The sequence below is a fragment of the Patella vulgata genome, chromosome 5 (genome assembly GCF_932274485.2).
Source record: "Patella vulgata chromosome 5, xgPatVulg1.2, whole genome shotgun sequence".
Taxonomy (NCBI): domain Eukaryota; kingdom Metazoa; phylum Mollusca; class Gastropoda; family Patellidae; genus Patella; species Patella vulgata.
This window is the reverse complement of record NC_065883.2, coordinates 77,409,556-77,481,644: the sequence shown is the minus strand read 5'-3', so window position 1 is coordinate 77,481,644 and position 72,089 is coordinate 77,409,556. Positions and strand designations below refer to the sequence as shown.

General features: G+C 37.7%; 2 long non-coding RNA genes across 2 annotated transcripts; both read left to right on the top strand.

Moving 5' to 3' along the window:
* Positions 1 to 50,185: 50,185 nt before the first annotated feature.
* LOC130013027 (uncharacterized) lies at positions 50,186 to 53,911 on the top strand. The gene is made up of 3 exons (XR_008788302.1): positions 50,186 to 50,806; positions 51,109 to 51,147; positions 53,881 to 53,911. It is a non-coding gene; the product is annotated as an uncharacterized LOC130013027 (long non-coding RNA).
* Positions 53,912 to 53,917: 6 nt separating this feature from the next.
* Positions 53,918 to 56,994, top strand: LOC126822641 (uncharacterized). The gene is made up of 3 exons (XR_007680917.2): positions 53,918 to 54,013; positions 54,695 to 54,770; positions 55,571 to 56,994. It is a non-coding gene; the product is annotated as an uncharacterized LOC126822641 (long non-coding RNA).
* The last annotated feature ends 15,095 nt before the right edge of the window (positions 56,995 to 72,089 follow it).

The window sequence follows — 72,089 nt, the reverse complement described above, 5'->3', positions numbered from 1 at the left end:
CTCGTCAGAACCCCCCAGGGGGGTTTTGACCTAGGTCAGCCCCCCCCCCTTAGTTCAACCCCCCCCCCCCTAAGTCAGAACCCCCTCTGGTCACCCCCCCCCCCATTTTAATATTATATTATAATATGGTCAAATTTTATTTCAATAATTCGCTTGCGCGTAGGGGTCTTAAGCAGTGGGAGGAAACCGGAGGACCCGGAGAAAACCCACGATGTTGGACAGGCGACCCCACTCCTTGTCACGGGATACGGTCAAAACCCCCTCCCGTCAGAACCCCCCAGGGGGGTTTTGACCTAGGTCAGCCCCCCCCCCCCTTAGTTCAACCCCCCCCCCCTAAGTCAGAATCCCCTCTGGTCATCCCCCCCCCCATTTTTATATTATATTATAATATTAAAATCATTTAAAAATTATGTTTTTGTGGTTTGAGAAGTGAAGTACACAACAAAATCGATTATTTTTTTATTTTATTTGCAATTATATGGGTGAAATTATTTCCATCGGATGGTGTGCCCAATACCTTTTATGGTTTGCACAGTCTTTTTTGTAGATCTTCTGTTGTTTTTTGGTGGTTGTCCGTGTGAGTATTGCAGGAGTGCAGTCTTGACATTGCTGTGATCCAGATGGAGATGTTCGAGAGCCCGCCAGATTGTGGGGTCTGATATTCCCAGCAGGGAACTGAACGCCCTGTTCCAAGACTCGCATAGATTGTTAGTGCGAGACCCACCACCAAGTCTTGTCAGATGAACGTTCCAGAGTTCTGCTGGGAATAAGGGGGGGGGGGGTATAGGAGATTTTAAATTGTAGCGCCATGACTTCAGTTGAGATTGACCAGATAATTGCATTTCACTTGAATGATTACAATAACTGAGGCTATGTTATTCCTAGTAAAAAGCAGATTATGTTATGTTAATTGTGTGGTCAATTGTCTTAGTAGGTCATCATATTTTTTTTTAAATAATGATATTTTATTTTTCAAATATTTATTTTTAAATAATAATAAATAAAGGAAATAAATTAATAGAAAAATAAATAAAAAGGGGGGTTTTGTCCGTTTTTAATTTAAGTCCAAGGGGGTTATGACCTAGGGGGTTTTGACCAAGGGGGTTTTGACCAGAGGGGGTTTTGACACGGACCCCCTTGTCACGTACATGTACAACCGGGGATTCGGAACCACGCCAGTTGACTCAATGACAGGCTTTATGATACGTCGCGCACGTGCTTACCGTTAGGCCAACTCCTCCACCCCACCCCACTCTAGAATATAATGTTAAATACTGTAATTTTACATCCCGCCACTCCAGTCTGGATTATAAGGTAACGTTAAATACTGTACTTTTACATATCGATAGGAATATAATGTTACCTTAAACAATGTACTTTTAGTGTGAATAGTATTTTTCTAGACTGTAGCTGAATCGCGCTGTGTTTTACATCCGATACACGCCATGCCAAGCTATTGTAAGGTAATGGATGTCCTTGATTATGGCTCTTAAAATATATTTTAAACTACAAAAAAAAAACAACTATTACGACGTGCTATTAAGTTATGATGAAGCATATATATATGTCTATTCTAGCTTTTAACATGCTTTTGTAGCCTGTCAGTAAAACTGCATTCAATTGGAGAGAGAGAAGGGGGAGAGACAATCCGTAACATACGAGAGAGAGAGAGAGAGAGAGAGAGAAAGAGAGAGAGAGAGAAGGGGGAGAGACAACCCGTAACATACGAGAGAGAGAGAGAGAGAGAGAGAAGGGGGAGAGACAACCCGTAACATACGAGAGAGAGAGGGAGAGAGAGAGAGAGAGAGAGAGAGAGAGAAGGGGGAGAGACAACCCGTAACATACGAGAGAGAGAGAGAGAGAGAGAGAGAGAGAAGGGGGAGAGACAACCCGTAACATACGAGAGAGAGAGAGAGAGAGAGAGAGAGAGAGAGGGGTGATCAGTTTCCAATCTCAGCTTTATCTCGAAAATCCGTGAGAAATGTATAGCTTATCAATTAAAAACTTACATTTCGACAACAGAGAGAGAGAGAGAGAGAGAGAGAGAGAGAGAAAGAGAGAGAGAGGTGATCAGTTTCCAATCTCAGCTTTATCTCGAAAATCCGTGATAAATGTATAGCTTATCAATTAAAAACTTACATTCCCGACAACAGAGAGAGAGAGAGAGAGAGAGAGATGTAATATATAATAAGGTTTAACTTCGTATATCTCGACGCTTGTAATCGAAAGCAGCCAATCGAAAGCAACGTACTTGACTCAATGACAAACCTTAAATCACGTAACACCAACCTACCCCCGCCACCCCCCCCCCCCCCCTTCAAACAAGTCCAGACATCGTTCCTGTTTTTTATTTGTCCAGCGTTTTTGTTTCATGCATAAATCTGTCAATGTTACCTCCAGATTGGTTTGAGTATATTATGAACTCATTACTTCTTATATATTTTGATACAACACTGTCTAGTCGTTCGGATGGTACGAAAAACTAAGGTCTTGTGTACACATTGGCGTGCACGTAAAAGATCCCTTGACAGTTGGAATTCGATATAAGAGTAGGGCGTAGTGCCGCTGTCCGGGCAAAGTGTCCCTCATAGCACACTGTATGGCGTATGCCCGTCTTAATTAGCCCAGTTTAGGAGCAGAACATTTCATTTCTTGTCATGTTCCTACCACTGGCAAGGTGACACCACTCCTCCCTGCACCAATGCCAGGGGCACATCACTCCTCCCTGCACCACTAACAAGGGGACATCACTCCTCCCTGCGCCACTGACAAGGGCACATCACTCCTCCCACTAACAAGGGGACATCACTCCACACAAACATTTGTACAATGAAGTCATATGACTAAATACTAAATTATCTGATATCATTGTATTTTAATTAATCGATGGGTGATTCGTAACATTTGTAAAACCATAAACTATTAATAATAGGCTACAACATGAAGAGAGAGAGAGAGAGAGAGAGAGAGAGAGAGAGAGATGGGGCTTATCGTTCACACGACCAGACTAGGTCATTTTGGGACTAACATATGGTTTTTAATTTTATTTCAATAATTTGCTTGCGCATAAGGGTCTTTAGCAGTGGGAGGAAACCGGAGTACCTGGAGAAAACCCACGAGTTTGGGCAGTCAACCCTACTCCTTGTCACGTACAACCGGGGAATCGAAACCACGCCAGTTGACCCCAACTCCCCCTACAACATGGATAAGAAACTATATAAAACCTCATTATTATTATTATTATTATTATTACAACTCTCGGATGTTACACGGAAACGTCGAGTTTAACATATCATAAACATGCGGTGGCTGTGATTCTCCTAAAACGGCGAATGGAGAACTCCTAAAAAATGGGGATAATGCGACTTGGATGATCGGGATTCATTTATTTCCCGCGTATTTTTTTACTCTGCGGTAAAATTAAGAACTACCAGACAATTCACAACGAAACGAAGAAATGGCATGTACTGATAATACGAGAAGGCGTATAATTTAAATGACATTTAAAGACATGTCTTCTATTCACTTCATTCATTAAATACTCGGCGCTTAAATTATCTTGAAATCTAAATTTGATCGAACAATTGTGAATAATAATTATTATTTCACCAGCGTGGAATTATTAACACATATAAGCGAATATTTAATGAATGAAGTGAATAGAAGACATTTGCAACAGAATAAAAGAAAAAAAAAACAAAAAAAAAAACAAAAAAAAACGAGGAAAATAAAGGAATCCCTATCATTAAGTCGCATTATCCCTTATTTTTAGGCGTTCGCCATTCGCCGCTTTAGAAGATTCACAGACTCCGCTTAAACAAGGAATGGTCAACAAAATAACAAGAAAACAGTTACGACATAATACGCCACACAACAAGGAATCGTTACGTCATTTATGCCAGACAACAAGGAATGATTACATCATAATATATTTCACACAACAGGGTTTGGCTACGTCATATAAGATACACAACAAGGCATGGTTACGTCATAAAGCTCACGACACAACGACAATGAATGACTACGTCATATATGCAACTAGCTTGATTTAATGTATGTCAAAATGAGGTAAAGTGGTAAATTAATTATCTGGACGTATTTTTTACGACACAATACAGGAAATGGTTACTTCATATAAGCCACGCCACAAAGAATGGTTACGTCAAATATGTCACAAAAAAGGAATGGTTACAACATATACACACACAACAAGGAATGGTTGCGTCATATATACGCCCTAAAAGAAAGGATGTTTTGTTTTTATAAAGGATGGTTACAAAATATATGCCACACAGCAAGGAATGACTACGTCATATATGTAACATAACAAGAAATGGTGACGTGAAATGCGCAATAAAACAAGATATAGATACGTTATATATGACACAACAATAAATGGTTACGTCAAATACCACACAAAAAACATGAATGGTTAGGTTATTTATGTCATAGAATAATGAGTTGTTACATAAATCTATAAACGTTTACAAGAAATGATTACACGCTACAAGTTCATCTTTGTTGTTTTTATCTTAAAAAACAGACCACAAATAGATTGATTAACAGACCATAATAAAAGACATGTTTTTCTATCTGATGCATCATACCAAAATAAAACCACATCACGCTACTAAAATAGTATTACGTCAATAGAGGAGAATTCAATTTGTTCATCAAGAAGATTGCAATATTCAAATTTTAATTTTGTATATATTTAATATACGATCGTATATTTGTAAGCGGGCGCCACACTGTCCCGAAATTGACTCTAGATGGTCACACCACAGATAGAGATAGAGAGAGAGAGAGAGAGAGAGAGATGGGGTTTAACGTCCACTCGACCCAAACTAGGTCATTTCGGAACCATCACATGGTTCATTTTTATTTCTATAATTCGTTTGTGCGTAGCGTATTTAGCAGTGGGAGGAAACCGGAGGACCCGGAGAAAACCCACGAGGTTGGACAGGCGACCTTACTCCTTGTCACGTACAACCGGGGATTCGAAATCACGCTAGTTGACTCAATGACAGACCTTATGGTACAGCACGCACCTACTAACCATTCGGCCACCCAACCCCCCGACACACAATAGAGTAAATGTTCAAATTTGGCTCTAATCGTAAAACATCGGGCCATTCAGGAGGGCATCTTCAGCCATCGTATGGCCCGGGCAACAACTTCTTGAGCGCTGGCAAAAATTCATTTTTGTTTTGAATTCGTGTGCTCATTTTGTCCTTCATAAGGTCATCGTGAGGGCATCTTGTCAAATCGTTCCATCTTCGTCTTTACTTCGTCGGATTATAGGTGTCACTTTAAAGTTACAATTTCATATTTTCTAAGAAAGTCAAAACATAATTATTTCTATGTCTTTTGCTCAATAGGTTGTCAACTCACTATTTATTATACGATCATAGGTTATCTTTCTCACACTTAAAAATCTTCACACCGGAAATAATAACAAAATTACCTCCCAATTACCTCCCTTGTTTTCCTATTGAAGTTGATATTTTTGCCAATTTCTCAACTGGCAATAGTGAATTATAGGATTAATAGGATTATTCTTTAACAAGGTAGGACTGTCTATAGATACCATCTATTTTAGAGCTTTATTTTAATACATTTTAAAAATATAAATGAAATGAAATGAAATGAAATTGTAACTCATGCAAATACCGCTATATTTTCATGCGGAGATATATTTTTGTCGCCCCTGTCCGTCCGGAAATCCGTCCACGATTTGTTTGTGAACACTCTAGAGGTCACAATTTCCACCCGATCTTGACGAAACTTGACATTTGCGGTTATCGCCACAAGATCTCGGGTCCTTTCGATAATATCATGGATTATGGCCCCTGATTGTACGAAATATCGTCTTTTTAACGTATGGTACCTATAGAGGAATCAAATTTTTATCCGATTTAAAAAAAAACCCAAAAAAACCTTTAAATGTATCACTGTTACACCACAATGATAGTTGAGTTCGAATTTTGTGAACATCGGAAGGGAACTGCCGAACACAATGGTGTAAAAGTATGTAATACCAAGTTTGTGAACCCTCTAGAGGTCACAATTTTTATTCGATTTAGATAAAACTTGAAATTTACATTCATAACCCAACAACCCCGGTCCCGTTTGATGTTCGCGCTTATCGGAAAGTAACTTCCTGGATTATTTCCCCTGATTGTACGTAATATCTTTTTTTAGCTTGTCTGCAGTCTGTCGCTTGCAAACTGTTCACCAGACGAAGTAAACAAGAATCGGCCCGACTATCAAGATCGGTCGCATTATTTCTGTTACGTCTCTTTTTTGTATTCCTGATTGTTTTCAAATTTGAGTGAAGTCTGTGTCACTACAGGCCCGGGACTGTACAGGGCAGTGGACGCTTACGGCTGGCCCCCGGATCCATTCACTTGATTTGATATTTGTTTATTTGGTGCAATGTCTATTTTCTGTCTTGTCCGCAGGTTTATCTTGTAGATTTTTGTTTTACGTGTAGTGCGGTCCTCCTGCACTTACTATTAGGAAGGCAACACGATTATGTGAAGCCCTCGCAATGTCCTTACGATGGCCTTATGAAGGTCAAATTGAACACACGAATTCAACACAAAAATAAACCTTCACAAGGTCCTTCGGTAGTTGTTTGGCATGCCAAAGATTTCGCCAGCGCTCACGAAGTTGTTGCCGGCGCTTGACAAACTTCACAGGCGGTCAAAAGATTGCTTAAGATGCCCTCACGAATGGCCCGGTGTTTTTACGATCAGAACCGAATTTTCTTTATCGTATGACTCTCTGGCGTCAATTTCGAGAGATTGTGACGCCCGATAAAGTATCTTACTGAGTCAGTTCTGAGCAACTCTACAACGCCACCATGTGTCCTGTGGATATAAACTACTATAAAAAATTCACATTTTCGTATTACCCGCGTGTTTGGTTCGGCTGCCATCGTGTATAACGTTTTGTAGGCATCGCACTTGCTTCGGCTGTTTGTTGGTTTTTGACTAGGTTCGGGGCTATCTTCGCTCAAAGTTCAAAATTCCATATTCGTATGGCCATCTGGTGTCCATTTCGAAACAGTGTGACACCAACATTATAAGACGCTATATTTGTTATACGATCGTGTGTTTTAATATTCCCAAAAGCAGTGGTAAAGAGCATAGGATGGCCACACTTGTTAGAACTTGCGAAAGATGGGCTTTATTGGTTTACTAAGCCCCTTGTTGACATCGCCTGTCCAACCTCGTGGGTTTTCTCCGGGTCCTCCGGTATCCTTCCACTGCTAAAGACGTTTCGCGCAAGCGAATTATTGAAGTAAAATTGAACCATATGTTAGTCCCGAAATGACCTAGTTTGTGTCGAGTGGACGTTACCTTCCCCCCCCCCCTCTCTCTTTCTCTCTCGTTCTCTCTCCCTTTTTGACAAATCGAAATAATAGAGACATAGGATTGCCACATTTGTTAGAAATTGCGAACGATGGGATTTATTGGTTGTCAAATCGAAATAATAGAGAAATCTATAAGTAATATAGAAAACCTATAATTGTATTTGATTGAAATAGGTATCCATTAAAATAGCATTATAGGAGATTAGATAAAGGGCTGTCAGTTCCCATTATAATAGTTAAAAAAAAGATAATGTAAAAAAAAACCCCCGATATTCTGTAAGGCAATTCAGAAATAATTAGTAATTGGGGATTCACAAGCGACAAATTAAAGATACATTATAAGAGATAAGATAACGTGCTGGTAGTTCTCACTATAATATTTAAACACTTTAAAGGAAATATGCTGAACATTTCAGTCAAATTGATCCTCTTTGAACCGAGATATTAGCGATTGAATTTTAGGCCCAGTCTCGATCATCATTACTAAAGTATGTACGATAAACAACATAGTCTCAATTATCCATTTTTGGATTTAATCATCAATGGGCAGATCCGATTCAAATCCAGTAAAATTCCGACGCATAAGATGGCATCGATAGTTAATTAAAATGGTTATATGGATAAATGTGTAATTAATAATTTATATAACATTTCAAGCCTAGAGAAAGCCATGCAATAGACAGATTTAGCTCTTGAATTATGTATATGTTTAGAGTTTTTTGATGTTATTATAGTGATGTTTCACCAGGTGAGTATAAGATCGTTTACATCAATATCCGTACATCATACTAGCAGGGATATCCATTAAAGGTTTAGGACATGTATACTTATCTTACACCCAGTCCGTATAATAATACCAATAACACGCATTGAAAGTTTTAGAAGCGTGGAATCTAGAAAAAGTCTGTTTTCTGTTTTTATATTATAATTTCTTTCGTTCAGTTAGCATATGGGAATACAACCATATTCAGTTAGCATATGTGAGTACAACCATATTCAGTTAGCATATGTGAGTACAACCATATTCAGTTAGCATATGTGAGTACAACCATATTCAGTTAGCATATGTGAGTACAACCATATTCAGTTAGCATATGTGAGTACAACCATATTCAGTTAGCATATGTGAGTACAACCATATTCAGTTAGCATATGTGAGTACAACCATATTCAGTTAGCATATGGGAGTACAACCATATTCAGTTAGCATATGGGAATACAACCATATTCAGTTAGCATATGGGAATACAACCATATTCAGTTAGCATATGTGAGTACAACCATATTCAGTTAGCATATGTGAGTACAACCATATTCAGTTAGCATATGGGAGTACAACCATATTCAGTTAGCATATGTGAGTACAACCATATTCAGTTAGCATATGTGAGTACAATCTTATCCAGTTAGCATATGTGAGTACAACCTTATGGATGGCTGTACAACCAAATTCAGTAAGTAAAATGAAATGGGGTTTAACGTCCTAAATTTCTAACCCCTTCAGGTGAATTAAGGCGGGAAATGTAAAGTTTAAAGAGTATCATAAGAGTTCCCCAATTAAAACATGTTCTAGAACGGGTAAGCATGCACTACCACGTGTACTTGTACCTAAATTGTGAGTGAACTGGCGTGGTTTCGAATCCCCGGTTGTACGTGACAAGGAGTAGGGTCGCCTGTCCGTCCAACCTCGTGGGTTTTCTCCGGGTCCTCCGGTTTCCTCCCACAGCTAAAGACCCCTACGCGCAAGCGAATTATAGAAATAAAATTGAACCATGTGCTAGTCCCGAAATGACCTAGTTTGTGTCGAGTGGACGTTAAACCCCATTTCTCTCTCTCTCTCTCTCTCTCTCTCTCTCTCAATTTTTAAAATAAAATTGCACCATGTTAGTCACTGAATAACTCTTAGTTTGTGTCGAGTGGACGTTACCCCCCCCCCCCTCTCTCTCCCTCTCTCTCTCTGTACCTAAATCGAGTGCTTGTTGAAAGGCTCACTCCATGATTCCACGTTTTTATTTCAATCTATATAAGACAACATGTTTTAATTGTGTGTTATTTGTGAATTTACAAGATACTAATGAAGTATTGATTTTAATACAGTTGTTATTCCCATACGTACAAATTAACAGTTCATTGTACTATAAAATATATTCTCTGTTTTAGTAACTCTTATTTTTAATACAAAGAAACTTGATTAAAACACACGTAAACGACAGTTCGTCGCCATTGACAAGTTTAAAGGTACAGAAAAACCTTTAAAGATGTATTATTTATTTAGATACAGAGAGAGAGAGATGGGGTTTAACGTCCACTCGACACAAACTAGGTCATATTCTGGACTAACACATGGTTCAATTTTATTTCAATAATTCGCTTGCGCGTAGGGGTCTTTAGCAGTGGGAGAAAACCGAGGGACCCGTAGATAACACACGAGGTTGGACAGGCGAACCTACTCCTTACCACGTACAACCAGAGAGAGAGAGAGAGAGAGAGAGAGGGGAGAAAAAGAGAGAGAGATGGGTTTAACGTCCACTCGACACAAACTAGGTCATTTCGAGACTAACACATGGTTCAATTTTATTTCAATAATTCGCTTATAGGTGATTTAGATAAAGAGTAGACCGTTCTCGTTATAATAGTTAAAAAATAGATAACAAAAATTGAATATATAGAAAAAAAATTCAAATTACTTTATTCTGAGCGAAGTAATGTCTGTTTGACGATGCCGCGTTAATCGTTTATTATCGTTGCAATGGTACTTGACAACCGAGACTAAGCCTCGATTGTCCATTCTATAGTTAATTTTTTAGATCTCGCGTGTTTTTATTATTTTCATAGTGAGACATGGAATCAAATGGGATTTCACGTCCTTCCTTTTTGTCAATTTTCGATTAGCGAACAAAAAAACAAAACAAAAACAAAAACAAAAACAAAACAAAAACAAACCCCTAACAAAACATGGATAATGCCATGTGCGATTTGGAAATTGTACCCGGATATCGGCGCTACAGCCTACTCATTTCGAATTCCAACTGACAGGGGATATTTTACGTGCACACCAAAATGTTTTTTCTTGTCCTATCCGAATGACTAGCCACTGTTCCTTGCCAGGCCCCATATTCGGCATTCTGCAAGTCACGATGGAAAAACCCTAGGAACTTTCTCGAACAACACCGGGATGATCGAAGCAGATACTCCCTGGTTAGCGAGCTAGCTCCTTCACCGCCGAGCCACCGTTACACTTCTTACTCATACACCTCGTTGGTTAGTGCGTGCGCATTGTATCATACGGTCTGTCATTGAGTCAGCTGGCATGGTTTCGATTCCCTGGTGGTATGTGACAAGGAGTAGGGTCGCCTGTCCAACCTCGTGGGTTTTCTCCAGGTCCCCCGGTTTCCTCCCACTGCTAAAGACCCATACGTGCAAGCGAATAATTGAAAAAAATAAATCATATGTTAGTACCGAAATGACCTAGTTTGTGTCGAGTGGACGTTAATCCCGCCTCTCTCTCTCTCTCGTCCTCTCTAGTGGACGTTAAATCCCATCTCTCTCTCTGTCTCTCTCTCTCTCTCTCTGTCTGTCTGTCTCTCTCTCTCTGTCTGTCTCTCTCGCTGTCTGTCTCTCTCTCTCTCTGTCTGCCTGTCTCCCTCTCTCTCTCAGTCTGTCTGTCTCTCTCTCTCTCGCTGTCTGTCTCTCTGTCTCTGTCTCTGTCTGTCTCTGTCTCTCTCTGTCTGTCTCTCTGTCTCTCTCTGTCTCTCTCTCTCAGTCTGTCTCTCTGTCTCTCTCTCTCTCTCTCTGTCTGTCTCTCTCTCTCTCTCTCTCTGTCTGTCTCTCTCTCTGTCTCTCTCTCTCTGTGTCTCTCTGTCTCTCTCTCTTTGCTCATACGGCCTTAAAACGACCCCCAACCTTTTCCAACCATGATAATCGAAACAACATTCTAATTGGATTTGAATTAAAATAATCAAGTGTCATTAGAACGCCCAGTAATTGGCCAACTTTTATTTCATTTGGAGCAGATAATGGATATTAAACGATAATTCTACAAAAAAAAAAGCAAACCATAATTTAAAAGCAAAAATGGATACGATCTCAGCAACGTTCAATATTTTTCCAATCTGTCAATTTTCGATTACAAAAAGCAAAATGGGGAAATTTCTGACAACAAAAAGGTAGAAGATAAAACTAATGGAAACGACATATAATTCAGCCATTGATTTTCATCTGAATCAAAGGGTGTATAACTCTATTCTTTGGGACCTTAAAAAATAAAATGAAATGAAATGGGGTTTAACGTCCCACTGTTCTGCTCCGACTTGGCTAATGAAGTCGGGCATACGCCATACAGTTTGCTATGAGGGAAATTTTGCCCGGGCAGCGGCACTATGGCCTACTCTTATATCGAATTCCAACTGCCAATGGATCTTTTACGTGCATGCCAATGTATACACGGGACGTCAGTTTTTCGTCCCATCCTAACAACTAGACAGCTGTCCTTGTCAGGCCCTCCTTCTTGCACCACTGACAAGGGGAAACCACGTCGGAAAATCCCCATTGAACTTTCCCGGCTAATGCAGGGACGAATACGCGTCTTACCCACTTAGCCACAGTGCCCCCCCCCCACCTTAAAATAGACGAAAATGGGATCTAAAGGCAGGTATAAAGTGATTTATATTCAACTTTTAAACAGTTTATTGTAATTTCTGATCAGTTATGTTCCGTGAAATACGTAAACAGTCCAAATTTAACGAAATTCTTTTACGCCTGCTTAGTCCATTCTACACGTTTTTTTTTAAATGTTTAAACATGCATTATGCAAGAGGTAAATCTGCCTATTGCAGGTCTTTCGTTAGGCCTGAAATGTTATCTAAATTATTAATTAGACATTAATTACAAAATTTATTAACACAACAAGACCATAATCAACTCTCGATGTCATCGCTAGCCTGCGATGTTTACTGGATTATAATTCGATCTGCTGCTCAACGCTCATTAAATAAAAAAATGGATAATCGAGACTATGTTTTTTTATCGTACCGACTTGAGTAATGATGATCGAGGCTAGGCCTAAAATTCAATCGCTAAATTCTCGGTTCAGAGAGGAGCAATTTGACTGAAATTTTCAGCAAATTCACTTTACAGTTTTGAACTATTATAGCGAGAACTGCCAGCTCTTTATCTAATCTCCTATAATTTATCTTTAATTTGTCGCTTGTTAATCCCTAATTACTAATTACTTCTTAACTGTCTTGCAGAATATCTTTTTCTTTTTTTCAATACAAATGACGCCCAAAACCATGGTATACACGACTCGTGTACGGATTATAAAATGTTCACTTTATTTTAAATAGTGGATATTAAGATCCATATTTTTACGGAAAAAGAAAAACATCAATAGTGATTAAAATGGACTACTATTGAATTTTAATTCGTGTTTTTAATTTCGAATATAATGGAAAATATTGAGTTAGAGGTTTAGGCCCTTTAAATTAATCACGTGCCATAATAATTGGCTGATCGTATATGTCTGTTAATATCTACTCTGATCGAATAACACAAATTGATGGTTCTAAATCTAACGACCAAAATATCATTTATTCGAATTTAAAGAGATTTTAAATAACGTGTAATTATAACAGTGGATTGATGATATCTTCTGCATTAAAAAAACCTCCTAATACAATCTCTGAAATGTCGATCTTAAAAAAACTGCATAACCACAAATTGATCGTTCTAAATCTAACGACCAAAGTATCATTTATTCGAATTAAATAGATTTTAAACCAGGTGTAATTATGGAATTTGACTGATTATATCTTATGCATAAAAAAGCTCCGAATACAATCTATAAAATGTCGATCGTAAAAAAAACTGCATAACCACGGAACAAATATTTGATACACAAAATAAATCGAATTCATAGACTTTTTCTGAAGTCATCTCGTGAAATGACTGTTATTTTAAAGTTGCAATTTCATATTTTTAAGTTATATTTTAAAATGTATTAAAATAAAGCCTTAAAATAGATGGTATCTATAAACAGGCCTACCTTGTTAAAGAATAATCCTAGTAATCCTATAATTCACTATTGTCAGTTGAGAAATTGGCAAAAATATCATTTTCAACTTCAAATTCAAACGTTTGAAGATAGCTATTCCATTAGGGGAATAGGAAAACAAGGGAGGTAATTGTGTTATTATTTCCGGTGTCAATGAATTTTAAGTGTGGGAAATAATGCCTATGATCGTATAATAGTGAGTTGATAACCTATTGAGCAAAAGACATAGAAATAATTATCTTTTGACTTTCTTTGAAAATATGAAATTCTCGCTTTAAGGAAACTCAATATACATGTACATGTATATACATGTTTAGAAAGCATTATCTCTGTATAGCGACTTGGAGTGTATACTAATGTAATAAAATTTTTAAATGAAATTTAATGAGGTTCAACGTCCTACTGTTCTACTCCTATTGGGCTAACGAAGATCGATATACGCCATTCAGTGTGCTGTGGGGGACATTTTGCCCGAACTGAAGCGCTATGGCCTACTCTTATATCGAATTGCAACTGCCAAGGTTTGTTTTGCATGCACGTCAATGTGTACTAGGGACCTCGGTGGTTCGTTCCACCCGAACGACAAGACACAAGGCCTTTGTCAGGGGGAACCACGCCGGAACATCCCGATTAACTTCCTCGGTCAACGTAGGAATCCAATCCGATTAAATTACAGATCTATATTTCGTTTCGTTTTTTATACTTTCGATGGCCTACACTACATGAAGATCTGACAAGTTATAGCGATAGGTCACGTCAGGGGTCAAAAGACCGACTTATGACCCTATGATGTCAGACACAACGTCCTACTCACTGAGCCATCGTTGCTCTCTGAAATAAAATGGAAATGGTGTTTAACGTCCAATTGGTCTGCACTAACAGATCTCATGAAGACTAGTGTGCTTTGAGGGAAAATTTCACACATTCCAACTTCCAACTGTTCTGTTAGGTGCACGACAACCTCCACACGAGGCGTAAGTTTTACGTCACATCCGCACGACTAAACGTTGTTCCTGCCTCACTATCAAAATAATCAACACACGCGAGATCTAAAAAAAAGAACGATATAAAATGGACAATCGAGGCTTAGTTTCGGTTGTCAAGTACCGTTGCTACGATAATAAACAAGCAACGCTGCATCTTCAAGCAGATATTACTTCGGGGATACAAGAATCCCTAGGAACCCCCAACACCCCTGCCTTACTCACAGCTCCCCGGAATAAGTACAAAAATTCCGAAGAACTCCAACACCTCTGCCTTACTCAGAGCTCCCCAGAATAAATACAAAAATATTGAAGAACCCCCAACACCTCTGTCTTACTCACACTTCCCGAAATAAATATAAAAATCTTGAAGAACCCCCAACACCTCTGCCTTACTCACAGCTCCCCGGAATAAGTACAAAAATCTTGAAGAACCTCCAACACCTCTGTCTTACTCAAATCTCCCCGGAATAAATACAAAAATCTTGAAGAACCCCGAACACCTCTGCCTTACTCACAGCTCCCCGGAATAAGTACAAACATTCCGAAGAATTTCAACAACCCTGCCTTACTCACAGCTCCCCGGAATAAGTACAAAAATTCCGAAGAACTCAAACACTCCTGCCTTACTCATAGCTCCCCGGAATAAATACAAAAATCTTGAAGAACCCCCAACACCTCTGCCTTACTCACACTCCCCGAAATAAGTACAAAGAGACAACAAAATCAAGAGGCCAAACGATGTATCATGTGGCTACAAATAACAGACTATCCATCAACCCAATGGCGTAACCTTAAACTCCCCCCACAGACAATAATAAGATCAATCTAAAACTTTAAAGAATAGATAACGAACTAAAAAACTTCATCTTGTTCAATATTTCCAATCTGTCAATTCTCGATTATAGAAAATAACAACGAAAATGCACAGTTTCATTAATCTAGGACAAAACACAATATCAAGGCCAACTGCAGATTTGGGCAAATGTCACGAGATGTAAACACGGCTAGCGCTAAACCTTAATCCAACCCTAGCCCTTGCCCAACCCATAATCTCTTCAACAATCATGTGCCCTAACCCGATTTACATATCGCGAACTTGACAAAATCTACAGTTGGCCTTAGTATTTGGATCTAACAATGTATCCATCGTACCGTGCTGATACATCTTCTCGGTCCGGTAAAACATAAATTGACATCCTTTATCAAACCCAGTACTGCGTTAACACTATTTGAGCGGTGGATCTGTAATTCGGCGTGAAGTTGTCAGACACTGATATTGTACGACATGTGAATATCTAATTGCTGATTGCACTACTTTACCTAGATTTCGTCTAATGTTTGGATGCAGCTAGGAAGGGTGTGGAGCAAGGCAGGGTAAGCTTACTCTTCCGGGTACCTGTACATGGTGATCAGTCCATTTGCTGATTACACTATTTTGCCGATACCGTTTTGTTTACGATTTCGAATTTTGTCTAATAGCATGGATTGTTCGTACTTGGTTTTATTTTATGTTTATTGCTACAACACGTTTGGAATTATTCAACGCTTAAAGTACTCGTTTTTACGTGGCAACCAGATACATAAAAATGTTTTATACCTTATACCACCTGACGAGGCTTAATTAAGAGCTCATAACTAGCTGAAGATTTGATGTATAATCAGAACAAAGATATAAAGGAGGTCGATGTTTTATGTATGAAAGTTATTTTCACCAATCCACCATGAAATGTGTTTTTGTTTAAGTTGATCCAATCTGTTAATTTTTGATTAACAGGAAAATGTACAACATTAACAACCATAGTAGAAGAACATTATACCAAACGGAGAAAAAAACACCAAAACATTTCCTTGCGTACATCGCACCCTATCGCACAACACTCCCGAATATATAAAAACACTAAAACATCCCCTAGCATCGTTCGTACCCTATCACACACCACTCCCGAATATATAAAAACACCAAAATATCCCCTAGCATCGTTCGCACCCTATCGCACACTACTCCCGTGTATATAAAAACAACAAAACATCCCCTAGCATCGTTCGTACCCTATCGCACACTACTCCCGTGTATATAAAAACAACAAAACATCCCCTAGCATCCTTCGTACCCTATCCCACACTACTCCCGTGTATATAAAAACACCAAAACATCTCCTAGCATCGTTCGTACCCTATCCCACACTACTACCGTGTATATAAAAACACCAAATCATCCTCTTGCATCGTTCGTACCCTATCCCACACCACTCCCGTGTATATAAGAACACCAAAACATCCCCTAGCATCGTTCGTACCCTATCCCACATCACTCCCGTGTATATAAAAACACTAAAACATCCCCTAGCATTGTTCGTACCCTATCCCACACTACTCCCGTGTATATAAAAACACCAAAACATCCCCTAGCATCGTTCGTACCCTATCCCACACTACTCCCGTGTATATAAAAACACCAAAACATCTCCTAGCATCGTTCGTACCCTATCGCACACTACTCCCGTGTATATAAAAACACCAAAACATCCCCTTGCATCGTTCGTACACTATCCCACACTACTCCCGTATAGAGAAACAAAACACCTGCTTGAGGATCTTAACAGAACGATTATTATTTCTTATGTATAAAAACTTATTTTCGGGATTCTTTCGGGAAATAACTATTTGTTTAAGTTGATCCACTATGTATAACAAGTTATTTTCCGGATCCCGTCGTGTAATACTATTTATTTAAGTTGATCCACTATTATATCAACACAGCCACAACGAGATTGCATATACATAACGTCCTGTTTGTGTTTTTAAAGGAAAGAAAAATAAAGATACATACACGATACGTTCCTCTTGAATAACAGTCAAAACAAGTTTGAATTAACAAACTTCTTTATTTGTTTTTCTTTAAACAAAAGATACATGCACGGTACAAAACTCTTGAATAACAGTCGAAGATACATAACACGATACACACTTTTTGAATAACAGTCGAAATAAGGTTGAATACGCAAACTTCTTTATTTTTCTTAAAACAAAAGATACATGCACGATGCATAACTATATACAGTCTAACATACATACAAGGTACCTACCACTTGAATGACAGTCGGGGATACATACAAGGTACGTACCTCTTGAATAACAGTCGGAGATACATACACGGTACATACCATTCGAATAACAGTCGAAACAAAGTTGCATACACAAACAAAATTATACTTTTAACGGTGCAATCCACTTGAACAACAACCGTAACAAGTTTGCATACATTTGTTGGTTTGCTGTTTATGTTTAAAAAGCTGGTATATAATACATAAAAGTACATACACCTCTTGAAAAACAGCGCAAAAAATTGGTATACATATAATTCTTGTTGTTTTTACTTTTAAAAAAAGGAATAAAAAACATATACATATGTATAATTTACATGCTGCCCGAAAAGGGTGTTTTATGTAATAAAATCTATCTATCTATTTATCTATATATAAATGGAATTGGTAAAGTTTACCTGAAGAAGCTTAATAAAGCGGAAAGTACTCGAAAAAAACTAGTTTTCTTTCCTAATAAAGTTAACCCAAACCATTATTTGTCGATTAGCAGCACTTTAGCTTATTTTATTAAGCTCTACAGGTAAACAACAGTTAGGTAATACAACAATGTATATAACAATACCTACCTGTTGAATAAGATAATACAACAATGTATATAACAATACCTACCTGTTGAAGAAGATAAATATCCGTAAGTCGAATCCACATTTGTTATTTCCACTGATTGTTAATCAGTTTTATCTATTGACACTAGCACTATAAGGATACATTCCAGTAACTGAAGATGTTATGGCTTGCATCATACGAGTTGTTGGATTCCAGTAACAGTGAGGATTGGGTCGATCAGTGACTGGAATATAAAGCACTGTATCACACGAGTTGTTGGTAGCACGACGCGGTATATCAGAGTAAAACTGTGGTATATCAGAGGGAGAAAGAGAGAGAGAAGGAAGTTTAACGTATTGGTTATAGTTGAGGTATAGGTATCACAATAAGCTTCGTATCATAGCAGATCAATAACACTTTAACTGTTAATACATATATCACAATAGGCTGTTTTAATTTGATCTAATAGGTCAATCGCCATATTGCGGTCAATAATTAGTTATAAAGAGAGAAAGAGAGAGAGAGAGAGAGAGAGAGAGAGAGCGAGCGAAAAATGGGGTTTAAAGTCCACTCGACACAAACTAGGTCATATGTTTTAATTTTATTTCAATAATTCGCTTGTGCGTAGGGATCTTTAGCAGTGGGAGGAAACCCACGAGGTTGGACAGGCGACCCTAGTCCTTGTCACGTACAACCGATTAGTTATAAAACGTCACTTGAGAGGTGTGCGATAAAATTCGATGGACGCAAGGGGATGCTTTTGTGTTTTTTCTCTGTTTTGGTTTTTGGGTCTCCTACCTCATGGTTCTCGCTGTACATTTTCCTGTTAATCGAAAATTAAAATATTGGATCAACTTAAACTAAAACATATTTCACAGAGTATTGGTGAAAATAACCTTCATACATAAAAGTCGATATCTTTGTTCTCATTGTACATCAATGAGCTCTTAAACATGTATTATGCAAGAGCTAAGTTATATTTATAGCACGGCTTTCATGAGTTAACAGGTTTAAACATCGAGGCCATAGGCCGAGGTGTTAAACCTGTTAACGAATGAAGCGCGCTATAAATGACTAGTAACATTGATACCCACTCAACATGCTTGTTGTTATTGCACAGAAACCCCATCCCACTTCTCTATATGATTTCTACTAAACTAGTGTAAAACAGCAAAAGAGTGCAATAACATTGAACATGTCTAGTTATGGTATTGCAACGGTTAAGCTCCACCAATCTACTAGAGGGAAAACAATCTGCTTATTCAACGAAAAGAACAAAGGAAGATTTCCCGTCCATGTTACAAATCTGCCTATTGCAGGTCTTTCTGTAGACCTGAAATGTTATCTAAATTATTAATTAGACGTTAATTAACTTATCCAGACCATAATCAACTCTCAATGTCATCGCTAGCCTGCGATTTTTATTGGATTAGGTTCCGATTTGCTCTTCGACTCCCATTCATATTTTTTATCGTACCGACTTTAGTAATGAGGATCGCGGCTAGGCCGAAAATTCAATCGCTAAAATCTCCGTTCAGAGTGGATCAATTATTATAGTGAGAACGGCTAGCTCTTTATCTAATCTCCCATAATGTATCTTTAATTAAGCCTCTTCAGATAGTATTAATAAGTATTTTTTATGTATCTGGTGGCCCAGTAAAAACGAGTACACTACTTAAAGGCTCAATACCACTCTTGTTGTAACTGAATAATATGTCCCAATCTTTATTCTGGTCAAATTGTACTATTTTACAATATTCCAATTAATTGATGATACAAATTTCATCTTAACACACCTAATTTAAAAAAATTGGAAAAATTCAACTAAATGATTTGAAAAGTCTTGACGTAAAGCTTTTCAAATGTGACTTGGATTTAAAAATATTTTTGAACCATCTGGACAAGTAAAATAGAATTTAATGGATAATGTACACAACAGGTAAGACACTAACACATCTAGTACTTAGAATAAGGCTATTTTTTATTTTCTGGAGCTGTCAAGCCAGCAAGAGTGTTATTGTCCCTTTAAGAGTTGAATAATTCATAAAGTGCTGTACCAATAAACATATAATAAAAACAAGTACGAACAATCTAATTCATTAGACAAAATTCGAAATGGTAAACAAAACGGTATCGGCAAAATAGCCTAATCAGCAAATGGATTGTTTACCCTAAAGAGTAAACTTACCCTGCCTGGCTCCACACCCGCCATAGATGCATCCTAACATTAAACCAAATCTAGGTTAAATAGTGCAATCAGCAATGAAACATTCACATGTCGTCCCGTATGAGTGTATGGTAAACAAATTCACTCCGAGAGAGAGAGCGAGAGAGGGAGAGAGAGAGAGAGGGAGGGAGAGAGAGAGAGAGAGTTTAGCGTTCACTCGACACACACTAGGCCATTTCGGGACTAACACATGGTTCAATTTTATTTTAATAATTCGCTTGCGCATATGGGTCTTTAGCAGTGAGAGGATACCGGACGACCCGAAGAAAACCCACGAGGTTGTACAGCCAACCCTAACCTTTGTCACGTACAACCGGGGAATTAAAACCACGCCAGTAGTTAACTTAATGACTGACCTGATGATACAGCGCGCACGAGCTAACCATTCGTCCATCCAACCTCCTTAGGAAACCGGAGGACCCGACGAAAACCCACGAAGTTGGATCCCGTACAACCGGGGAATCGAAACCACGCAGTTGACTCAATGACAGACCTTATGATACAGCGCGCACGTACTAACCATTCGGCCATCCAACCCCCCAGGAAACCGGGAACTATGGAAGCGTAAAGGGCAACTGTTTTCTTTTTAGGGATTAAATGCTCGCTATGAAATTAACATTGACATATTGATATATTCATATCGTGGTATATACCGCTCTACTGACCCGTATACTCCATGGGGAAGGGATAAATTAATTTGTAATAATTGGGTCAGCTAATTAACTTACGAGAAACAAGAGTTCCACTAAACCTGTCAAATAGCTCACATAATCCTGCTGAACTTAATTTCACACGAGGCGATTATACTTCTCGCTTGATGAAATAATGTGAGGTTACTCGTTATACCTCGGGGAGTTGAGTGGACGGATGGTTAGCGCGTGCGAGCTGTATAATAAGGTCTTTCATTGAGCCAACCGGCGTGGTTTCGGTTCCCCGGTTGTACGTGACAAGGAGTAGGGTCGCCTGTCCAACCTCGTGGGTTTTCTCTGGGTCCTCCCACTGCTAAAGCCCCCTACGCGCAAGCGATTTATTGAAATAAAATTGAACCATATGTAAGTCCCGAAATGACTTAGTTTTTGTCGAGTGGACGTTAAACACCATCTCTCTCTCCCTCTCTCTCTGTGTCTCGGTTGCCTGTCAGTTTGTGTCGAGTGGACGTTAAACCCCATCTCTCTCTCTCTCTCTCTCTCTCTGTGTCTCGGTTGCCTGTCAGTTTGTGTCGAGTGGACGTTAAACCCCATCTCTCTCTCTCTCCCTCTCTCTCTGTGTCTCGGTTGCCTGTCAGTTTGTGTCGAGTGGACGTTAAACCCCATCTCTCTCCATCTCTCTCTCTCTTTCTCACCCCACCCTTCTCTCTTTATACCTCCATGATCAATATTGTCATATATTATTTCACGTTAATTTATCAGTTATTAGGAGCTACTGATGAAATCCTATTTGGATACGACGAGCTGATGAAATCCTATTTGGATACGACGAGTATTGTCCGCGATAACTCTTCACTTATTAAATCAACACAATAAGTTCATGACATCGGAAACCATTTGTTCAGAAAGCGTATTACCCCAGAGATTAGGTTAATTTATAAACGTCATTCCACGACTCTCTTGTGTCATGGAACAATCCACGTGTTGTATTTCATCGTCTACTAAAAATGACGATAATTAGAAATGTAGATATTATGACGTTTGCTTCCATTACAACCACTCTTTGCTAATCAAATATTTCTTATATGTCACGACAAAATGTCAACTTGAATTAATTTTTAATATATGAACATACATTCATGGAAAAGTCAATCTGATTAAAACGCAGATCCTGCTATTTCGTTTCGTTTTTTATAGTTCAAAATTTCGTTTTATTTGTCTGTACTACACTAGGATCTGGAAGAGTTGTTATATATCCCATGTTCTGGATGATGTGAGGGATTAGCCAATGAAACGGTCTGTTGCTGCGAGTTATCGGCGTGCGATGTACGGAACTAGGGGTATCCTACTAGAAACATCAAGGCTGGTTGGTTAATCACATGTCTGACGCCATGTGGTCAAAAGCCACTCGTATGACCCCTGACGCGACCTCGCACTACAACTCGCACTCAGATCTTCATGTAGTAGAGGCCATTAAAAGTATAAAAAAACGAACCCCTCACTACTTCATACAGCTGTTGGGGTCGTGGCCGATTGTTAGTTCAGAAGTGATATCAAATGTTCTTACACATGCGGAGTGGTATCGGGTGTTTTATAGTCAATAAGCATACACTGCTTTATACCCAGTACCTATATGGGAAGTGGTCAGGTGTTGTGGGATAAGCATACACTGCTTCATACCCAGCACCTGCACCGGAAGTGACATCGAGTGTACTAGGATAAGCATACACTGTTTCATACCCAGTACATACATGGGAAGTGACATCGAGTGTTCTAGGATAAGCATACACTGCTTCATACCCAGTACCTACATGAGAAGTGGTATAATTTTTTTATAGTGAGTAAGCATGCACTGCTTCAAACCCAGCACCTGCAACGGAAGTGATATCGGGTGTTCTATCTAAGGCATACGCTGCTTCATATCCGGCACCTAAATGAGAAGTGGTCAGGTGTTGTAGACAGAGTAAGCATACCCTGCCTCGTATATAACACATGTCATTGTCTGAATCTGTTTCCCTTTATACTGGCCAGTTGGCGTCTGAATGATAAGTCAGTCAATCCATTTCTCAAAATAGTAGCCTATCTAAAGCAGTGGTCCTCAACCTTTTTTTGCCAACGGCACACCATGGAACACATGCAAAATTAGCAGCACACCTAACTAAATATATATGAACATATTTGAATTTTGCAAAATAAAAACATGGCAAGTTAGACGACATACAACCGTAGACACAGACTAGTCATAGACACATAGAATGACTCAATCTAAATAAAGAAAAACACTACAGCTATGGATACTCAATTGGGATCATGCGGTTTTTCGCAATTTCTTAGTGTGCCGTTCAAAATTTCTCGGCACACTTAGGAAGATCTCACGGCACACTGGTTGAGAATCCTTGGTGTAGAGCCTAGCTCACGACCCGCGTACGTATTTTGATACGCGCAGGTCGTAGGGTTTGGTAGCTCGCAGACAAGCCGCAAAAATTTTTTGTATATGCAGGACCAAAATTTCTACGGCCAGGGCCCTGTTTCTCAAAATCTTAACCAAAGGTAAAATCCAATTTTAGTAGATACTTCAATTTTGATTGGCTAAGCTCAAAAATCAATCTGATATTATCCAATCAAATTACTAAAATTTGAATGTTATCTTAGTTAAAATTTCGTGAAACAGAGCCCTGTATGGGATCTGCTACGGTGCCGAACACACGCACATGCGTAAGTCTTAAGCAGGGGTTTACTTAAATTTTTCCCGTTGATTGCCCGTAGTAACATGTACGGCGGGATGTTAGCTAGGCTTTACGCATCTTCGATAGAAGGCTTGATCTCGCTTTAACTACGTACATCTTATTAAGGCCTTCACGTCATACCCTGCATATATCGGCACTAATTTCGATTGGGTACAAGCCCAGCTTGTGAGCCTATCCGATTCCTCGATCGTCGCGAATACCAAGTCTCACGCTTTCAAGCTAAAATGTATATCTGTGATAATCGAGTTGGGGGGGGGGGGGGCTGAATGGTTAGCGCGTGCGCGTTGTACCATAAAGTTTGTCTCGTGAGTATGGTCGCCTGTCCAACCTTGTGGGTTTTTTCTGAGTCCTCCGGTTTCCTCCCACTGCTAAAGACCCACACGCACAAGCGAAGTATTGAAATAAAATTAAACCATATGTTGAACCCGAAATGACCTAGTTGATGTCGAGTGGACGTTAAACCCCATTTCTCTCTCTCTCTCTGGTCACTGAGCTACCGTGGTTCTTACCGTGCTCCAACGCCAATGCTGACACGGTACGGAAGCAGGCGGATAAACTCGATGTGATACAATGTAAACTGCTGTTTCACCAAGACGAATGAAGACAAATCTCACCAGTTCCTACGGCGTTAAATTACAGCTCATTAAATGTGACGCAAACCTCTTTCCCCGCCCACATCAGTTAAGTGGTAATTATAACACGAAGCTTGGATGGTCTCTCTTTGGTTCCCACTGTCGTGCGGTGCATTATGATAGGGTTCAACCTATTGAATCCACGATCTTGCCCTGACAGCGGCCTTCTCTCCATCCAACTGTCCTTGACAGCTTTGAACCAAGTTTTCAGAACACATTGACGGATCGGGAAATGTGTCAGTATTTAACCAAGTACATAATGTTATTGAAAAAAACTGAAAGACTTCAATTTAATAAATTCCCTGATATTAAATACTTCATATTTATGTGTATATATATATTCATTTTTTATCTATTCATTTTAATTTTGTGCATTCTATTGTAATATTATGTAATTTATTTAGGCTTTGCCTGTTCCCCAACCTCCTAATACTAGGTCCCCCACCCCCACTGTCGTGCGACGCGTTACGATCGGACTGTTCCTATTGAGTCCACGATCTCGTACGTGCAGATAAATTCGGATACGTTTCGATACGATCAACAAGATTGCTACGACTGACCGCAATACGTGATATGACCTGATAGGATCATCACGATTATTCCACAATTACAACCACGAGTTGAATCGTATCGTGAATCGTGATAGTGGAACCTAGCATTAGGATATATCGAGTACATAAATTTACCATGGTGTCTAAACTTTGGTGATCAGTTTGTTGTTATTCTTGGACACTAGAGAGAGAGCAACATGAAGTTTAACATCCACTCAATACAAACTAGGTCATTTCGGGACTAACATACGGTAAATTTTATTTCGCGTAAGGGTCGTCAGCAGTTGGTGGAAACCCGTAGACCCGCAGAAAACCAACGAGGTTGGACAGGCGCCCTACGCCTTGACTCAGTAACATACATTAAGATCACTCAAATATTGTTTTTATTCGGAAGTGCATTTTGTAAGGAAAAATAAAGCACATGTTAGTCTCGAAATGACCTAGTTACAATTAATGAATAGTTGACATTAAACCTCCAACACGAATACACCGTTTATAAAACACGTCATATGAGCTAGATACATTTAGTGTTTAGTTGACATTAAACCTCTAACACGAATACACCGTTTATAAAACTCGTCATATGAGCTCGATACATTGACAAAAGTGGGTCGCAACGGATATAATACTGTAATATGAATGTATATAAACTGATTTACATTCAATCGTTTCCGTTTTTACTCCAATTTCAAATCAGTTATGTTCGGCGAAATAAGCCAGCAGTCTCAAGCGAGTGCAAATTTCTAGCGTCTGGTTATTCCAGTCTACATACGCCGTTTGATTTGGTGCAATGTGTCTAGCCTCGTACCTCGAGTCTCTTGATACAACTGGGGCTGAAGCGCATTATGGTACACGATTCGTGTACCAATGGTAAAATGTTTATTTTGTCTTAAATATTGGATATCAAAAGCCCATCTTTTTCCGATAAGATCACAACATGAATGTTGATTTAATTTGACAAATAAATCGTGTTTTCAATGTTGAAGATTTTGGATGATATTGAGTTAGAGACTTAGCTACTTTAAACCTCTAACACGAATACACCGTTTATAACACTCGTCATATTACTTCCGGTCGAAAGAAGCAGCAAAATAAACCCAATTTCGTTTCGTTTCATTGCATTAAAACTAGCCAATCTGTAAGTCTGTGGGTGGTCTAGTGGGTTAACTCATGGGCGTGAAATCATAAGGTCTGTCATAAGTGTGGTTTCGATTCTCCGGTTGTACTGGTACGTGACAAGTAGGGTCGTCTGACCAACCTCGTGGGTTTTCTCCGGGTCCTCCCGTTTCCTCCCACTACTAAAGACCCCTAAGCGCAAGCGTATTGTTGAAATAAAATTTAACCACACAATAGTCCCGAAATGTCCCCTCCCCTCCCTCTCTCTCTCCCTCTCTCTCTCTCTCTCTCCCTCTCTCTCTCTCTCTCTCTCTTTAAAGTCACTCAATGGAAAATGGCGGAAATATGGAAACCATGTCCCGGGGGATCAGGAAGCAGAACAGATTACGTTCATTAAAATACTATGTTCTTAACGGTACGTTGTACTTTAATAACAGCGGTCGTCGGGTGAAACAATATGGCGAGGAGGTTGAGATTATGAATTATGATTGTATTGTTCATAATTCCGCCAGAACATAAACAAATCAAAGCAAAAACATCGCCCTAAAGATGGTCGGGGGCAAACAAAAAAGAGAAACGAACAGAATTGAACAAGCTTATTATTGAGAATTATTGATAAAAATCGCAGTTATAAAGTTCATAGACGGTGATTTACAATGGAAACAGTAAAAATACATTAAGGCTGTGATTGTGAGGCGATGTATAGAATTATTCCTAGTTTATATATAGCCATGTGAAATCATGTTAAAGTTACAACTGACGAATTAATCAGAGAGACGAGAGAGAGGGAGAGAGAGAGAGAGAGAGAGATGGGATTTAATGTCCACTAGAGAGGGCACGCGAAGGGCGTGAAGTCGACGGCTAGAATATAAGAAGACGAAAAAGCGAGAAGCCGGGACGACAAAGAGACGAGGGAGCGAGACGTCGAGGAATATAAATATCGTGTACTCGTACTCTCGCCATTGACTTCTCGCACTCTCGTACTCTTTTGAAATGGCCGCAATAGGGTCCCATAGTCATGGATAGCCTTACATGATTCCACATTCCCGTTAGACGGACAAGAGCTGACGGAAGTGTCACTAGAACTTAGCGGGATGCGGGATGCCATGTTTAGTTTCTTGAATGAAGTCGTCGTGACAGACGCGTGTTAGGGCATTGAACTAACATAATAACATTCTAGATTTCTCAGAAATCACGGTGGCTAAGTGGGTAAGACGCTGACTCGCTAGCCTGGAGGTCAGGTGTTCGATCCTTGCATTGGCCGATAATGTTCGTCCAGATTTTCCGGCGTGGTTCCCCCCTTGTCAGTGATGCAGGTCTAGTCGTTCGGATGGGAGGAAAAACCGAGGTCCCGTGTACACATTGACATGCACGTAAAAGATCCCTTGACAGTTGTAATTCGATATAAGAGTAGGCCGTAGTGCCACTCTCCGGGCAAAATGTCCCTCATAGCACACTGCATGGCGTATGCCCGTCTTCATTAGAGAGGGAGAGAGATGGGGTTTAAGGTCGACACCAGGTCATTTCGTGACTAACAGATGGTTTAATTTCATTACAATAATTCGTCTGCGCGTAGGAGTCTTTAGCAGTGGGAGGAGACCGGAAGACCTGGAATGTTATCTGAATTATAAATTTTGGGAAGAATGATTTAACGTCAAAATGGACAATCGAGACTTTTTTTATCGTACTGACTTTAGTAATGATGATCGAGACTGGGCCTAAAAATTCAATTGCTAATATATCAGTTCAATTTAACTGAAATTTTCAGCATATTCTCTTTATGTTATCGATTTTGTAACTATTATAGCGAGAAGTGTCAGCTCTTTATCTAATCTCCCATAATGTCCCTTTAACCCGAATAGTAGAAAAAAAAACGATCGCTTTTTTGATAAATATTTTTTTATTGTTGTACCTTTGTTGACTAATGCCTTTATGATTTTTTTATATTTCTGTGTTTTCTTTCTTCTCAAAAAGTGATTTTATGTGTTTAGGAGTAAAAAGACAGCATCGTAATAACATATTAAACGACTTATGACTGACCGAATTTCTTGTCCATAGATTTGTAGGGGAGTGGATGGCCGAATGGTTAGCACGTGCGCGCTGTAGCATGAGGTATGTACGTGGCAAGGAGTAGGATCGCCTGTCCAACCTCGTGTGTTTCTCCGGGTCCTCCGGTTTGCTTCGGCAGCTAAAGACCCCTACGCGCAAGCGAATTATTGAAATAAAATTGAACCATGTGTTATTCTCCTCCCCCTATCTCCCTCTCTCTCTCTCTGTTTGACCGCTATTTAAAACACGTTTATAACACAAGGGAATTCAAGAGGGCCGTCAAGAACTAATGAAGGGCGAAAGTTATTTTTAGTCCTTCTCCCCATTTCCCTTTTCCCCCTTTTGCATGACGATCTTTTTTGGTGTAGAATCGAAGAAAATGGTTCGGAAATACATTTTCTGTCAGGTTTTGGTGAATATCCAGGATTTTGAGGCGGAAGGATACAAGAGTTGAGAGGTTGGTTATGTTGAAATATTGCAGGTTTTTATTGTCTTTAATTCCAGTTTGTGTTTCTCAAGTTTTCCATGGTGAACCTCATACGCGCTTTTGAGCAAGAAGTTGCCACATGTTTCTCCATCTGTGGTAGAAAGCGTTCTACCCAACGAAAATTTGGGAAAACGTTAGGACCGGTCTAAGAGACGAGAATAAACATTAAAGTCAATGGGGAAATCATTAGTGATCTGTGGCCACATGGCGTGCTGGACTGGAGTAGACTAGACGTGTTTGTCAGGTCGATTCAAATATCTATGATATATCAGGTCCGTTTCAAATACCAATGATGCATCTACCGCGGTCAAAGCAGTGTACTGGGACTCCAACCAACACAGCCACTCAGAGGAATCAAAATGATAATGGAGGATAAAATTAAACTTATATTTGTTGTATTGGTATTTCCAACAAAATCAGTATTAAAACAATAAATAAAACATGCTGTATAACATCTAGACGTTGACACATTGCTTTGCAATTCACGAACTTATAGCTACGTTATCCCCCTTTTACAGTCGATGCGTGAACAGTAGCGTCCAATCAGAGGTTGTGTCACAAACAAACTCAAATCAAACATGGCGACCTCCACCGAAACTTTGAAATTGAACGAACTTTGAACTTTGCAACACGATAGGCATTTTAGCTAGGAAGCGCGGGATTTGGCATTCGCGATGATCGAGGAATCTGACAGGCTCTGAAACTGGGTCAGTAAGTACCCAATCGAAATTAGTGCGGAAATATGCGGAACATTACGTGAAGGCCTTGATAAGACGCACGGTGTTATAGCGAGTTCAAGCCTTTTATTGAATATGTATAACCCCCCGGTCAAAGCAGTGTACTAGGGCTTCAATCAATTGTAAATGGACGATAATTTAAACATATATTTATTGTATTGCCATTTCCAACAAAATCAGTGTAAAAAATATTAAAATACAACATTAGAGACCTTTCGCATCGGTACGAAAACGAAAACGTCATCGATTCTTGTGTACTTGTGACGTCAATCCATAATGAGTGAAAAACGTTGCGCGTATGGAGCTGGGTTTACGTAGGTATGCAAACGAATATGTTTCTTGCCTCATATATTGGATTTTGCAACATTTGTCGATGATTTGTGTATATTGTTGATTGTGTAGAGTTCGTAGAATGTGCTCAAAAGCAATATTCTGCTTGATTTGTTGCACATCTGCCAAAAAATCGATTGAAAACATTGACTTGACCAAGAAGTTCATGGAGTGGAAATTCACGCCATCTAGCTATTATCGTACGTCGGATCGCGAAACCGCGTGTTAGAGGATACGAAAACGAAAACGTAAACGAACACATGTTCGTTTTGGTGTTCGTTTTCGTACCAATGCGAAACGTCCCTATTAACAACATTTATAGATTAGGATTACTGAAATCTATTATCTTAGCAATCTGCTCTGCTTCCAATGAGGCCAGACATATTTTCTTAGATGTTTGATAGTTGAAGTCTAAAAGTACATATTTATTTCATTCTGATTAAAATAAATGAAATGAAATGGGGTTTAACGTCCTACTTTTCTGCTCCTAAACTGGGCTAATGAAGACGGACATACGCCATACAGTGTGCTGTGCGGGAAATTTTGCCCGGGCAGCGGCACTACGGCCTACTCTTATATTGAATTCCAACAGCCAAGGGATCTATTTCGTTTCGTTTTTATAGTTCAAAATTTCGTTTTACTTGTCTTTACTACACTAGGCTCTGGAAGATTTGTTATGTAACCCGTGTCCTGGATGACGTGAGGGATTAACCAATGAAACGATCTGTAACGGTGAGTTGTTGGCGTGAGGTGCACGGAACTACGGGTAACCCACTAGAAACATCAACGCTGATTGGTTAATCAAATGTCTGACATCATGACCCCTGATGTAGTAGAGGCCATCAAAAGTATTAAAAAAACGAAACGAATTAAGATCTATATTTTAATTAGATTAATATTTATTTCTGATTTTGTTTTGTTAATCAAGATGTACATAACTGGTCTACATATAGATGCCCACATACAATCAGTTATAGCCGCTGTAACAAAACGCTCAGTCAATCATTTGTAATGGCCGTTATTATATTATATTATCCCAACCCTCGTATTAACCAGGTTAATAGTAGGTCATTGTGGGGCCAATAAAGCCAAGGGAGGTCACTGGCAAAGAAAGTACACGTCAAAAAATCGCCTATTATCCTGCAACTTAGTGCTGTCTATTTCGGCCCCTGAAAGAGAAACAATTTCCACGCTGAAAAATTATTCAGTCTCCTTTAAGTTTGTCGGAGCAGAACCGTCGGATTTTATTTATATCGGAAATTTCCGGTAAGAGTTATGATCGCTTAAACATACAATATTATGCAAGATCTAAATCTGCCCATTGCAGGTCTTTCTTTGGACCGTAAATGTTATATGAATTATTATTTATACATTTATCCATATATATGGGGGGGGGGGCGGGGTTGGATGGCCGAATGGTTAGCACGCGCGCGCTGTATCTGTCATTGAGTCAACTGGCGTGGTTTCGATTCCCCGGTTGTACGTGACAAGGAGTAGGGTCGCCTGTAAAACCTCGTGGGTTTTCTCCGGGTCCTCAGTTTCCTCCTACGCGCAAGCCAATTATAGAAATAAAATTAACCCATATGTTAGTCCCGAAATGATCTAGTTTGTGTCGAGTGGACGTTAAACCTCATCTCTCTCTCTCTCTGTCTCTCTCTCTCTCTTATCCATATGATAAGACATGCCATCGGATAGCTCGCTCCGATTTTAAGTAGATTAGAACAGTTCGGTCATTTAATGATTTAATTTAAAACTGGATAGGCGAGGCTAAGATAAGACTTGAATGACCAGTACGGTGGTTACGATCAATGCAAATATCTTGTCAAAGCTACAACCGTTGATAACTTCACTCCAAATAAAGTAATTTGAATGAAATTTTCAATATATATGTATTCATATTGCATTATCTAGTTTTGAAATAGTATAGCGAGAGCAAGTACGCCGTAATGGCGCTATCAGGGGAAAATGTCTCTCATAGACCTGTGTATGGCGTATGCCTGTCTTCATTAACCCAGTCCGGTTTCCGCCCACTACTAAAGCCCTACGCGCAAGCGAATTATTGAAATAAAATTAAACCATATGTTAGTCCCGAAATGGCCTAGTTTGTGTCGAGTGGACGTTAAACCCCATTTCTCTCTCCCCCCCCCCCCTCTCTCTCTCTCATTAACCCAGTCGGAGCAGAACAGTAGGACTTTAAACCCATTTCATTTTTAATGGAAATCCTCGGTAAGAGTAGAGATTGGTTACTCCGTTCCCTTGCAGTTTCTCATTTGTCTTGTGGGCATTCAGTCACGTCGTTTCTTTCATGACCTAGGGGGTTGTTTGGTGGAATGGTTAACGCGTGCGCGTTCAATCATAAGGTCTGCCATTGAGTCAACTGGCGTGATTTCGATTCTCTGGTGGTACGTGACAAGGAGTGGGTGGGGTCGTCTGTCCAACCTCGTGGGTTTTCTCCGGGTCCTCCGGTTTTCTCCCACTGCTAAAGACCCCTATGCGCAAGCGAATCATTAAAATAAAATTGAACCATACGTTAGTCCCGTAATTATCTATCTATCTATCATGATCAGTAGAAGGTAGAAGTAGTCAACGGGAAGTTTGAACTCCGGGATCACAGTAGTTTATAGTGATACAAGGAAATCGGTTAATCCGTTCCCTAATGGCAGCTTATTCGTTGGGGATTCTGTCACGTGATAATCAGAAAGTTTGTGCACTCGGGGTTCACCGAGGTCATAACGATACATGGAGATCACGGTGGTCTACTTAATTAAATTAATTGTCGAATAATTTGGTGATTATCGTTTTATAGGTAGTGCCATCTCGAGATTATATTCTACTCAAGGACGGATATGATGGTGATTGACTGCTACTAATGGATACGGTGCGTGTTGTGGTCAGTTTATGTAGCTTGTTTGTATCGTTAAATGACAGCGGTCAACCAGTCGTGCCATCAATCAAATCATTCTTCTGGGAGATTAATGACCGAGATTGTTATTGTTCTGCTCATCACAACAAGGGTTACATCTATATGATAAGGCCAGCTTCAAGCGTGGTCAAAGGCCAAGATATTAAAACACAGAGCCTATTTCGTTTCGGTTTTTATAGTTCAAAATTTTGTTTTACTTGTTTTTTCTATACTAAGATGTGAAAGAGTTGTTATATTATCGGTGTTCTGGTTGAAGTGAGGGATTAGCCAATGAATCGGTCTGTTACGGCGTGCTCTTGGCGTGCATTGCAATGAACTGTGGGTAAATCACTAGAAACGTCAACGCTGATTGATTAATCAATATCTGACGTCATAGGGTCTCATATGACCCTTGACGTGACCTTCCTTTAGAACCGGTCAGATCCTGATGTAATGTAGGCCATCGAAAGTATAAAAACACAAAACGAAATATTCTCAAACCTAACCTAACAATCACGTGCCCTAATCTTATTTACATCTCAGCGACCTTGACGAAAATTGAGCTGGTCTTAACAAATAGATTTAGCCCAAAACATGTTTATTTTGATTTAATACACGAGTTGTTATCTACTTGTTGTACATTGATGGATGATATATCCAACAGGTTTATCAGATTTAATCATATTTCATCAAAGATGTGGGATTTGATATTCTATTTTAAGTTAGTTAATTAATTCACCATACCATACGCTGGTCAATGGATAAACAACGATGTGTGAAAGATAGAGAGAGAGAGACAGAGAGAGAGAGAGACAGAGAGAGAGGGAGACAGACAGGTGGGGTTTAAAGTACACTCGACACACTAGGTCATTTCGGGATTGACACAAATCATACTGTGGTCAATGGACAAACAACAGTGAGAGAGAGAGAGAGAGAGAGAGAGAGAGGGGTTTAAAGTCCACTCGACATAAACTAGATCATTTCGGGAGTAACATATGGTTCAATTTTATTTCTATAATTGGCTTGCGCGTAGGAGGAAACCGAGGACCCGGAGAAAACCCACGAGGTTTTACAGGCGACCCTACTCCTTGTCACGTACAACCGGGGAATCGAAACCACGCCAGTTGACTCAATGACAGATGGGGTTTAAAGTCCACTCGACTAACACATGGTTCAATTGTATTTCAATAATTGGCTTGCGCGTAGGAGGAAACCGGAGGACCTGGAGAAAACCCACGAGGTTTTACAGGCGATCCTACTCCTTGTCACGAACAACCGGGGGATCGAAACCACGCCAGTTGACTCAATGACAAACCTTATGATACAACGCGCATTCGGCCATCCAACCCCCAATTGTATCCTTTAAAAGTACAGACATCTGTAGTAGGCTTCCGTTTATAATAGACCAGAAGGTCAGTATTTGAGAGTCCTGATGAGTTGGGTGTCTTGAGCTGTCATCAAGCAACAACAGCATCTTGAGATACGATGATTAAAAACACAATCTATACCCTGGAGACGAACTAACTGTTCTAGATTACATACAAAAGACCGAATGACCTGGATGGTAAGATATTTATAACAGTATGGCAATAATAAAACCTAATAGTTTCATACAAGCTAATTTTCCTCTAGAGATGTGATTTTGATCTTCTTTGATTGACGTTTAGTAATTAAACATACTAACACAAGGTACAATTTTATGGATACACTGAGTTTAATACTAAGCAACGTTTCAATGAGGATACTCTCGTATTTATCAAGCAAATGATACGGGTATGTGAATAGTAGACAAATATATACAGAATATGCAACAAAAATAACAATTAAATACAATTATCACTTTTGATTAGGTGGCCATTCATACTAAAGTATTAAACTCAGTAATTGTGTATCTATAAAATTGTACCTTGTGTTAATGCGATGAGAGAGATGACTTCTTACATCTCGACACAGACTAGAAAGTCACCTATGAGGGACATTTTGCACCGGTAGCACCATTTCCGTCTACTCTTCGTTGAATCCCTATTTCGGGGGATCCTTTACTTGCATGCCAATGTACGCGCGAAAGTTTTCCAGGCCATACTCCCTGTATCAATGACAAGTGGAAACCATGAGTGTAAATCGCTTGACAGTTGGAATTCGACAAGAGTAGGCCGTAGCGCAGTTGTCCGGGCATAGTTGACCTCATACCACGCTGCATGTCATCTGCCCAGCTTCATTAGCCCAGTCGGAGCAGAACAGTAAGACTTTAAACCCCCATTTCTTTTCATTTCGAACCAATGATGACGAAACTCACATTCTGTTGGAACCTATAAAATAAACGGTTCGGCCAACATGTGATGGTATAAGTACTGAAAGAAGAAAAACTTCGACACAAGGTCAAATGAAAATGAAATGGGTTTAACATCCCACTGGGACTAGGCTAATGAAGACGGACCTGTGTCATAAGTGTGCTATGAGGGAAATTGTGCCCGGGTACCGGCACTATGGCCTACTTTTATATCGAATTCCATCTACCAAGGGGTATTTTACGTGCACGCCAATGTATACACATGACCTTAGATTTTCGTCCCATCCGATCGACTAGACAGCTGTCCTTGTCAGACTCGCCTTCTTGCACCACTGACAAGGGGAAACCACGTCGGACAATCCCGATGAACTTCCTCTGTTAATGCAGGGATCGAACCCGCGTCTTACCCACTTAGCCACAGCCAAAACACACACACCCTCAACCTTAAAATATACGAAAATGCCAGGCCCTGCTTCCTGCACCACAGACAAGGGGAAACCACGTCGGAAAACGACACAGGGTCAAGATGGAGATACAGAAAAGTAACTACCATTTTATAATGGAATCAAGATAGGATGAAAATAGAATTTACATTTCTACCGATTCAAGAAGAACAGAAGAATTTTAATGGCGTGTCTTTTCTATAATTGATACCAATGTGAAACCATAAAACCGAATCATGTCGAGAAGAATATCCCGAACATTTTCATTAATTCTAAGTTTGTCTATTTCCTGCGATAACAATATGTTTGCTGATTTAATTAGAACACCGCTAGTTTAGAAATTGGTCATTCGATATTTATGGACTAAGACTAGTAATTATTTCCCTTTATTTCATGATGGACGAATGTAGTGCGAGTTATAAATAGACAATTTTTCCCTTAATTTTTTTCTCCCCTCTTCCTGCATTTTTGGGTTGACTTTTTGGTCTAGAATTGGAGAAAAGGGATCAAATTTGCAATTTCATAGCAGTTTTGGGTAATACTGATGATATTACAGCGGAGGGATAGGGGGTGTAAAGTGTCTTTCTGCAGAGCAGTCATTGTGTCGGAAGTGAGATTTTCACCCCAGTCAAATGTGACTTGGATTTAAAAATATTTTTGAACCCTCTGGACAAGTAAAATAGGATTTAATGGATAATTTACACAACAGGTAGGACACGAACACATCTAGTACTTAGAATAAGGCTATTTTTTATTTTCTGGAGCTGTCAAGCCACACTGTAAAACTTTTTCCGTAAAATTTACGGACAAATGGCTGGCAGCTAGGTTGCCAACCAATGTACGTAAAAATTACGACACACCGTAAATATATATTTTACGAACATGTCGTAAAAATTACGTCCAAAGATTGGCAACCTAGCTGCCAGCCATTTGTTCGTAAATTTTACGGAAAATGTTTTACAGCTGTAAAAAACTTATGGTATGATAAGCATCAAAAAGACATTTACTTAAGATTTAAAACAGAATTTAATTATTCAAAACAATATAAAGATACAATTAATTCCTCAAAAATGCTTTTACATGATAGTTTAAGATATAATAAAAGACCTGAAAATACTGGAAATTGGAGATTACTGTCAGTAAGTAAAGCTAACAACTGCCTTAAAAAAAAAAACCTGTCAACCACAAATTCATATTTTTAACACATTGGATCAAGAGCAGATTTGATATTACAATATGGAGAATGTTTAGAGATCTAACATATTCTTTGGCTGTCAAGCATTTTGGTGGGATATTTCAACAAAAACAAAGCTCCTTTCATAATTCTTCATTAATAATAATGAACATTTGTACATGGAATAGTGACGACTTTAAAAAAAAAGAGAATTTGTTGCCCTATTAACAAGGGAAATAACTCTCCAAAATATTTATCAAGTTCTCACAAGACAAGCAAACAAAAATTCCCAGCAATTAAAAAATGTATGTGAAAATTTCCATGGATGTATCAAATAATGGGTAGCAACAAAATATAAATTTAACAATAATGAAATTATCCATTCAAATTCTTGTACATGTAATATTTACATTATAATATTCAAATGATTTTTTTTTATAGTAGAACAACAACATTCTGAATCTATTCTACAAATATATAATCAGTGTGTTACAATAGAATTATCCTCAAATCTTTTTCTAAAATCTTAACCAAGGTGTTGTAATATTTACCTCAAATCTATTATTTAAAACATCAACAACATGAAAGTAAATTATAACAGTAAAACATGATCTAATGAAGTAATGAAATCATTCAAAATTTTGGAATTAATGAATTTGCATTCTAAATGTATAAATGAACAATTTAAAATCTAACAATTATTGAACCCCAAAAGTATCATGACTTTAAAACAAGAACAGCGTCAATGCAGAATTCCTATTATTCCACCTTAAATGTACAGCTTGTTTCAATGATTAGCTTAATCTCTGTTTGAAAATGTATATCATTAAATTCTGCACAATAACTCTGCCTAAGCATGTACATTCCTTAGTGAGAATGGCATAAATTGATTCAGTCTCGTAGATAAAAATTTAGATGGAACTCGACTACTGACAAAGTTAATGAACCAGTCCCAAAATGAAATGTGTAGATGAGAGTTACACAATTTTAATGTTTATGCAACACGGCCCCGTATTTAGAGACAAAATGAACTGAGGATAATTTTACAAATGTACCAAATTGTTGATGGACAAATTAAATGACCAAAAGATTTTTCCATTAAAGTAAACGGACATCTTATCAAAAGTACAATAAGAAGATCAAGTTTAATTAAGAAGATTCATTAAAAAAATTTCTTGCAGTGCGTTTAAAGTCTCATTTACAAAGTATCACTCATAAAATGGTTGTGGCTCGGTCCCTTATCACCTATTTTATACACACTATGTGCTGGTGTATAAAAACTAACCATAAACTCAATAGGCCTATCCCTAAAGTTTGCATGCATGAACATTATTGCATCATAGGTTGCAACGATACATATCACAGTATTTCTTCTTGGACGTGTTTCCAGCTCTCTAGCCACTGCTTTTCCATCTGACGTTTTTGATTCAAAATGTTCCTATATCCGTGATTTGTGGTACGCCGGAGGGGAATGTACTTTCAGCGGGACACATGTTTCATTGCCGAAAGCCATCTTTTCTCCTTCTTGTCACATGAACTACAGGGGAGTATTCTGCATCGGATGAAAATGGACAGTTAAAATATCTGTACCATGTTAACCAAACCGTGGTCCAGAATTTAAAGCACCTTGAACCAAAATGTGGCATCTATACCGTCGTATACCTTCTCACAGTACCGGTATATTGTTGCTATTGTTGTAACTGTACTTCATTCATTTAAAGTTTTAAAGTTTGACAGTTTAGTGATTAGTTATATCACTTTTTGGCACACTCGAGTCTTCCTCTTTTCCATGATTTCTGTGCGTTATCTGGGTTAATTTCAAAAATGCACCTGCAAAACAAATATTCTTAATCAGGTTGTTTCTTATGACATCCATTTCAAAAGAACACATTTTAATTAAGGAAAAGGGAGCTAAATGTGCGAGAAAATGAAGTTTCTTGTCCACAAACAGGAGACTAAACATATCACACATACTATCAGTGTATACTGGAATAACCAGAGACTGCCATTCAATTTGGACATATTTCGCCGAGCATAACTGATTACAAATTACACTAAAAACAGAAACGACTGAATGTAAATCAGTTTATAGACATTCATAATAGATTATTATCGTTGCGACCCATTGTGTTCATTTCTCGGGGCCAAAGAATACAGATTTAGCTCATTTAAGTTAGGTTGAAATTTTCTGATCATGATTCATATTGGTAGTAGCTGTAACGAACGTAACACCCATTGCTTTCCGGGTTAAAACCCATGCTTTCTTCTATCGTTACCGCATCTTGGGTTTCTGATCAGATTTTTGGACTAACCAGTGGCGACGCTGCACCTATGACAGGTAAATCTAAAAGTAGACTAAAATGGGATTCACCTGTTGCTAATAAGACCTACCCCAAGGTTCAAGCTGGGAGAGAGAAATGGGATTTAACATCCACACACAACACGAACTAGGTCATTTTTGGACTAATAAACACAGAATTTTATTTCAATAATTCGCTTTAACCGTAGGTCTTTTATAAACAGTGGGAGGAAAATGAACCCCCCAGAAAAAATGAACACGGTTAGTCAGGCAATCTTACTCCTTTCAACGACACTTGACTCAAAGACATAGGCTTCATTCTGACCTAACTAAGGCCCATGTTAGAATATGGACATTACATAAGCTCCATGGTTAGACCATTCGTCCAACCACCCCCTCAAATTTCAAGGTCCAAGCAGGGGGCAGGAAGTGTTGGTTTTCATTAACAATGCGCTCAACTCCCAAAATTATTATCTTCAGTAAGTTCAATCTTATAATTTTTCTTTACCGGTAGGGCCTACCTTTGAAAATTTTTTACTAACCCAGAGAAAGGCTGGGTAGCCCACTCTATAGATGACATGAATGGCACTCAAGGATGCAATAACAATTGACAATTCAATAAATTCTTAATAATGTTTTTCAGTGGTAGGCCAAGCCTACAGACCTGAGACTATGAACTTAATGAAACCCAGAAATGTTAGCCCTTCATTAGTTCATAGTTAATATATTTTTTTTCTATATCAATGTTATTATTATGTCATCCGAGTAGCCTCAACTAGAACTGAAGCCTCCAAAAACAATGCGAAAAAAAATTAGGCCTAGCACTAACACCAGAGTGTATTTTTATTCTGTGCTAACACTAACACTGTGACGGTGTATGTGAGTATATGTATGTCCATTTGTCTAGAAACTAGGCTAGAAGTAGAAGAGTCTATTCCTACTATTTCATAAATCAGTTACCGTACATTTTTACGAATGCTAAGAATCAATCTATGTCAAACAAAGATGTGTCCCTACTGTATACTTACCTAAAACTGCAATGTTTGGTATTGACTGTAGTGTTCAACTATTGTGCTCGATGTTGAGGGATTCCTCTTTGCCGCTAACTAACGGTCTTCGCAGTAATGGCGCCCAGGAAGATCGATGACGTCACTTTAATTTAAACACCCGTATGTCATATTTACGGACGAAATTCTGTATTTCTCAAATATTAACAGACTCGTGTCTGTTATCAGGATAACAGACTTGCGCTGTAGGCGTTTTACAGAAACAAGTCTGTAAAAATTACAGAAAAGGCTTACAGTGCAGCACGAGTGTTATTGTCCCTTTAATAACAAAGGATTAATAGAAACATAAGAATAATATGTTCTTTAAATGGCATTTAGTAACTGGATAGAGTAACAACAAAACACATACTTATGGAAAACAGCTACTAGTGTATTTAAGGCGACGTTTCGTAGAGTATTCTCTCAACGTTATCAAGCTAATACAGTAAAACAGGTATGAGGCAAATATATATAGACAAAATACAACAACATAACCGAAACCATACATAGCAACAACATGATCAAAGGCCTACACCAACACTTATTAAGATATACAATAGCAGATAGAGAGTTAATTAACTTATAGTCCATGGCCAGTGAGGATGTCTTAACAACAAAAATGGAAACCATACCTTAAAACAATTAGATCAAAGGGTTGTGACACAATTTGGTAACAATATACAAAAGTAAGAAAAGAAACCGCTATGTTAAACGATCAATAAGCTGACTAAGTAGTTGCGATATTAACCGAATATGGGAGGTGATTATTATTATAGTTAAGACAATAAATTAAGGCAATGGAGTATATACAACAGATAAATGTTACATGATGAAGGGTAGATTAAATATAACTGTTATTTCATTGCACATGTCTATTAACACTTGTAATTTTATGATAGGATAATTAGATATGCAATAGAGATATAGATTTAATATAAAAACAAAAACAATTTATAACAATGAATATAGCACGATAGTAAATACAATAACTAGTCAAAAGATAACACACAGCACACTTATACAGTTTATAAGGAGTGGTGGAACCATGCTATTATTTAAATTAGTTGATCATACGCATTGGGCAAGAATATCCCTGTATCGCGGTTAAGATCTGGGCTGTTACTTCTGATTTGTATTGCCTCCATTATCTTCCGTGTCTTTTCTATTGGGAGATTAGATGCCAGGGTTTCGTATGACTCAATTCTGTGCCCAGGGTTGGTCTGGAGATGTTGTGCAACAGCTGAGTTAGTGATGGACGACTTGGAAATGTTTAATTAAATGGGTGAATAATAAACAAATGAAATATCATAAGGATAACATAGAAACAATTATAATAATAATAATAATCAAAAGCGGGACATAGAAACCACTGCACTTGGCTCAATGACAGCATTCATAATGCAACGTGTTAACCATTCGCCCACCCTATCCCCTACCAAAGAAACACACAAAATCAAGCCCTGTAAAGAAGAATAGTCACAAGGAAAATGTAATAGGAAGATAGCCAGTAGTCCGGCTACCGTAATCGAAACGAATAAACCAGACTGAACCTGACACCGTGGGCAGACCGGACACAGAAACACCATCAATTAATATACGGTTTACCAAAAATTCAATATGATTCTCCGACTGCGTTCTGGGAATGAGTCAAATCACTGGAGGCATTAAACAACATTTTATTTTCTAGTAACATTATTTCGTTTCCTTAAATAAACTGTAGACATAAATGTAATATCATGGTCCATACGCGTGACGTTTATTTAGCAGGGCGTAAGTGAGGGGTTTGTTTTTGCGACCGTTTGAGTTTAGCGCCCAATTTGAAATGGAAACAATCATCACGTTTCAATGCGGTAGTTCAAAGCTCACTCAATCAGTGTCAAACATACCTCTACATTATTATGACAAATTGGCTCTAGCATGTTCCACAGACTAAAATTTATCCATTGGTCGAACTCTTACCCCATAACCCTGGCAATGATTTCAATATTGTGTTTTCCTCAGCTGTCAGTACGACTGAGATACTGATAAATAGTAAATACTAGACGCCATTTTAACACCATATACACTCTAAATATATCGTTTGAAATCATTAAAACCGATTCTTCGTGTACATACAGGTGGGGTAAAAGATACATTAATGTCTCAATTGTACAGACACTGATGGTTTTATGAATATAGGCGAGTTTTATGACCTGATAGTACCCCCAATGTCCATTAAATACTTCACCAAGAGTTGCTATGATTGAAAATATACCGAGATGTTTTATGACCTGACAGTACCCTAATACCTATTAAATATTTCACCAAGAGTTTCAATGATTGAATTATACCGAGATGTTTCTAGCTATGTAAACCTCTCGAGAATTTCATGCCTACTTACGACTCGCGTGTGGTGAATAGCTAAATAAGGTAATAGTCCGGTAATGGAACCGGAAGTGTCAGGGTTATAAAATTTATGTCTACAGTTTATTTAAGGAAACGAAATAATGTTACTAGAAAATAAAATGTTGTTTAATAAGGCGGTATATTAGATTCAAAATTCTAACATGCTATCGTCTAATTTCTAACCTCCGTTCATGTAATTTCTAACCTTAATTCATGTAATTTCTAACTTCAATTCATGCAATTTTTAAATTAAGACAATGTATAATCCAACTTCTTTATTTGTTCAGTGTAAATTTTAATTCTGTTTCGTCTTATTTCTATTATTAAGACGAAAAATGTCTTCTTCATTGTCACTTTACATGTTAATCACGAACGTCGAGCAAATTTAGAATTTTGATACCTCTACCTAGCAACCATCATTATGACGTCGTTTGGGGTCGCCACCGTGTGCTCAATTTGGCGATTGAGCACTGAGCGGGATCATTATGTTGCCACAAACGACTCGCTCTTCGTCAGGTTGAATGGTTTAGCGGAGTGTAAAAATTGAAAACAACATCGAACGTGATAATGGTTTGCAAATAATGTTTTAAATATAAGCTAAACAGCATTTGTTAATTTTTTTTAAAGACAAGTGCAGGATTTGGAGAATTTTATTTTCTTTTTCTTTTACAGTTAAACCAATTACTATTTATATACTGTTGATCTATAAATTATTCTTTTAATGCTCTAAAATATGTCTCTTTATACTACCCGAACGACTAGCCACTGTCCGTGCCAGACTCTCGTCTTGTAGGCCTATCAATAACAAGGGACGGATAACCACGCCGGAATATATCGGTTATATCATAAAAAAAATATATGTCTATGGGTTATATAACATCGTCAGCTATACACACTGGCAAAACTACGCTTTATAATATTTCTGACATTATTAGTTCCGTCCTTGTGATTTGCGGAGGTTGCCGTTATTGTAGGCATATACAGTGTCTAGTAGTTCGGGTCGGACGAAAACCGTTGCAGCTGTTAATCGTAATAAAAGTACACCGTGGCGCCGCTGTCCGGGCTAAATTTCACTCATAGCACACCGTAAGTTCGTCTTCATTAGCCTGGATGGTGAAGAAAAGTAGAACGATAAACCGCTATCTATGAATTTCGGTATTGCTTTATGCAACTTGAATAAAATATTTTTGGAAAAAAAACTACCATAAAGTTAGTCAGGTCGGTATAATGAAGGAATCAGAAATAAAAACTCCATCGCTATCCACACGAACAGATTATCCCAGACTCCCGAAAAGGCCGTTTCATCCCTTCAGTATGAGGTTTCTAAATTTATATCTTTGAACCATATCAAGAAAAGGTTTATCATTTTTGTTAGAGTAGTAATAGAATACAGATTAACAGTAAATAAATATTATTGATGGCTTAACTGTCTTCAAGAAAACTGAAAAAAAAAAATGCTGTTTGGCTTTTATTTGAAGTAGTATTTACCAACCATTTCACGTTCGATGTTGTTTTCAATTTCACCATCGATTCCCCGTTTGTACGTGACAAGGAGTAGGGTCGCCTGTCCAACCTCGTGGGTTTTCTCCGGCCGGGTCCTCCCACTGCTAAAGACCCCTACGCGCAAGCGAATTGTTGAAATAAATTGAACCATATGTTAGTCCAGAAATGACCTAGTTTGTGCCGAGTGGTCGTTACCCCCCCCCCTCTCTCTCTCTCTCAGCACTCCGCCCAACCACCAACCAGGCGAAGAGCGAGTCGTTTATGTATTGTTTAATGGTCGAGAGCGAGACATTAAGTAATATATTGTAACAACAAGAGGACCGTTAGGTCCGAGTGTTTTTACAATATATTACGCAATGTCTCAGCTCGAGACCATTAAACATCTTAAAATACAGACACTCCGCACGTGCGTTTACAGTGAAATACGTCACTCGAGTCTAATATTTGACAAGGTACGATTGGCAAGTTGCCCGTACGATTATTTGAAATAATGGTACGCCAACATCAAAGGGTGACGTCTCATCTGTATTTTAAATAAAATAAATAAAATACAGATGACGGTCCTCTTGGTGTTACAATATATTACTTAATGTCTCGCTCTCGACCATTAAACAATACATAATGGTCCCTACCAGGTGCGCAATCACCAAATGAGCACGCATTGGCGACACCAAACGCCTTCATAATGATGGTTGCTAGGCAAAAGTGTAAAAATTCTAAACGTGTAAAGCATCAATGAAGAAGACGTTTTTCGTCTAAATAATAGAAATAAGATGAAATAGAATTAAAATTTACACTGAAAAAATAAAGAAGTTGGATTATACATTGTCTTAATTTAGAAATTACATGAATTGAAGTTAGAAATTACATTTAAAGTTAAAAATTACATGAACGGAGATTAGAAATTAGACGATAGCATGTTAGAATTTTGAATCTAATATACCGCCATAGTTTAATGCCTCCAGTGATGTGACACATTCCCAGAACGCAGTCGGGGAATCATATTGAATTTTTGGTAAACCGTATATTAATTGATGGTGTTTCTGTGTCCGGTCTGCCCACGGTGTCAATTTTCGGTCTGGTTTATTCGTTTCAATTACAGTAGCCGGACTACTGGCTATCTTCCTATTGCGTTTTCCTTGTGACTATTCTTCTTTACAGGGCTTGATTTTGTGTGTTTCTTTGGTAGGGGATAGGGTGGGCGAATGGTTAACACGTTGCATCATGAATGCTGTCATTGAGCCAAGTGCAGTGGTTTCTATGTCCCGCTTGTACGTGACAAGGAGTGCGTGTTTTCTCCAGGTTCTCTGGTTTCCCCCCGCTGGTAAAGACCCCTACACGCTCTCTCCCCCACCCCCTCCGCCCCCTCTCTCCCTCTCTCTCCCCCTCCGCCCTCTTCTCTCTCTCTCTCTCTCCCCCTCCGCCCTATTCTCTCTCTCTCTCTCTCTCCCTCCTAACTGCATTGGCTAGTAAAAACCTTAAAGTCGGTCAAAATCATGCTTCACGTATAATTAAAGTTTCAAAATTGTTTCGTGTCGCTTAGAAATTCAATTTATTTTATAATCTTATCACATCTCTTTAGGTAAACTTAATTTTATAGAATGTCATGAATGGTCGGATTCTTTAAGAGTTTTAAAAGCATATGAACGAAAATAGATTAGTTTAACTTGAAGATAATAATTTTACAAGCCACTAACAAAACATTAAAAGAACATTAATTGTTTAACAGCCACATTTCTTGGCCACTTATGGACAATTAATATTTAAACTTTCATTATAAGATTTAAATTTAGAAAAAAATTATAATGTTTAAAAATAATTATAGAGTTATAAAATTGGTAAACACGATTTAAATAACATCGTACACTTAATTAACCCATGGTATTTACATTCCACTACTCAATATTACCTGATAACCCCTGCATATTGTCATATAACCTTCCCCGGACCCACAATTTACCTGGTAACCCCAACCCACCTCTTCTCGTAATCCACATTACCCCCTGCAGATTATCTGGTACCCTTTAGCCTGTATTATTTAACAGATACCCCTACGACCGCCAACCCTATACAATAATCCGATAAATATCCGCATATTATCTGACTGGACCGCCGTCCCACCCCAACACCACCCAACACAAATTGCCCAATTAACCCCCATCCTCCTACATATGGCACGATAACCATCTGAAAGGATTTATTGATAAGGGCTACCCGTCGCAAATCCTGCCCTTAATGATATACAACTGATTCGAAAATAAGTTATCCCTAATTTTAAAATATATTTCCCAGTCTATTTAATACTTTTTTTTAACTTCTATTGGCAACATGATTCGGTTTGCTAGTTGTATAAATACATTACTTTTATGAGAAGAAGAGGACACAAATGTCAATCATTAATACACCCATTTGATCAAAAACACACTTTTATGGATAACAATTACTATGGTTTATTTCACTGCGACGTTTCAACAACGTTTCACAAGTCGTTATCAAGCATATATACAAATAGATAAAAAATGAGAAAGATATGAATATAAATACAAACATCAGTCCGAACTATCCAATGGAATGCAAGGTGAGTGAGCATGATTAGCTATAACAAGCTATTGATGTAACAAAGGTGCATAATCGTATATATTAGAGTTGGCTTATTGTACAATTAAAAGATGAAACAGGGGATTAACCAAGATTAACAAATATTGAAACCATACACAGTGAACCATAACTGAAACCAGTATATACTAAGATTACTAAATAAACACACATAAAGATCAAACTGGGGGTTTATAGAATTATATCAAACCATAATGTTTACATTGATTATAACAGTTAGGATCTATTTTACTGACATATAAAATCATCAATACTTAGTACAAATCATATACAGGACAGAATATATGTTATTGCTATTTTCGGATTTATAAAAATTCAAAATAGTGTAGTTTGTCTGTATTTTTTAAAAGTGTAATAGGTCTGCCCGTGTAATTTGTATTGTCCGCAGGTTTGTCTTTTAGGGTTTTCGTTGCATGTTATGCGGTTCTCCAGCACTTACTCTTTGTGAAAATTATTCAAACAATGTACATTTAAAAAACAAAATCCACAGAATATGTGTCATAGCTATTGCTATTTTCGACTTCATAAAAGATTCAAAATGTTATAACTGGCCTGGCTTTGAAGTTTAAGAAAACAAACAGATATAGAATAATATAAAATATAAATCAAAGATTCAAAATGTCATAAATGTTCTGGCTTTTAACTTAATAAAATAATAAAACACAGGCCAAACAGATATAAAATATATATAAACGTTTCTATTTTAGTTTCCTATTTAATATAAATAGTTTGGTTTATAAGAAAGAAAAAGACAGAAAAAAACAGGAACAACAAATTATATAAGAATATAATTTCTATTTTAGTTTCCTTTTCGATATAAATTGGTTTATAAGAAGAAAGAAAAAGAACCAGGGACAATAGTATATATAAGTAAACATCCATAAGTGTACAAATGTGTTGTTATTGATGTGTTCCCATTTGAATATTGTTCACAATAAGAAGCAAAATAAATAAGATATGTTTACAGGATCATTTTGTTATACGAAAAACTAAGTGATGCGTTTTCCATGGCGCTCAGTATATATAATTTCTACTTTAGTTTCCTATTTTATATAATGGATATTGTTATGTATTGTATTGTTTATCGGCATCAATGAACAGGAACCTATCAACATGCAATATCCATTAAATTTATATGTAGTAAGATTGTACTAGTTAGCTGAGGAAGAATGTTATGCTAACACTGCACAATTTCTAACACGAAACTCTTGTGTGGAACCTTACATGTCAATACCCCTGATCTTCAGCCAAGCATCACGGCTATTCACCCATTAATACTTTCTGATTAAAATACGGGTCTATATTTCGTTTCGTTTATTTTTACTCTACTACATGAATTTCTGCCCGGTTGTAGTGGAAGTTCGCGTCAGAGGTCATACAAGCGACTTTTGACCAGGGCCGTAACTAGCTCAGAGCAACGAGGGGGGCGGGAAGTGTTCTCGGGGGTGCTGTAATATTGACGGACAATGTATATCTATTTTTTTATGGTTGAAAATTTTTTCACGGGGGGGGGGGGGGCGAAACTTTTTGCAGGGGGGGCACAGTCCCCCTGCGCCCCCTCTAGTTACGGGCCTGCTTTTGACCCTATGACGTCAGACATTAGCTTAACCAATCAGCGTTGATTTTTTCTAGTGGGATACCCACAGTTCCGTGGCCAAAAACTCACCGTAACAAACCGTTTCATTAGCTAATTCCTAACATCATCCAGATGGCGGTTATATAACAGCAGTACTCTTCCAGATCCTAGTGTAGTAAAGACAAGTAAAATGAAATTGCGAACTATAAAAAACGAAACGAAATAGGATCTGTGTTTACGTTAGATTGTTCTTAGGACTAAATATATAAGTTAGTGTTAGTTGTATTTTACGTCCGCTTCCACCGAGGTGATATCGCAGACAATATATAAATTTCCTTTTAATTTATATAACTTTAACAGTTTACTCGATATGACGTATACAATTTGAGTCCTACTCGACATGGCGTAAACAGATTTGAATCTTACTCGACATGACGTACACAGATTGGAGTTTTACTCGACATGAGTTAAACAGTTTGGAGTTTTACTCGACATGAAGTGAAGGATATAATGATGGTCTACTTTTGAAAAAGATTCCAGTTTTACTCGACATAACTTATTTAGATCGGTGCTATTACTTATATAACTCCAAGTTAGTGGGCTCTTTATCATTGGTGTTCAACAAATATATATATTAAATATATATAAATATATATATATATTTAATAGTTTCTAAATTCAACTCCCAGGATTATATACAAAAAAATACTAAGATTTGAATGGAAAATCTATATTTTAATTACATATCTTGGCAAATATGTAAATATAGATTTTTTCATCCAAATCTTAGTATCTTTTGGTGTTGAAATCAGTTTGTGTCAGCATTCCGTTTATGTCTCCATCGTTTCCTGTGAAATGAAGTAGAGAAGTTTTACGGTTGTGCTAATATTTGTATGATATACGACCGAGATTCAGGTTGATATCCGGGTCGTTAATCAAGCAGAACAGGAGATATGGTTCGATATTTAACACTGAAACATTTTAAATTGTAGTCGCAGACTCACGATCAATAATAAGATACATTGAAGTTAGGGTTATAAATTATGATGTCTTAGAATTGCAGACATAGAACATGTTCTGTTTATAGTACACTAGCGGATGACGCGGCGCTGCACGGTTTGAAAGTGTATAACTCCGAAACCGTAAGCGGTAGGCAAAGGCCTCCAGGCGTATGTTACTCCGAGGTACCCCTTTACACCAAATTGCAGTAGCCGCCAACCCACAACAGACAAACAAATATCAGTATAGTTTTATTAAAGACGAGAGAGAGAGAGAGAGAGAGAGAGAGTGTGTGTGTGTGTGTGTGTGTTTAACGTCCACTGGACACAAACTATGTAATTTCGGGACTAACACATGGTTCAATTGTATTTCAATAATTGCGCGTAATTTAAATAATAATTTAACAGTGGGAGGAAACCGGAGAACCCGGAAAAAACCCACACGAGGTTGGTCAGGCGATCCATCTCCTTGTCACGTACAACCATGGACTCGAAACCACGCCAGTTGACTCAGTGACATATGATACAGCGCGCACGTGCTAACCATTCCACCCCCCTCCACAGCCACACACTTTATTAGAGAGACACACACTAAGTTATTGATGGACTAATATATGGTTCAATTTTGTTTTCAATAATTCGCTTACGCGTAGTGGGAGGAAAACATGCGTTAAATCATTTGGTCAACAAACGCCCCCCCCTCCACCCCCACCCCCACCCCGGCCCATTTTTTGGGAGCTATAAAATCGACGGGTTCGCTAAATATGGTTTAACGAGCTCACGCTCAACACGTGACTGGTAATTAATGACGTGTTACAAGTTAATACACTGAAAAAACACTTGTGTTGGATCTCAACACAAGTACTTGTGTTAAAACTAATCTACACAAGTTATGTGTTGTTTTGCATTGCATTAACACAAACTTGTGTCGATTTATAAAATCTTGTGTGTTTTTTCATATCATTAACACAAGTAATGTGTACCTTCCACGATTTGTTTTCTTTTTAAGAAAAAAACTCATACAAAGTCTGAATTCGGGAGTCGTCAAGTTTTAAGAAAAGTAATAAAGGGCTTAATTCACATCTCGAAAATCACTGGAAGGGAGTGAGTACCAATTAATCAGACAATTGCCAGACAGACTTGAATGTTAATTGGTGTTAAGTTGTCTGTATAGTTAAAATGTCTGTCTTTTTTTATTGACCCAATAAACTGATAGACCAAATGAATATATAGTGTACATGTGATTTTCAGCACCCTGGTGTTTTCGAAAATTGATTCAATGTGCAATGAACAAAAAAAATGAGTAAAACTCTTAATAATGTAATTGGTTGATGTAATCGAAATTGCACAGTATTGGTTAACTGAAAAGTAACCAATCAAATTTAATTGATCATCCACGTGTATCTCATAATCGACTTATTGATATAATGGTTCTCCAAGTTATCTATACTTTTTGTCTGCGATATCACTTCGGTGGAAGCGGGCGTAAAATACAACTAACTAAGAAGAAGTATCTATACTTTAGTCATTGCGACAAATTCTTTCTTTGATATTATATCAGCGACATTCAGTTAGATGTAGTGACGTTAGCATCAACAGAGTGCTTTAGCCGTGATATTTTTAAAAAAAAAATTATAATGGTCACATAGAATACCAGACCGCAGGTTTGTAAATTTTTACAAAAAATAAAACCGTGTATTTAATTTAGCATGTATATATTGCTTCTATGTATATAATAATTCGTTTCGTTTAAAACAGTCAGATTTAGAACCACTGCCACTGACTGCACCGAAATTCTATTTATATAATGGCGCCACAAAGAAATTTTTTTTGATGTGTTCTAAAAGTGTTCCGCTAATTCAGCAATCTAATGAATCTGTCTTAATTTTTCTGAAATCGTGCTTAATTATTATTAGCTAATCGGCGCTACACCGTTGTTCAAATACTTATAATTGCAAGAAACCCCCGACTAGGACCAGCAGGTAAGAATCTGTCTTGATTTTATAGTAATGCCCGGTTGCAATTATTGGCCGCCATCTTTGATTTTTATAGACGTTCGGGCCAAAAAAAAGGAGAAATGTATATCCAGACATTGACTATAGCTAGATACTAACTTTTGTGTTAGTTGTTTATTTGAAATGTAATCTTAATATTTCTGTAAAAGAAAAAAACAACAACAAACAAATCAGCCTTTTTTTATATCAATGTCATCAATGTGTAGGCCTAATAATTAGACTTTCAATGATTCAGAAGTTTCTCTACAGTTTCGTTATTTTTTTTCCAGTCATTGATGTTAGCATATGTACTACACAAAGAAAAACAGGTAACAGAATTTCATTTCCTTTTAATATATTTTTTAAATAATGGCCAATAATTGTTATTGTATGTAACAGGAAAAGTATTTATCTCTGTAGAGAGAGGGCGAGTAAATGGGGTTTAAAATTCACTAAATTCACTTGACACAAACTATGCCATTCATTTCCTTGTATTAAATTGGTCGAATCAATGATGGGTTAGTTGTATTTTACGTCCGCTTCCACCGAGGTGATATCGCAGACAAGGTCGAATCAAGTAGGCCCATGCTTTATGTCCTAGAATCAAGTAGGACGGGTAGTCTTCTTCCGTTTCCGCCCTTTTCCTGAACACTGTCTCATTCTATTGCCATCTGTGTATGTTGTGTTATATTAATTCTGCATAAACCTAGAGTTGTTGTTAGTGTTTGTCGGATAGATCCTTTATACTTACTGGCGCTAGGTAATTTTGAGGCTAATATTGTTCAATTTTATTTGAATGATTTGCTTGCGCGTACCGTAGGAGTGTATTAGAAACAGTGTTCGCGCAGGTTCGAGAACGGCTGAAGAACATGAAAACACTTTCATGAGTCTCGAACATGAGAGAACGGTATCCATGGTAACAAGATGAATTAAATTTATACAATCTGTTACGATAACTTGTTTGGTATTGACTTCGCTATTAGGCATACTTATGATAAATTATGACTCCATTTTACTCCTTTTCAATTCTTTGGATGACGATTACATCACCTTTTGATACGCCCACATGGAAATGTGGTCGCATATTGTCATCGCCCTCGTCCGTAGGTTTGTCCGTCGTCTACAGACCTGATTATTTTGAAATTGATATGTTGTTTATTTTAATGAGATGAATCCTATTTAATTTCAATAATTTCCGTTAGTTTCTTCTGGAGTTATGGCCCTTGTTTCACTTTGTGAAATTCATTTGCATCTTTTAAATTAGTAAAACGAAGACGTCTATTAAATTTCTGCGATTTCCGTGAATTATGTCTAGAGTTGTGGCCCTTGTTTCACTTTTTCGAACCTTGTGAACGCGCGAACAACAAAATTATCATCCGATTTGTATGCATTATTTAAATTAGTAAAACACAAAACAAAAAAATCTGTCAAATTTCAACAATTAAGGCCCTTGTTTCAGTTTGTAGAACCTTTGTAAACCCACAAACGACAAAAATTATAATCTTTTCTTGTAAATGCCCACATTACCTACCAAAGAATGAATATGCGACAATCCCTGTTGACTGAGCAAACGATTAAACTGCTGTGGGCATATGTTTCGTTGCCTGGCAACCTAACTTATTTGATGTTATACTGGCCACATACTACATCCAATTTTCGAACGGTATTAAACTTTTAAATTAATAAATGCACCCATGATGCTGTTTTCTCAGCAGTTATCGATGCGTCGACCATGTTTGTTCTCCCTCACACCAGCTATGAGGTAGTGTGGGATTTGAGAACGGGAACGTGTTCGTGAACGCATTCCAGACTGCTCAAGTCCGACAAGAACCCATTCTCCGTCCGTTCTCTGCACCGGAACACTGTTTCGAATACACCCTAGGGGTATTTAGCAAAGGGAGGAAACCGGAGGACCCGGAGAAAACCCACAAGGCTGGACAGGCGACCTTATTCCTAGTCACATTCAAGTGGGGAATCACATAATAATGGCCTATTTCAAATAAGATATTTGCATATAAAGAAAGTAGGCCTACAGCCTCTTTCAAATGTGATATTTGCATATAAAGAAAGTACAAACTTAAATCGTCAGTACTGGATAAACTAGCCAAAGGATTCGGCTGAATCAATTGGCGCTAAACTTCACCTAGTTTATCCACTGACATACGCCCGAATCAAACATGTTTAATATATTTGGTCGAATTGTATTTGAGTGGTGTGTCCTGCTGTCCGCTTCGCCGAAGCATTCGTCTGATTTTAGAATTCATTAGCCAATCACCACTCATTTATATCGAGTGGGTATCACAAACTAGCAGTCGAACTGTGACACGGGTGCTACAGCCAACAAATTCCAACTACCATACTATCGGCTTAAATGCACGCCAATTGGACCTCAGGTTTTGTGTTCCATTGAAACTACTAGAAATGAAATGGGGTTTAACGTCCTACTATTTTGCTCCGAACTGGGCTAATGAAGACAGGCATACACCACACAGTGTGCTATGAGGGAAATTTTGCCCGGACAGCGGCACTGCGGTCTATCGAATTCCAACTGTCAAGGGATCTTTTACGTGGACGCCAACGTGTACACGGGACCTCGTTTTTTCGTATCATCCGAATGACTAGACAACTGTCCTTGTCAGGCCCTCCATCCTGCATCACTGACAAGGGGGAACCACACCGGAAAATCTGGGTGAACTTTCTCGGCCAATGCAGGGATCGAACACCCTACCTCCAGGCTAGCGAGCCAGCGTCTTACCCACTTAGTCACCATGACGACTAGACAGGGAATCCATGCTAAAAAATCCAAATGAGCTTTCTCGGTCAACACTGGGAGCAAACCTACAAACTCCCGGGTAGCAAGCCAGTGCCTTACACACTAAGCCACATGGCTCTCTTCTAATTACTGTGACAGTCCAGTCACATGACAAACAAGGGTTATTAAAACAGATTTTCACGGCTTCGGTAAGATCTTCGGGATTCAAATGGTTTTAGATATCACACAGTTTGTATATGGTAAGGTATCTTAAACAGTTAATTACATGTCACATATTTATATTTTTCAGTTTCCATATTAGATGCCATAGCAAATCAAAGATCATGTAATAAAATAAGTCAAAAAACCCAAATATGGGAAAAAAAAGAGCTGAAGAAATGGTGATTTGAGCACCTATGATTTCTCATAGTTGTTTTTTGAGGGTGAGTGTTCAATTCTAATAGAAAAGATTGTTGTTGTGGTATTTTAGAATCTCACCATAATGTGTTTGGCACAATATAGCCCGGTTGGAGCTGATGTGACATAAACCTTAATTTCATTTTATTATTTGGAATTTAAAATCAGTTTAGTATAGTAAAACTGTGAAGTACATGTATGTGCACAGACAGAATCTTACTTATGTCCAGATACATGTAGATATGACTATCTCATCTGTGGGGACCTACGGTGACCAAGTGGGTTAGACACTGGTTCGCATATTTTAAGGTCGCGGGTTTGCAGTAAGACAATGCAGAACGGAGGGCCTTACAAGGACAGCTGTCTAGTCGTTCAGATTGAACAAAAAAACGTGGTCCCGTGTACACATTGGCGTGCATGTAAAATAGCCCCTGGCAGTTAGAATTTGATACAAGAGTAGGCCTTAGGGTCACGATACCCGGCAAAATTTCTCTCATAGCACACTGTATGGTATATGCCCAACCTCATTAGCCCAGTCGGAGCTGAACAGTAGGACACCGAACCCCATTCCATTTCATTTTTTTCATTTTGTCTCATCTGTGACAAAGCAAACCAACACATTACAATACAATGTAATTAAATTAAAACTTTCATCTTTTAAGTCAACTAATACATAGTATGTTTTTTTTCTCCGTTAACTACATCAGAAAGATCAAGACAGTTGAAAATGGCTATTCATATTATGGAAACTTTTTCTCACAGAGCTTGATAATCAGGTAAAATGTAAGTAACATACATATTTGTATTTTTAATCATCAACTAGTTCTATACACTTGCTTGGTAATCTAGTTATTCTTCTTGGGGCAATGCCTAGGACTCAGCTATTTCAAGTACTTGGCATACTTGATTTTTGCCAATCACATCCATTACAGTAAATAGCAGTAAAATAATGATGGACAATATTTTACTTTTCAAATAGATTTCAATAGATTTTAAAGGGTAATATCCAATTTGTTGTCAATGGAAATAAAATAAGAATGGGTCCAAAAATAATTAGACATTGCCAAGTAAATAGGTGCTGCCAATGATGTAGTAGGGAATCTGGATTTGCAGACAATACATGTATGAACCGGGTGAATAGTTGACCTATTATGAGACTTCAGTCCCAAATCTCAAGACTTTTTTCTGACTTGGCCTGACAATGACAGCTGTCTAGTCCTTCCGATGAGACGAATATTGGAATGCACGTAAAAGATCCCCTGGCAGTTGGAATTCGATATAAGAATAGATGATAGTGCCGCTGCCCGGGCAAAAATTCCCTCATAGCACACTGTGTGGCATATGCCCGTCATTATTAGCCCAGTATAGGAGCAGAACAGTAGGACGTTAAACCCCATTTCATTTCATTTTTCTGACTTTTAACCCATTTGATTTGAGCATAATAATCTGCCTGGGTCTTTAAGTGGACAAGACACAATAAGCGTTACGCAAAGTTGAAACCAAATAGAGACTCAGTCTCGATGTGGCAAAATAAATTGTTTATTTAAACATTGTATTCTTATTGCCTACTTTTTATTTTTTAGGCTGGAACACCCTTGAAAGAGTATTTGGTGTATGATAACAACAAGAGAACCCAAGCATCAATTTATTTTATACTTCTGGGAAAGAATGCATTTGACCCAATTTTTAAATATTTATTTTTTGTTATTAATGTTAAATTTTCTTCCAAAACACAATTAGATTTTAATTCTCTTCAAATATGTATGTATAATATAGCAAGTAAACTGACATATAAATCACTTAGAATTTGGTCGGAAATCATAAAGTATTTAATAGGCATTACTAGAAACCAAATGTAGATCAAATACACCCAGAATTACAAAAAACCTTGACCTACATTAAGGTGACTTTCCCTTGCTTATGAAATGAAATACGTTTTAATATCCTGCTTTTCTGTGTTCTTAGAGTGATTCTACCCTACCCTTATATCAAATATTTCAACTGTCAAGGGTTCTTTAAAGGGTACCCAGGGGGGCCGAATGGTTAACACGCACACATTTGATCAGAAGGTCTGTCATTGATTCAAATAATTCAATTTTCAAGGGTTCTTCAAAGTGTACGCAGTTGGGTTGGTTTCAATTCTGGGGGGTGGGGGTGGATGGCCGAATGGTTAGCACGTGCATGCTGTATCATACGGCCTCCTGTCATTGAGTCAACTGGCATGGTTTCGAATCCCCGGTTGTAGACAAGGAGTAGGGTCGCCTGTCCAATCTTGTGGGTTTTCTCCGGGACCTCCGGTTTCCTCCCACTGCTAAAGACCCCTACGCGCTAGCGAATTATTGAAATAAAATTAAACCATATGTTAATCCCAAAATGATCTAGTTTGTGTCGAGTAGATGTTAAACCCCATTTCTCTCTGTCTCTCTCTCTTTTGATTCTGGGCTTGTACCCAATTATCCCTTGCCATATCCAACACTGAAAAGTGGGAACTATGCCGGAAAATCCAGTTGAAATTTCGTGGCCAACGCCTTATGCTCACTGAACCACTGTGGCTTATGACTTGTGATTGTATATAAATCTTTTGTACATATGATATTTTTTTATTTCAATCCTGTAATCTTGATGCTTTGCTTCTTTTATTTATAAAATATTCATTTTGTTTGGGGTTTTTTTAATGAGGAAAAGGCTCTACATCATTTTATTACTCCTGCAAAATAGAGCAATTTTCTTTTGTTAGTTTTCTGTGTATGCTAGTTATTTCTAGATGCCTCACAAATCACTTGTAGTGTGATTTTGTAGCATTTTTCAGTTTTTGAAATTGTTTCAATTTAGTGCATAATTAATCTTATTAGTGCTTAGTTTGGATGTTATTAAATTTAGATATATTTGAATTATATATTTTGGGGTATGGGGTAGGGATACTGTGTACATATCTTTATATTCTCAGTTCTTGTTTTGGGGTAAAGAACAATTTAAATAGCTATTTTATATTTTGTGATGGGTAAAGTGGGGGGGGGGGGGGGGTCATTATATATAACACAACATAATTTGTATTAGAATTGAAGTCTCTGTTTTTCTGTTAACATTTCAAATATCTATTTAGTTTTGATGTATTAATTTACTTTTTCCTATGATTTTATGAATAAATAATAATCTTACAAAATTTTTTTTTGTTTCCTTCTTTTATCAAACTTTACAGGTCTAACAGAGCAAAGAGAGGGGTCCTGCATAGAAAGGTTGCTATGCTGGATATAAATTGGGGAAAAATACAACACAAGTTTTTGATGATGGTTATACACAAGTTTGTATGAAACCACACAAGTTTCAGAAATTTCAACACAAGTTTCAGAAATTTCAACACAAGTTTCAGAAATTTCAACACAAGTTTCAACACAAGTATTGTGTAGATTTCACACAAGTTTCAACACAAGTTTTGTGTTGTTTGATACATTTTAACACAAGTTTTGTGTTGTTTGATACATTTTAACACAAGTTTTGTGTTGTTTCAACATTTAACACAAGTTTTGTGTTGTTTTAACACAAGTTTGTGTTGTTAAATAGAGACACCTAACTTGTGTTGAATTTAACACAAGTTTGTGTTCTTTCAACACAAGTTTTTTTTCAGTGTATATGCCACAGGGACATGGAAAAAATCGTCTTTGTCAATTTCTCATTTAAACCCACAGAATATATTTTTATAGATGTTTAATATCCCAAAAGGAAATGAAATCGCGATGTTCTATGAAGGACATTTTCTGTTCCCGCCCATTCTCCAACTGCGTTAAATTGATAAATATGGATTTAACAAACGGAAATTGTCCGATTCTCTGTCTAGCCCTACAACCATTCCGTAATCATTGATATAAATTCTTATTAAAACACAGATCTGACAAGTGGTACTGGAAGGTCGCGACAGGGGTCGCACTAGCGACTTTTGACCTATGACGTCAGGCATTGATTAATCAGTCAGCGTTGACTTTTCTAGTGGTTTACTCACAGTTCCATGCAAGAGCACGCCAAGTACTTGCCGTAACAAACCGCTTCATTGGCTAATCGCTCGCTTCAACCAGAACACCGGTAATATAACAACTTTTTCAGATTCTAGTGTAGTATTAAAATGAAATTTTGAACTATAGAAAAAAAAAACGAAACGAAATATAATGTGCTGTAATCAGATTGATTGATACATGTTTTTATATCATCAAGTTTCAGGTACTTTATAATCTGTTTTTCTTTTTGTTCCTGAAACCAGAATTAATATGACACTAGCTATAAATGTTACTGGGTTAGGATGCAGTTGTCGATTAGAAAATATCTATACTTTCGAAAGTAAGTTTGTTTAAATTAATAGTGTCGATATTCAGGTGTCTTATTATCGATTTGACCCATTGGGAGTATGCGGCCTTTTCTAAGCGTTCCATTAAAGACTTTATCAAAAAATGAGTCAAAAGTATCCTTGCGATCAGAATGTCCTGACACGACACAGCCTACTAAACCATTTCTATTTTAACAATTAATTCCTTTAAAGGTGCCGACGATATTTACAAATACACGCACGATGGATAAAAATAAAATAAAATACGCAGGGATCCCGGAATAATATTTACAAATACAAGCACGATAGATAAAAATAAAATAAAATACGCAGGGATACCGGAATAAATATTTACAAATACAAGCACGATAGATAAAAATAAAATAAAATACGCAGGGATACCGGAATAAATATTTACAAATACAAGCACGATAGATAAAAATAAAATACCGGAATAAAGGGAACTATGACTGCCGCAGGGGTACCGATATAAATGAACTATGACTGCAATTACCCCCCCCCCCCCCACACACACACACACGCTTTGCTCTCATAAGAATGACAGCTCTGATGGCTGTCATATAAAATGTATTTTGACACTACCTCTTCAACCCTTCACAACCGAGGGCGGTCCGATGGCCGAGTCAGCTGGCGTGGTTTCGACTCCTCGGTTGCACATGACAAGGTGTAGGGTCGCCTGTCCAACACCGTGGGTTTTCTCAGGGTCTTCCGGTTTCCTCTCACGGCTGAAGAAAACGAGGAAGCAAATTATTGAAATAAAATTTTTGAACTATATGACGATACCTTACCCTCTCTCTCTCTCTCTCTCTCTCTCTCTTTCTCTCTCTCCCCAAGACCGAGGCCGTTCACTTGTTCAGATAAAACGCAGATTCATGATTTCTGCACATCCAATGTCCTTGATGATATAATAACCTGTCGGCAATAAGGTCAAGGCCCGTTATAGGGCTACTATCGCCCCCCCCCCCGGTCACGTCTAACACACTTTTTTTATTGATGCATCTAGGAGTCAAGATCTAATGTCCGCATTACTTCTATCCACTCTATTCCCACCAAATCCAATAAACTTTCAGCAATAGATTTAAAAGTCAAAGTTCTTCATTATGTTGTTGGATAAAATTAAAAATCGATTTCAGAATTGTTCACAGGAGCATGTCAATTGTCATCTCGATCGGACTTGAATTGACAGAGCCTAAGGCTTTTCGAAGAGCGTCAAAACAAGAACAAGAACTGTAATGAAATGGGGTTTAACGTCCTACTGTTCTGCTCCGACTGCCAAGAACAAAAATAAGTAAAAACATATAAGTAGAGGTTAGCGATTTATTCCTCCTGGTCCAGAAACTTAAGTTCAGGTCTTCAATTTCGCTTTTTTTATGTTTGCGATATCGACCACAAATAATTATAGTCCATTGGACGGTTTCAATGCGTACAGATAAGTCATTGCTTGTGTCCTATATGTACAGTTCACCAAAGCAGCTATTGGCCGTGTGAACACAAACAGAACTCATAGAGAATATTGTCTAGAAGCATTCATCCTTTAACAGCTATACCAGAACCTTTATAGAAATGAATTGAGATGGTGTTTAACGTTCTAGTTTTCTGTACTGACTGGACTAATTGAAGACCACAAACCATTATAGGTCATTAGCCATCTTATCAAAAGTCTATTCAAGAAAAACACATTTCCGGTAGTCAGGGTAACGGTGAAAGGAAGAGACAACTAATACTTCCGGTTTAACCATCTACGATACAGTCGAAGACAAACAAAGTGAAATGAAATGGGGTTAACGTTCTACTCTTCTGCTCCGACTGGGATACTGCAGATGGGCATACGCTATGTAGGAATTTTTGCCAGGACTGTGGCTCTACCATTGACAAGGGAAAACCACGCCGGAAAATCACAATGAACTTTCTTGTCCAACACCGGGAGAGAGAGAGAGAGAGAGAGAGAGAGAGAGAGAGAGAGAGAGAAATGGGTTTAACGTCCACTCGACACAAACTAGATCATTTCGGGACTAACACATGGTTCAATTTTATTTCAATAATTCGCTTGTGCGTAGGGGCCTTTAGCAGTGGGAGGAAACCGGAGGACCCGGAGAAAACCCACGAGGTTGGACAGGCGACCCTACTCCTTGTCACGTACAACCGGGGATTCGGAACCACGCCAGTTGACTCAATGACAGGTCTTATGATACAGCGCGCACGTGCTAACCACTCGACCACCCAACCCCGGGAGCGAACCCGCGGAGTCAAAACAATAAGCCAACTGAAATGAGAGCGTTTAACGTTCACAAACTAGGCTATATACACCACTTGTTATATCTACACCCAGGCTATATACACCACTTGTTGTATCTACACCCAGGCTATATACACCACTGGTTATATCTACACCCAGGCTATATACACCACTGGTTATATCTACACCCAGGCTATATACACCACTTGTTATTTCTACACCCAGGCTATATACACCACTTGTTGTATCTCTACCCAGACTATATACACCACTTGTTAATATCTATATTACATATCTTGTCTCGGTCATTGTTTCATAACCAGCCTTTTGGTGGGGTGGCTGAATGGTTAGCATGCGCGCGCTGTATCATAAAGTCTGGCATTGAGTCGACTGGCGTGGTTTCGAATTCCCGGTTGTACGTGGCAAGGAGTAGGGTCGCCTGTCAAACCTCGTGGGTTTTCTCCGGGTCCTCCGGTTTCCTCCCACTGCTAAAGACCCCTACACCCAAGCGAATTAATGAAATAAAAAAAATATGTTAGTCCCGAAATGACCTAGTTTGTGTCGAGTGGACGTTAAACCCCATTTCTCTCTCTCTCATAACCAGCCTAGGAACAATTGGTGGTCTGTGTCCATTTATACTACACACACTATCATGTCTTTATAGCTTCCCTATGATTTAATTCATAGGTGGATTACAAAACACACACTATTATTATCGTTTCTTTAGAGATTGCCTATATGTTATGTCTCTATTATTTAGGTCAATAAAAACCACATAGTTGGATTTCAATACATAGACCACTATTATCGTGTCTTATATAAGCTGACTTAATTGTTTCTCTCTATTATTTAGTTGATTTTAATCCACCAATGGTGGATTTCAAATATTCTTAACATACTCTTGCAGTATGTGGGCGTATCTTGCTTTCATGTGGCGATATAATGTCGTCGTAACTATATTATAGCTTTAAAGAATTTAAGTATAAACGAGATCATTTTTTAACTAGTGGTGAAATTGTAACTGTTTTTGTAACATCAACATGTCACTGTATCTATTAAAACCATAATCTAACATACCCAATCACTGCTAAATATAATATTTTAAATTTTGGTATAAAAACCGCATGGAGTTTATTTTCCGTAAAAGGTATTTATTAAATTAAATTAAATGAATGATTTGGCAAGTAAATGAATTATCTCCCTTTAACGCGCCGAAATCAAACTGGCTTTAATAAACTAACCATATGTTAAACCCAATTTCATTTCATTTCATTTCTTATTTACAATTATAATAATTATAATGGTTTATTATGCTGTTTATTGTATTCCAGACAATTATTATAATGGGTTATTAAGTTGTCTATTATGTTCCAGACAATAGCTAGAAATTAAATATGCTTAACAGCCACGGTGTCGTAGATACTGTATAAAATTTACAAATATGAAATAAACTTTATGAATTGAATTGCAGATTTTAAGTGTACAATATTAGATTATGTGTTAGCGTGTGGACGTTACCCCCCCCCCCCCCCCACATCCCCCACCTCCACCACTATTCTCGAGCTCAATTATTTTAGCTGGTTTATTGTTTGTAACATCTACGTGTAATGGTATTTAAGTTAAAGATACGTTATATAGTTCAAAAATAGATAATGTAAAATGAATAATTTGAAAATTCCAGGTTGCTAATGCAATAATTTCAACCACCGTACTGGTTGTTCGAAGCTAAGTCTCGCTCCTTCATTTTTAGCTTAAATAAAAATATGGCTGAACTGTTCTAATCTATTTAATATCGGAGAAATCCGATGCCATCGAGAGTTGATTATGGCCTGGATAAGTTAATTAATGTCTAATTAATAATTTAGATAACATTTCAGGCCTAAAGAAAGACCTAAAATAGGCAGATTTAGCCCTTGCATAATGGTACGTGACAAGGAGTAGGGTCGCCTGTCCAACCTCGTGGGTTTTCTCCGGGTCCTCCGGTTTCCTTCCACTGCTAAAGACCCCTACGCGCAAGCGAATAATTGACATAAAATTAAACCATATGTTAGTCCCGAAATGACCTAGTTTGTGTCGAGTGGACACAGGGATCGAAACCACAGTCTCAAGCCAGAGTTGACCGGTCTGCTAGAGGTCAATTATTATCGTTTCTTTATAACTTCCCTATACGTCAAGTCTCTATTATTTAATAAAACCCGCATATATGGATTACAATTCATACACCATTATTATCGTGTCTTATATAAGCTGGTCTATAAGTGTGAGTTAGGTGTATTTTACGTTCGCTTCCACCGAGGTGATGTCGCAAACAAGTGACCTATATGTCCCTCTCTAATATTTAGTTTAATTAAATCCACATAGGTGGATTGCAAATATTCCTACCATACTCTTGCAGTATGTGGGCGTATCTTGCTTTCATGTGGCGATATAATGTCGTCGTAACGTTAATATGGGTTTAAAAAATGTAAGTACAAACGATATAATTTATTAACTAGTGATGAAATTGTAATTGTTTTTGTAACATCAACTAGTAACTGTATTTATTAAAACCATAATTAAACATCCCCAATCACTGTAAATATATTATTGTATATTTTGGAATGAAAAGCACGCGTAATTTATTTCCTTAAAAGGTATTTATTAATTAAATTAAATTAATTAAACTAATTAGCAAATACATTACCTATCTCCCTTTAAAACACCGAAATTCTAAATTATCAATTGTGTTTTTAATCAAGTTTTATGGACACAGACTGCACAGTTGTCCTACTTTTTAAAGTTTTTTTTATTAATACTAAGTTTTATGAAGTTGTAATGCATCTACAGTGAATTTAAACATCAACCATGTAACCAAACAGTTTTCTCGTGGATTAACTTTAATCAGCCCGTTAGCTAACGGATAATGAAATGAATGAAATAAAATGAAATGGGGTTTAACGTCCTACTGTTCTGCTCCTATGCTGGGCTAATGAAGACGGGCATACGCCATACAGTGTGCTATGAGGGAAATTTTGCCCGGGCAGCGGCACTATCGCCTACTCTTATATCGAATTCCAACTGCCAAGGGATCTTTAACGTGCATTCTAATACACGGGACCTCGGTTTTTCGTCTCATCTGGAGGACTAGACAGCTGTCCTTGCCAGGCCCTCCGTCCTGCATCACTGACAAGGGGGAACCACGCCGGAAAATCTGGATGAACTTTCTCGGCCAATGCAGGGATCGAACACCCGACCTCCAGGCTAGCGAGCCAGCGTCTTACCCACTTAGCCACGTGACCCCCCCACTCCATTAATGTATCTTTAATAGTCGACATATAGAAAATGTGATAGCCCCCTCCACTACAACCTATAATGTTCTATAGAATTCTATAAAAAAACATCCTGGTATTCTATAGGACTTTTTGATAAAGGGATACTTCAACTGACAGCCGACTAATGCCATCGTTCAACCGATAACAGAGCTCAACACCTCCGTTGAATATAACGACGAGTTAACGATATGTTAAAGTTAACGGTGTTTTAAACAGCAACATACATCCTCCCAGTTAACGTAGCGTTAACTCCATCTTAACAAGTCGTTAAATGTTAACGGAGCTTTGAACTACCGGACCCAGATCTTTATCTAAATCGTACATAATATATATTTAAATTAAATCTTAAGTTACAGAATCAATGTAAAGTGTTTCAAATATGATACAGAAAAAAAAAAATCTATTTGTAAATTTAATTTTAAATTTCGCAGCTTAGAACGCAGACCAGAATTATTAAAACATGGTTGAAATATGAAGAAAAACACGCGCAGAACAAAATTACTAAAATATCACAGTAACTATCAATGACCACGAATAGTTTTCCTTTTTAGTTGTTTGAAATTGTCTAATATCCACAAATAGGTGTTAGAAATTACTTATGTTACATCGAGTATATTTATTTTGGGTTATAATTAAATAAAGGTAGATTATTATACAGGATTATTGGATTTATTCGCACCTGGTTAACTAGTGGTGAGGGTGGAAAAATCTACCTAAACATACATTATACAAGAGGTAAATCTGCCCATTGCAGGTCTTTCTTTCTGAAATGTTATCTTAATTATTAATTAGACATTAATTAACTTATCCAGACCATAATCAACTCTCGATGTCAACGCTAGACTTCGATGTTTACTGGATTAGAATCCCATTTGCTGCTCCACTTTCATTCTTGATTTAATCATGAAATGGATAATCGAGACTATGTTTTTTATCGTACCGACTTTAGTAATGATGATCGAGACTAGGTCGAAAATTCAATCGGTAAAATCCCGGTTGAATTTGACTGAAATTTTCAGCAAATTCCCTTTACATTATCTATTTTTTAACTATTACAGTGAGCACTTTCAGCTCTTTATTCAATCTCCAATAATGTAATGAAATGAAATGGGGTTTAACGTCCTATTTTTCTGCTCCTAAACTGGGCTAATGAAGACGGGCATACGCCATACTGTGTGCTATGAGGGAAATTTTGCCCGGGCAGCGGCGCTACGGCCTACTCTTATATCGAATTCCAACTACCAAGGGGATGTTTTACGTGCACGCCAATGTGTACACGGGGCCCCGGTTTTCCGTCCCATCCGAACGACTAGACAGCTGTCCTTGTCAGGCCCTCCATCCTACATCACTGACAAGGGGAAACCACGCCGGAAAATCTGGATGAACATTCTCGGCCAATGCAGAGATCGAACACCCGACCTCCAGGCTAGCGAGCCAGCGTCTTACCCACTTAGCCACGTGATCCCCCTCAAATAATGTATCTTTAATAGTCGACAACCTTTTACGTCGCATGACAGGTGACTTATTATTTCTCCCGCGTTTATATCCATTTTTCGGGAGCCACGGTGGTTAAGACGCTGGATCGCTAGCCTGGAGGTCGGGTGTTCGATCCCTGCACTGGCCGAGAAAGTTCATCTGGATTTTCCGACGTGGTTTACCCTTGTCAGTGGTGCAGAACTGAGGGCCTGACAAGGACAGCTGTCTAGACCTTCGGATGAGACGAAAAACCGAGGTCCCGTGTATACATTGGAATGCACGTAAAAGATCCCTTGGCAGTTGAAATTCGATATAAGAGTAGGCGATAGTGCCGCTGCCCGGGCAAAATTTCCCTCATAGCACACTGTATGGCGTATGCCCGTCTTCATTAGCCCAGTATAGGAGCAGAACAGTAGGACTTTAAACCCCATTTCATTTCATTTCATTTCATTTATATCCATTTTTCGATTTAAAATTTATATTCGTTCGATGGTTCAAAAATATGGAATGATTGCAGTACGCGCAGCATTCTCATAATGGATACAGGAAATTTATGATTGCGACATTTTAAAGAGAGATAATTCCTGTATTTGCCATTTCGTTTATTTAATTTAACTTAATAAATAAATACCTTTTATGGAATATAAATTACGTTTCTTTTTAATACCAAAGTATACAACATTATATTTACAGTGATTTGGGATATTAGATTATGGTTTTAATAAATACAGTTACATATTGATGTTACAAAAACAGTTACAATTTCACCACTAAATAATAAACGATATTGTTCATACTTTAATTTTTCAAACCCGTAGTTACTTTACGACGACGTAATATCGCCACATTAAAACAAAGATACGCTCACATACTGCAAGAGTATGTTTGGAATATTTGCAATCCCCGTATGTGGGTTTAATTAAAAAAAAAAAAAATGACTGTATCAATAATTCGTTTAATTTAATTCAAATACAATTACACGTTGATGTTACAAAATGAAATGGGGTTTAACGTCCTACTGTTCTGCTCCTAATGGAGACGGGCATACGTCATACAGTGTGCTATGAGGGACATTTTGCCCGGGCAGCGGCACTACGGCCTACTTTTTTTTGAATTCCAAGAAGGGAGAGAGAGAGAGAGAGAGAGAGAGAGAGAGAGAGAGGGGGGGTAACGACACAAACTAGGTCATTTCGGTACTAACATAATATAGTCAATTTTATTTCAATAATTCGCTTGCGAGTAGGGGTCTTTAGTAGTGAGAGGAAACCGAAGGACCCGGAGAAAACCCACGAGGTTGGACAGGCGACCCCACTCCTTGTCACGAAAAACCGAGGATTTGAAACCACTACAGTTGACTCAATGACAGATCGTATAATACAGCGGTAACCATTGGGCCATCCAACCCCCCGAAGGTCCCAGAAGTTAGTGGAGTAAAACGAATCGATACGTGGAATGATGGGGTAACCTGCGTAGGAACAATTGGCGGTCTGTGTCCATCTATAATACATAATTATACAGTAATTATCATGTCTTATAATATCAGCTGACATTTAAATATTTAGTTTAATTATATCCACATTGGTGGATTGCAAATATTCCAACCATACTCTTGCAGTATGTGGGCGTATCTTGCTTTCATGTGGCGATATAATGTCGTCGTAATTCTGACACAGGTTTGAGGAATTAAAGTACAAACGATATCGTTTATTATTTAGTGGTGAAATTGTAACTATTTTGTAACAACAATGTGTAACTGTATTTATTAAAACCATAATCTAATATCCCAAATCACTGTAAATATAATGTTGTATATTTTGGTATTAACACAAACGTAATTTATATTCCATAAAATCTATTTATTTATTAAGTTAAATTAATTGAACGAATTGGTAAGTACGCTAATTATTTCCCTTTTAAACGACTAGATTCTAAAATATCTTTGTTTTAATCAAGTTTTGTGGTCACAGACTGCACAGTTGTACTACTTTTTAAAATGTTATTTTTTTATTAACACTAACTTCTATGAAGTTGTTATTCGGGGGAATGTTGATGTAAATTCAATAAAACGCTTGTAGAGGGGTAGCTCATCCCAAACACCCTTTAGCGGCTACTGGTGTTCAGTACTCAGGAATATCGATTTAACTTTTGCATAGGATTTATTCCCCAATAATAGTTACACCATTTGGTGTAAATGCAGTATAACACTGGTAGTGGTGTAGCTTATCCAACACAACCCACAATTACACCTATTCAGGTGTTTAGTAGTCATTAATATCAATTACCCTTGTTACACTATAAACCTCACAATGCCTCGTTCGGCATTTTTGTCCAAACGTGGCAAAACGTGTTACAATTTTTGCCACAAATTTGCCACGTTGTAACGTGGTAAGAACCAAATGCCATGTTTGTCTGGAGTTCCAAACGTATTTTTTTTTTAAATTGCCACTTTTTGGGACGAGATATTTTGTCCGGAACGGGGCTGTTCACAAGGTTGGGTACATGATTTATCAAAAGGGTGGGGGTGGGGTTCAGCCAAACCAAAGTCTCGTCGAGCGTATCGAGGACAGCATGCTATTATTTGGTGACACTTTCAAGCGAATATGTAGAGAAAAAAACACAAGGCAAAGTCGACTAGAAATGACATTCGTTGCATAAAAAGAGTTTGATAATTCTTTGTTGAGTTAGTTGCTCGGCCCAAATGTAGAAGGTTTTAAAAGCTTTTAAAACAAAATTAAGCAGTTTTATTCTCCAAAATATAGTCCAGACGTAGGTCGGTCACCTGAAGGATGAAAATGTAATTAGCATTCTTAATAAAGTTGTTCATTTTGCATGTCATTAAACATAAATTGTGACTATTTCATGTTTCGATGGAATTTAATTGGCCGTTTAGATACTGCTTTTTCAATTTCTATACATACAACTGAGTGCCAATTACATAAAATTTCATGAGATATATTAAATATAATATCGTTTATTATATAAATACGGAACATCATATTTGTAATTAATAATGTTCAAAGACCTAAAATATAATTATTGAGTTCGCTCCGCTTTGAACTTGGCTGTTTTTCATTTCTCACATCTCATTGTTGGAAATATTGTGTGGACATATGAAACTGCAACAAATAATGTAACAAACTCTTTTTATGCAACGAATGTCATTTCTAGTCGACTTTGCCTTGTGTTTTTTTTTCTCTACATAATCGCTTGAAAGTGTCACCAAATAATATTATGCTGTCCTCGATACGCTCGACGAGACCCCACCCCCAACCCTTTTGACAAATCATGTATCCAACCTTGTGAACAGCCTCGTTCTGCACAAAACACCTGGTTCCAAAAACATGGCAATTCAAAAAAAAAAAAAAAAAATACGTTTTGGAACTCCAGAAAAATATGACATTTTGTTTTTACAACGTGGCAAGATTGTGGCAGAAATTTTAACACGTTTTTGCCACGTTTGGACAAAAATGCCTGCCGAACGAGGCATTTTGAGGTTTATAGTGTTATGTGTAGCTCTTTTAGTTGGTTACCCGTGTAAAAATGTTACATTTTAAAAACGCTAGGTGTAGTGTACAGTTTACACTTAATTAACACTGCTTATAATTTTTAATTACACTAATTTTTAACAGTGTAGCTAACGGATAATGTAATTGACTTTCTAACAACAGAAAACACTACAAAAGCATCTATAGAATATTATAGTATTTTCCTATAGGAATTTTACCAGCAATCTGTAAGAAAAACTATGATTTACACTACAGAAACTGTAGAATATTTTGGGCCGTTATTTGCAACAGGTCCCCAAAATTCTGTAGAACACTATAGAATTTCGTCATATAGAAAATAGGATAGCCCCCTCCACTACAACTTAGAATGTTCTATAGAATTCTATAAAAATTACACTGGTATTGATAAAGGGATACTTCAACTGACAGTCGACTAATGCCATCGTTCAACCGATAACAGAGCTCAACACCTCGGTTGAATATAAAGGCGAGTTAACGACATGTTAAAATTAACGGTGTTTTAAACAGCAAAAGTCTTCCTCCCCGTTAAACTTAACGTAACGTTAACTCCATGTTAACAAGTCGTTAAAAGTTAACGGAGCTTTGAACGACCGGCCCCAGATCTTTATCTAAATCGTACATAATATATATTTAAATTAAATCTTAAGTTACAGAATCAATATAAAGTGTTTCAAATATGTTACAGAAAAAAACCTATTTGTAAATTTAATTTTGAATTTTGCAGCTTAGAACGCAGACCAGAATTATTAAAACGTGGTTGAAATATGAAGAAAAACACGCTCATAACATAATTACTAAAATATCACAGTCTCTAGCTAGCAATGATCACGAATAGTTTTCCTTTTTAGTTGTTTGAAATTGTCTGATGTCCACAAATAGGTGGTTAAAATTACTTATGTTACATCGAGTATATTTATTTTGGCTTATAATTAAATACAGGTAGATTATTATACAGGATTATCGGATTTATTCGCACCTGGTTAACGAGAGGTGGGTGTGTAATAATCTATTTAATAACTTGTCAATCGGGAATATAGATTACTTTACGTCGTATGAAAGGTGACTTATTATTATATCTCGCGTTTACATCAATTTTTGGATTTATAATTTATATACGTTCGATGGACACAAAGACATGGAATGATTGTAGTCACTGCAGCATTCTCATAGTGAGATGAAGTAAGAGAGGGAGAGAGAGAGAGAGGGGGAGAGAGAGAGAGAGAGAGAGAGAGGGGGGAGAGAGAGAGAGAGAGGGAGAGAGAGAGAGAGAGGGGAGAGAGAGTAACATGGTTATTTTATTGTAAGCCAGTTTTAAAGAGAGTTAATTACGGTATTTGCCAATTCGTTTATTTAATTTAACTTAATATATACCATTTATGGAAAATAAATTACATTTGCTTTAAATATCAAAATATGCAATATCATATCAACATTGATTGGGGATGTTTAATTATGGTTTTAATAAATACAGTTACATATTGATGTTACATAAACAGTTAGAATTTCACCACTACATAAAAAATGATGTCGTTTGTACTTATATTCTTTAAACCTGTAGTAACGTTACGACGACATTATATCGCCACATGAAAGCAAGATACGCCTACATACTGCAAGAGTATGGTTGGAATATTTGCAATCCACCAATGTGGATATAATTAAACTAAATATTTAAATGTTCGTCATTGTACACTTAAATTCAATTCATAAAGTTTATTTCATATTTGTAAATTTTATACAGTATCTACGACACCGTGGCTGCTACGCATATTTAATTTCCAGCTATTGTCTGGAACACAATAGACAACTTAATAACCCATTATAATAATTGTCTGGAATACAATAAACAGCATAATAAACCATTATAATTATTATAATTATATCGAAATGAAACTTAATTTGAATTGTAAATAGGAATATGAGAATATTTTATCCGGTGTTAGCCTATTTGTACTGGAATCTGGGATCTGTTTTTTCTCAAAATAACTAGTTGATTTAAGAGAGAGCGAAATGGGGAGATGGGGAGAGGGGGGAGAGAGAAGGTCCCAGAGAGAGAGAGAGAGAGAGAGAGAGAGAGAGAGAGGGGTAACGTCAACTCGACACAAACTAGGTCATTTCGGTACTAACATATAGTCAATTTTATTTCAATAATTCGCTAGCATGTAGGGGTCTTTAGCAGTGGGAGGAATCCGGAGGACCAGGAGAAAACCCACGAGGTTGGACAGGCGACCGTACTCCTTGTCACGTACAACCAGGGATTTGAAACCACGACAGACCTTATGATACAGCGTGCACGTGCTAACCATACGGCCATCCACCCCTCTCCCCGCCCCACACCACCCGGAAGTTCCAGAAGTTAGTTGGGTAGAACGAAACGATACCAAATATGATGGGTAACCAGAGTAGGAACAATTGCTCATCTATAATACATATTATATAAATATTATCGTGCCCTTTATAAGATACAACCCATATGACACACTCTAATAATTAGTTTAATTAAATCCACATTGGTGGATTGCAAATATTCCTACCATACTCTTGCAGTATGTGGGCGTATCTTGCTTTCATGTGGCGATATAATGTCGTCGTAATTTTTCTTCAGGTTTAAAAAATAAACGTACAAAGGATATCTTTTATTAACTAGTGGTGAAATTGTAACTGTTTTTGTAACACCAACGTGTAACTTTATTTATAAAACCATAATCCAACATGCCCAATAACTGTTGTTATGATATTACATATTTTGATATCAAAAACAAAGGTAATTTTATTTTCCATAACAGGTATAGTTATGAAGTTAAATTAAATAAACAAATTGGCAAATACAGTAATTAACTCTCTTTAAAACTGGCTTACAATAAAATAACCATGTTACTCTCTCTCCCTCTCTCTCTCTCCCTCTCTCTCTCTCTCTCCGTCTCTCTCTCTCTCTCCCTCTCTTACTTCATCTCACTATGAGAATGCTGCTCGTACTACAATCATTCCATGTCTTTGTGTCCATCGAACGTATATACATTTTAAATCCAAAAATTGATGTAAACGCGAGATATAATAATAATTCACCTTTCACGTAAAGCAATCTATATTCCCGATTGACAAGTCATAAATAGATTATTACACCTCCCACCTCTCGTTAACCAGGTGCGAATAAATCCGATAATCCTGTATAATAATCTACCTGTATTTAATTATAACCCAAAATAAATATACTCG